This window comes from Sprattus sprattus, assembly GCF_963457725.1.
Source record: "Sprattus sprattus genome assembly, chromosome: 2".
NCBI classification, from domain to species: Eukaryota; Metazoa; Chordata; class Actinopteri; order Clupeiformes; family Clupeidae; genus Sprattus; species Sprattus sprattus.
This window is the reverse complement of record NC_137921.1, coordinates 28440718-28499097: the sequence shown is the minus strand read 5'-3', so window position 1 is coordinate 28499097 and position 58380 is coordinate 28440718. Positions and strand designations below refer to the sequence as shown.

The 58380-nt window shown below is 43.1% G+C and overlaps 5 protein-coding genes across 5 annotated transcripts in view; 2 read left to right on the top strand and 3 right to left on the bottom strand.

Annotated features, from left to right (window-relative positions):
* Positions 1-8471, top strand: part of stap2b (signal transducing adaptor family member 2b) — a gene marked incomplete at both ends in the record, with an annotated part of 9458 nt that extends 987 nt beyond the window's left edge. The window contains 13 exons of the mRNA XM_080859519.1: positions 1257-1328; positions 1692-1811; positions 2236-2292; positions 3020-3210; positions 3347-3478; positions 5142-5211; positions 5729-5831; positions 6609-6704; positions 7114-7173; positions 7338-7415; positions 7746-7802; positions 7986-8093; positions 8431-8471. Coding sequence (XP_080715645.1) covers positions 1257-1328; positions 1692-1811; positions 2236-2292; positions 3020-3210; positions 3347-3478; positions 5142-5211; positions 5729-5831; positions 6609-6704; positions 7114-7173; positions 7338-7415; positions 7746-7802; positions 7986-8093; positions 8431-8471 — 1185 coding nt within the window. The remainder of the gene's footprint in view (positions 1-1256; positions 1329-1691; positions 1812-2235; positions 2293-3019; positions 3211-3346; positions 3479-5141; positions 5212-5728; positions 5832-6608; positions 6705-7113; positions 7174-7337; positions 7416-7745; positions 7803-7985; positions 8094-8430) is intronic.
* Positions 8472-15131: 6660 nt separating this feature from the next.
* On the bottom strand, positions 15132-39578 carry fsd1 (fibronectin type III and SPRY domain containing 1; the record flags this gene model as incomplete). Its single annotated transcript, XM_080859503.1, has 13 exons — positions 15132-15242; positions 15487-15575; positions 15934-16185; positions 17952-18034; positions 18741-18888; positions 32670-32768; positions 33884-34093; positions 34214-34335; positions 34775-34797; positions 35309-35410; positions 37301-37432; positions 38162-38257; positions 39564-39578. The coding sequence occupies 13 exons, from the start codon at positions 39576-39578 to the stop codon at positions 15132-15134; spliced, it is 1482 nt and encodes a 493-aa protein (XP_080715629.1).
* A 1177-nt stretch (positions 39579-40755) lies between these two features.
* Positions 40756-44583, bottom strand: ccdc181 (coiled-coil domain containing 181; the record flags this gene model as incomplete). The annotated part of the gene is made up of 5 exons (XM_080832546.1): positions 40756-40927; positions 42025-42182; positions 42623-42769; positions 43177-44154; positions 44494-44583. 5 exons carry the CDS (start codon positions 44581-44583, stop codon positions 40756-40758), a joined length of 1545 nt encoding a protein of 514 aa, XP_080688672.1.
* Positions 44584-46161: 1578 nt separating this feature from the next.
* cpox (coproporphyrinogen oxidase) lies at positions 46162-49983 on the top strand. The gene is made up of 7 exons (XM_080832549.1): positions 46162-46835; positions 47103-47246; positions 47369-47479; positions 47574-47715; positions 48346-48564; positions 48728-48832; positions 49324-49983. The coding sequence occupies exons 1-7, from the start codon at positions 46289-46291 to the stop codon at positions 49406-49408; spliced, it is 1353 nt and encodes a 450-aa protein (XP_080688675.1). The 5' UTR covers positions 46162-46288; the 3' UTR covers positions 49409-49983.
* A 4031-nt stretch (positions 49984-54014) lies between these two features.
* The window catches only part of prrg1 (proline rich Gla (G-carboxyglutamic acid) 1), a 4882-nt gene continuing 516 nt past the window's right edge, over positions 54015-58380 (bottom strand). Inside the window, exons 2-4 of the mRNA XM_080832558.1 lie at positions 58190-58221; positions 57440-57600; positions 54015-57106 (exon numbers count right to left, since the gene is read on the bottom strand). Of these exons, the coding sequence (XP_080688684.1) occupies positions 56654-57106; positions 57440-57600; positions 58190-58199 (624 nt within the window). The 5' untranslated portion in view covers positions 58200-58221 and the 3' untranslated portion in view covers positions 54015-56653. The remainder of the gene's footprint in view (positions 57107-57439; positions 57601-58189; positions 58222-58380) is intronic.

The window sequence follows — 58380 nt, the reverse complement described above, 5'->3', positions numbered from 1 at the left end:
TACCCTCAGTGTTTATTTTTAGAAAGAATGTTTGGCATGGCTGTTCATCACTTCAAATTTTCCTAAGGATCTCTTTTCGTCATGGCAATGTGTCGCCGGCACGTTCAAAAGTATTTCACAATAATGATTAACCTCGTCATCAGCCCAAGCCCAAAGTGTACATTCCAAAGATTATATCAGCTCTCCATATTTGGAAGCAAATCTTTAATTCAAGCACATTTGGGGTTACCTACTGTTTGAGGTTCCCAACTGTGATACAAGCACCTAAAATATTTGTCGTTTTTGTATGTAACCATGAAATGTGCAGGTGTGTCAGCGTATCAGCAGTAATGCTAGGAAGATGTTGGCAGCCACTACGGGCTAATAGTTAACTTAAGCATTGACCTCAGTGCTCAAGAGCTTTATCTTGATTGGAGAGAAACCATTACCTGCCCGGTTTCCCGCAACTGGGGAATACAGTGGACTTTGCCTTCCGTGAGAGTTGGGTGGTACCATCGTAACAATGTGATAACAGGTTGGGTGGCCTGGCTGCACACGGCACTGCAGAGATTAGAGAGTTCAGTTTAGTTCTAAATAAAGTTCACTGCAAATGTTTTTATGACTGTTCTGTGAACTCACCTGAGATGGGACTTGAACAAGTCCAATGTGGTTAAAGTTTTTTATGTACTGTCATGTACAGTTTTTTTCTGGTATAACCACACAGATACCAACTCCATTAGATTGTCTTAAAAAAAAGAATCAGTTGCACAGATAGATCTGCTGAATACCTGGAATGTTGATTTACCTGTTGTATTTGATGATTGTTCACAGACCAGAGTTCAGTGGTCACTTCAACTCACGGTCGGTCGCAGCTCTGCAAATTTCCACCTTCTTTTGTGTCAGTCATTCTACTACACATTCCTCAAACCTGTTAATCGACTCATCGCAACACACAACCTGAATATGCATCGTTGGCTTTGTATCTGTCAACATGAATGCAGTTCTGATTGAAGGAGAAAGGCAAAGGCTAAAATGTGTTGTTTTACATTGGAGTACTCCATTATGCCAAACCAGTATTTCCATTTCTCTCTCTCTCTCTCTCTCTCTCTTCCTGTGTGTGTGTGTGTGTGTGTGTGTGTGTGTGTGTGTGTGTGTGTGTGTGTGTGTGTGTGTGTGTGTGTGTGTGTGTGTGTGTGTGTGTGTGTGTGTGTGTGTGTGTGTGTGTGTGTGTGTGTGTGTGTGTGTGTGTGTGTGTGTGTGTGTGTGTGTGTGTGTAGGCATCACGGCGCCTGTGGACATCCCTCTGTGGGGATGCACTGTTCTTCTTCAACAACAGCAAAGACAACCAGGTGAGTTTCATGTCAGGGACCGCACCTGTCTAAGGTATAAAATCGACAACTTTTGTACGACAGAAAGCCCAGATGACTAATAATCAGCCTAGAACAACAATTCATTCTCATTGCAAACCCTGCTGAAGGCATGGATTCATCACTGGAGTTTTAGTGATTATGTTCTCTATCAGTCTGTGGAGAAGGCATGGATTCATCACTGTAGTGTTAATGTTAATATTTCTGGTCTCTATGAGTATGTGGAGAAGGCATTGATTCAACACTGTAGTGTAAATGTAGAGTGTGTTACAAATAAAATGAATAATAATAATAATAATAATTATTATTATTATTATTAATAATAATGTTTCTGATCTCTATCAGTACGTGGAGAAGCTGGACCTCGGCGGCTTCATCTCCATCTCTGACTACTCCAGTCCGGACCGGAACCTGAACACCGCTGGGCTTCTCATCCACACCAAGGATGATGATATCCGACTAATGGTGAGTCTAAACCCTTGATGTAAGACCAGCGATGCGTTGGCCATTGGACACACTGGGACAAATCTGAACCCATCATGTAAGAGCAGCAATGCGATGGCCATTGTACAAAATAGGACAAATCTGAACCCTTCATGTAAGACCAGCGATGCGCTGGCCATAAGACACACTGGCACAAATCTGAACCCATCATGTAAGAGCAGCGATGCGTTGGCCATTAGACAAACTGGGACAAATTCGTCGGGCTACTGCATCTGTGGGCTGGTAGACCATTACAACCGAAACCAAAAAAAAATCCATTTTCATTTTTTACCGACCCTCAAGACTTACATCTGCCCCGACTATCGATGTCTCAAAATAATCTATCCACTGTGAACTCAGTGCAGAAAATCAAATCTTGTGTGTATTTTGTTCTTTTCTCCTTCAGGCACCTAGTCTGGAGACACGAGAGCTGTGGAAAGGCTTCATCCTCTCAGTGAAGGAGGTTAGTGGACACTGACAGCCTGCTACTGAAACACAACAAGCACATTAACCGCAAATATCCATTCTAGTTTAATTAGAAACAACTTGTTCCCCCAGATTCCTTAGGCGTCTGCATTTCTTCTCACACGACTACTGCCTAATTAATGAGTAGCCATAGAGGAATCACATGCAGCCTTTCCCCCAGTTTAACACAAGTTATTTTATGTAATTCCGTTATCACCTTTGATGAGGTTTGATCACCTATGCATTGATCACATGCAGATATGAGGCGTTAAGTCAACCTCTTCTGTGCCCTCTCGATACTTGACTCCTCTCCTCTACCTCTAATCATTAGGTTTAACACGATTAGATTAACTGGCATCGCTGTTACGAGAACATCATTGATTTATAGCAGTCTGCTATAATGTAGTATTAAGGCCATAAATAATAATAATACACTTTCAAGATACTCAAGGTATCAACAATACAGTTAATTCAAATTTTTCAAATGCAAAAAGCAGAGCAGCAGCAGAACAACAACTTCAGCATACAGGAACATTAAAAGTTATACGCCTCCCTAAACAGGTGGGTTTTGATGCTAGATTTAAAAAGAGTGATTGAATTTGGGTCAATGTTCCTGAAGTCAGGGGGGAGGGAGCTCCAGAGGTGAGGGGCAGAGCGGCTGAAGGCTCTAGATCCCATGGTGGACAGACGTACCTGATGAATTTCCCCAATCTCCCCACTGACAGCTCTCAGTGCCCACGTCTCTGACCCTGCTCCCAGGCCAGGTGCTCATGATGAGGGAAGTGGTGGAGAGGGAGATGGACCGACGAAGCTCTCTCCCTTCCTCCGCTCCCACACCCACACCTACACCCACAACCAAGTGTATAGTTGAAGGCTCTTCTCCTCTCTACCTCTCCGTGGTTTCAGAAATGCCAGCGTAAGTAGTGTTGGTCAATACATGCACTGTTTGAAGCATTGTGTTAGTTAGCGTATGTATTAATTATTACTGTGCTGAAATGAATGAGATGATACCCAGTCAGTAGCATGAAGTGTTGTGTGTTTATTTCCATCAGCTGTTATGAGGCGGTGACCAGAACAGAAGCAGAGATGCTTCTGGAAAGACACCCAGATAAAGGCAACCTGCTGCTGAGGCCAGGCAGAGACGGATCCTCTTTTGCCATCACCACACGCCAAAACCTCAATGGGTACACACACATGAACGCACAGTCACTCACACATACATACACTCTCTCTCTCTCTCTCTCTCTCTCTCTCTCGCTCTCTGTCTCTCTCCAAATATAAATATATACAGTACTGTGCAAAAGTTTTAGGCAGGTGTGAATGCTTTCAAAAATGGAAGTGTTAACAGTTTATTTTCATCAATTCTTCATAAATTAACAAAATGCAGTGAAGGAACAGAAGAAAATTCTAAATTAAATCAATATTTGGTGTGACCACCCTTTGCCTTCAAAATAGCATCAATTCTTCCAGATACACTTGCGCACAGTTTTTGAAGGAACTCGGCTGGTAAATTGTTCCAAACATCTTGGAGAACTAACCACAGATCTTCTGTGGATGTAGGCTTCCTAAAATTCTTCTGTCTCTTCATGTAAACCCAGACAGACTCGATGATGTAGAGATCAGGGCTCTGTGGGGGTCATACCATCACTTGAAGGACTTTCTGTTCTTCTTTAAGCTGAAGATAGTTGTTAATGACATTGGCTGTATGTTTGGGGTTATGTTCCTGCTGCAGAATACATTTGGTGCTAATCATACGCCTCCCTGATGGTATTGCATGATGGATTAGTATCTGCCTGTATTTCTCAGCATTGAGGACACCATTCATCCTGACCAAATCTCCAACTCCACTTGCAGAAATGCAGCCCCAAACTGGAAAGGAACCTCCACCATGCTTCACTGTTGCCTGCAGACTCTCATTATTGTACCTCTCTCCAGCCCTTCGGCGAACAAACTGCCTTCTTCGACAGCCAAATATTTCTAATTTTGACTCATCAGTCCAGAGCACCTTCTGCCATGTTTCTGCACCCCAGTTTCTATGTTTTCGTGCTTAGTTCAGTCACTTGGCCTTGTTTCCTTGTCGGGGTAGAGCTTTTTGGCTGCAACTCTTCCATGAAGACCACTTCTGGCCAGACTTCCCCGGACAGTAAATGTCTGTACCTGGGTACCACTGGTTTCTGCCAGTTCTGAGCTGATGCCACTGCTTGAAATCTTCCGATTTCGAAGGTAAGTAAGCTTGATGTGTTTTTCATCAGCTTCATTAAGTTTCCTTGGCTGACCACTGCGTCTACGATCCTCAACGTCTTCTTCAAAAGAGCTTGAACTGCACATTTTGAAACCCCTGTCTGCTTTGAAATATTTGTCTGGGAGAGACCCTGCTGATGCAGTATAACTACGTTGTGTCTTGTTGCTGTACTCAGTCTTACCATGTAAATGGAAATAAACATTTATTGTTTACATTTTTCAAAGCATTCTTAGTTCATAGCATTTTTTCACACCTGCCTAAAACTTATATATACTGTATATATATATATATATATTTATATATACTGTATATAGGGAGAGAGAGTGAATATATATATATATATATATATATATATATACATACATACTGTATATACTCTACAATTCTTCAGCGGTTAGTTTCAGTCTTTCAAATGATTAACATCTTTCTTTCTGCTACATCATGGAGGGGCTAGTATCCCCGCAGCAGACACAGTCATTGGTGACGTAGGATAAACACAAGATCTACTGTCATGTATCTTCATGGAGAGAGGAAAACGGATATACTCCTAAGTATCATTGAGGCTCTATTGAGAAAAATCACTTTTGTTTTATGTCCTCCAGGAGCCCTGTGTTCAGGCACTATCGTGTTACCCGGAAGCATGACAGCGGGTTCTACATCGATGTGGAAAAACCAGTAAGTAGATCCATAACAGACTCCTGAATTGTCTGGCCTGAATGGCTGCGGTACAGAAAGAAAGTACCCCTATGAGTGTTTGCGTTCATTATCAAACCCCTTCTTCCACTGAACCCAACAAGGAAGTAGAGAGCAGTTCTGACATTGTAAATGACCTTTGTTTCCCATTCCCAAATCACTGAGGTGTGGCTTATTAATGTGCTCCCTCTGTTCTCCAGAGACAAGTCGACTCCAGACAGAATAAATACTCTCATTCAAAATGCTATATTTTACGAAACGATCCTCCTGTACAGTTATTACAGATTGCGTTTTCTCCAGTCATGTTGGATAACCAGACAATAAGCAGCAAACTCTAATTTCGAACCTTTGAACTCTGTCCAGAGGTTTTTGCTTGTTTTCTGAAGTAAACAATGTTCTAGTGATTATTAATATTATAATGTGTTTATTATTTTGCCCGTAGATGATGTGTTTGAGTTGAAAGGAGGTTATTATGCTAATCTGTTATTAATCTTCACAGATTTACTGCGCAACCTTGCAGGGCATTGTGGACTGTCTGGTGGAGAAGACAGCTGGGACTTTGCAGCCCTTTCTACTGGATGAGCCGTATGAAGAGAGTATCAGTAAGAGATTCATGATTACACGCAGAAATATAAACACGTCATCATAGACCGCAGTAACCGTAAATGGCCACAAGCCGTTTCCTCAGAGGTGTACTTCCTAGAGATACTCCACAGAGTTCTACTAGTTCCTCTCTCTCTCTCTCTCGCTCTCTCTGTTTGTGTTTAAGGAACTACAGGTAGTTTTTGTTGTGACTGAAACTAAAATTCGTCTGGATGATTTTTAAGCTTCCAGACAACAATGATGTATGAGTTCTATGCATGTTACTTGCTTTTTTAAGACCACTGGTCTGTTTCGGGCCTTAATTATTTGTATTGTTCTTACAAATACACGGTTTGTTTTCCTTGTTTCTTTCTCCATCATTTTACTTTTTTATATTTTCACCTGATTTTTTTGTCTCTCCGTTAAATTAAAGTTGAAAGAGTCTGTCTTTTGATCCAAGTTCAGGTTTGCAGATATTCAGGAACTCAACTCGGGAAAGTGTCCAACAGTAGAAATACGTTTATTCCAGCGTTACAGGACAATCCGAACGCATGTTGCACGAACGGTTCTTTTAACATACTAACATGAGTTCACTTGTTTTATACAGTAAGTTACAGGTAGTGGGTGTGTCTAGAGGTAGGGTCTATCTGACTGGATGATTGCTAATTAGGACTTTGACCTTGATTTAATCACACTGAATGAATACCTTGATTAAATCCCATTGATTACAAAAGGGTCAGGAGGCCAGCTTGATCACGTTAAATAGACTGATATCTAACAGAGTGTAAGTTTTGCGTTTCTCTGTGCCTCAGCGTTTTTTCAGGCCAACCAGGAGAATGGAGAGTGGAATCAGCGTTCAGTTTCTCCTCTACCTAAACCACCCCCCAGATCAGGTAGGCCTATCTGACGCTCTGCCTCCCTGTTGTGCCCAATCGTCCTCTGACACATAGGAACTACACACACACACACACATTTTTATGTGTGGCAACTGTGGTATAAGCAGGATTACGGTCTTCGAGGTGTCCTTTAAATATCAGACTTGCCGGAGGAAACTCTTTGCCTCTGTTCGCCTCATCCAAATACTTTGAATATCCAGGCACCTCAGCGGCCGCTCTCCTGTACTTAACACAGACACTTACAGTATCCACATGAATGCTCTCACTCAGATATAAGCTGTTACTGCAACTTTCGCTCTGTCTCACGCACACACGCGCATAGTTTTGTCTTATCAACAGACCAGCCACCAGGTGAAGGTCGTGTGATGATAGTGATTTATGTTTCCTTATTGCCGTTTTACTACAGAGCGTAAGCAAAGCCTTGTGTGTGAGGATGAGCTGGAGGAGAACACCTACCTCAACATAGGTGAGTCATCACATCTAACCATACTACAGGCCATCACACTCACGTGTATCTCTGCACGTTTAACCCCTACGCCTCATTACAGTAGCAGTCTACTGACATATTTAGTAGTACTTGTATTTTATATAGTAGTCCCTGACATGTCTGATGTCTGTCTTAATTTTTAGATAACGAAGATGAGAAGAATGAGGAAGCGCCGGTACCACCGCAACCTCTGCCACGGCGACCTTTGCCACGACAACAAGGTAAAAAAACACGGATTGTTTGCTTGGCCTCGACTGGGCTGTTTAAACAGTCCTACACACACAGGCATGTGTGAAGTAGCCTATTCTCTGAGAAGCCATTACATGCAGGGGATTCATTTTAGTCAGGTCTGACTTAAACAAATTAAAAATTATAAATTGAATTAAAAATGGTAAAATCAGACCAAACATATTGGCTCCCTATGCTATGTTAGATTTGTTTGTGCCAAATGTATGTTATGCTTCTAAAATGTGTATTTGTTCTGTTTAATGAACTTCTTCATTCTATTGTGTTGATGTGTGGTTACTGAATGCGTCCTCATCTTCTTTTAGCTGCCAGTGGCCTATTACCACATCAAAGTTCTCTGCCTGATTTGACTGGCAACCGAGGTGAGCCCTTTCTCTCTCTCTCAGTTAGATCTCTTTTGCTTTGACACGGACCGTGTGTACCCTTAAAAACTCTACTGACCTCTCATGGGACCTGTATAGTGCTAAACGATTCTGAAGTTTTCATGTTGGGGCCTAAAAATAACTAAGTGCTGAGATGACTCAAAAACTGACTTTCTCATGCAGGGCCAGGAAAAAAGGCCCTGAAACCCCCTAAACCCGTCCCTTCATCCAGGGGAGTCCATCGTGCAGACGCACCCCTTAACAAGCTGCACAACTTAGCACTCACCTCAGGTAGGTTACATTATGTGTCTCATTCTATGAGATTTTAGAAAGTTGTAAACAGGATAGAGTATTGCATTAAGGAGTACAGATGGATACTATTTTAATATTTTGGTTTGCTTGATTGTTCATCAATTTGAATAATGGTCGTATTATAATAATATAAGTATATATCATGTGTTATATGTTTCTCATGTGGATATCAATGTATAAGTAACCATACATAAAAAGTAACACGATAAACCTGTAACATCTGCAGCAGAAGATTTAGCAACACACAAATCCAACATCTAATAATCAGACTTGAAGATTTGAAGCATGTTTGATTTGTTTCCATCTGTTTATGTAGAGCTTCAACAGAAGCTAGTGCAGAGGCGTGCTAAAGAGTAAAGCCTTGCGGCTGGAGATCCTGGCTGAAGTGATAGATGTCCTCGGACCGAACTGAGGCCTGCCCATTCTCACACGTCTCCCCCACCTCTCTCTGGAAGATTAAGGGGATCGTTTTGGGGGATTTGAGGTGAAGAACCAGCAACGATCAACCCAACCCATCACAGCTTTAACCTTCATGTATCTCGCTCTGGACTTTTCAGCCGTTGAGATCTGATGGACTGGTTGACGCTGGTCTGGTTGTCCAGAGCAGCCTCTGTGTGTGGCTCAGCTGGCTGAGTCTCCACTCCCTCTGGTGCAGAACCCATAATACAAGTTTGTAGATCAGCTCCTTAATGTCACATTATCTTGTCATTGTAACAGTATTTCTCTGTTTGCTTCTGTGATTAAGTGTCCATGAAGAAAATGTCTTGAATCACACGTCATTGTACCACACTTTGCAGCATTGCCACTGTACTTTCTATATTCAGTACCTTGCCTTATATCAGTATATGTTATGAGCACTTTGAGTATGTTTGGGGAGACAGATTCTTCCTCTGGCTAGGTTGGATCATACTCCTGTAGTTTCCATGCCAGCAGGACTATTTTCTGGGTGAAGAGCCAGAAACTTAGAGTTAGATAAAGTTATCAAACCAAATATTTTGAGACAAGGTAAAACAAAATGTCAGTCTGAGTCTGAGTATCAAATTTGAACTTTTTCTGGATTTCTTTCCACGGCATTTTCTAGTCAAGCCGCCTCCTAGTGGTCTATTTGTGCATTACTTAGAGTTTCCAGAGGGAAGCGCAATGTGGTTATGTGAAGGTGGGCTGTTATTTGTCACAATTCTAGGAGGCGTGGCCAGGGGCAGTTTGTCCATAAGGGCGATTTGGGCGACGCACTGCCAGATGGGAAAAGGAGAGTTTTTTTTTCTGTCCGATTCTACCACTAGACCGTCTGATCTGCCTCTGAATGTCAGTGTCCAATCAGGCTAAAGTCGAGCTTCAAATTATCCGGGCCCTTTTGGGGTGATTTTGGGCGAATTGAAAATCGCCCCAGATGTCTCTCATAGACTCTTATGGAAAATCTATTTTTTTCACTAATCAGGGCTCTCATGCAATCTCTATGGGTTCCAGGAGGGCTCGCCCTACCATAGACATGCTTAGTCATACGTAACTGCCAAACGGCTTTGATCAAGTCATATTCTGTCAAGATGGCTAACAGTGCAACATCTTGTGTGTGAAGTCATATGGAAATGGGAAGCCCTGGTTCAGCAAAGATGTTGCTGCACTCCAAAGGGAAAAACATTCTGCTTTTGTGAGGGGTGACACGGAGGTGTATAAGATTGACAAATATAATCTACGTTCTGCAATTAGAAAAGCCAAGTCTGATTATGCTAAGACACTGGAGGTTCAACTCAATACAAACAACCCTCGGTCAGTGTGGAGAAATCTGAAGGATATGACCAACTACAAGAAAGGGCCTGCCTCTCCTCCAGATGACGACCCTGATCTTCCTGACAAACTCAATGAGTTTTATGCCCGGTTTGAGGACAATAAGTCCCTGGCAGTCTTTCCCTCTCCCCCCTCTCTCTCCTCTCCTCCTTTTGTCATCCAGGAGGCAGAGGTGTGCAAGCTTTTTAAAAATCAGAAGGCTAGGAAAGCAGCATGACCAGATCAGCTTTCCCCAGCTGTTTTCAGACACTGTGCAGATCAACTGGCTTATGTCTTCACTGACATTTTCAACTCCTCTTTGCAACAGTGTACAGTCCCACAGTGTTTCAAATCCTCTGTCATCATCCCGGTCCCAAAGTCAGCTAAACCAACAGAGCTCAACGACTTCAGGCCCTCACTTCAGTGGCCATGAAGGTGTTTGAACGCTTGATACTCTCCCACCTACAATCCAGTGTGTCACCGCTGATGGATCCCCATCAGTTTGCTTACCAGGCTAACAGATCTGTAGAAGATGCCATCAACCTAGCTTTTCGCTCTACTCTGCAACATCTGGAGTCAAGTAACACCTATGCACGCATGCTGTTTATTGACTTTAGCTCAGCCGTCAACACAATAGAGCCACTCATTCTCTTCTCCAGGCTGCAAGCCATGAACATCGACATAGCTCTGTGTCACTGGATACTGGACTTCCTGAGGAACAGAACTCAGTCAAAGTCAATAACGCAACATCATGCCCTCTGACCCTCAACACTGGTGCGCCGCAAGGCTGTGTGCTATCTCCTCTTCTGTTCTCCATCTACACAAATTACCTGAGATCTCACCACCATTCCGTCAAGATGCTCAAATATGCAGATGACGCCACCATCATCGGCCTAATCAAAGATGAGGATGAGTCTCAGTACTTCAAGGAGGTGAATTGGACCGTTGACTGGTGCAGGAAGAATAAGCTCCATCTTAACGCCTCAAAAACAAAAGAAATAGTTGTGGACTTGAGAAGGAGGCCTAACACCAAAGCCTTAGTTAATGTATTTGACCAGCCCATAACCCTTACTGAGCCCTTTACATTTCTGGGCTCCTACATCAGCCAAAATTTGAAATGGGATATTAACACCACCCACCTTATCAAAAAAGCCCAACAGAGACTGTATTTCCTCAGGCAACTGAAAAAGTTCAATGTCAACAAACTCCTTTTGGTGCTCTTCTATAAAGCCATCATAGAAAGTGTCACCACCTCATCAATAACTGTCTGGTATGGAAATTCTGACAGTCGCACAAAAATGAAACTGGAGAGAGTGGTGACCAAAGCCTCCAACATTATTGGTTGTGACCTTCCATCAGTCCTCTCATTGTATGCTGAGCGTAGCTTAAATTGCGCAAAGAACATTATCAGAGACTCCTCCAATCCAAGCCATGACTTTTTTTAACTTCTTCCTTCTGGAAGACGCTACAGATCCATGCAAGCTGGAACGACACGCTTCAAAAACAGCTTCTTCCCCTCTGCTGTCAGACTCCTGAACTCTCAATGCTGACCTGGAGTAATTTTTAATTTTTTTTATTTTTGTTTTCCCTACCCCCTTCTCTCCCCTCCTACTGGCCTGAGCTACCTATGACAGAATACCACCAACATTGTTGTGTGGCAATAAAGTTTTATCTTATCTTATCTTGATTCGCTCTTTGAAAGAAAATCCTTTTAGTAGGCGTACTAATGAAGACAAATTGACAGCAAAACAATAAGGACCTCCTGGACCAAATGTATCCATTTAAAAGGGTTCTACAAAGGGGAATTCTACATCCAAGAATTGGTCAGAAAGAAAATCGTAGTTAGCAGGCTGTGAAATGGCTAAAGCGGCCTGCGGTCTGTATTTCCATATACCACTGTCACTTTTGATAGGTTTCACAGTGTGAATGTTTGCTACTTGCACTTACACTGAGTTATTTTTTTTATGTCATGACTTATTTTGCTCTTGTAAGCCAATACTTTCACGATCAGTCAATAAATATTGTTGATATTGACATATGTAGCCCCCCTTCTTTATGTTGTTACTGGACATATCATGTGTCCTGTTAAGCTATTTTACATCATACAACATATGAATAATGAATAAGTAGGATAATCTATTGAGGAGCCACATCATTTTTGCTTATGAACGCTCCTGGATGCAGCTTGCTTCCATAGCTTTTCACCAGTCACTAGGCCTATATCTACTCTATGCATTGACCCCCCCCCCCCCCCCCCCCCCCATGCTTGACACCATGTTTTTTTCATCGAGGGCAACGAAAAGTGGTTAGGAAAATACGATAGGACAGACTATCTGTAATGGTCCCCTTATTCCTTGTTCATCCATCATCAATGAAATTAAAGTACATGGCATGATTGACATTAGGGCTTCGGTGCCCCACTATGTTACCCTCAAACATACTGGAGATGCATGGGAGGACAGGATCCTGGTGGTGCAGTGTTAAGTATGCAGTTTGCAATGTTGATGGTAAGAGGTTCAAATCCTACTATAGTAAAGAGAGTGAGTCATGCATTGGACCTGTCCAAACAGAGCCCTTGGGCCAAGCATTCCAGTGCACAAACACACACACACACACTGAGTGCTGTCTACATAGCAGAGACTTGTTATGGGTTCAGAGTTATGTAGAAAGTGGCCGGCCTGACCTGCAGTTAAATTGGACCACTGAAAAAAATCTATAACCCCCTGCTTTTCCACTGAATTGTTTCGGAGGGCCAAGTAAGCCCTCCCGTGTCTTTCTCCTCGCGAACCATCCTGACGTCACACCTGCATCCATCCTCGGCAACCCACCTGCTTCGGGGCCTCTGAGTCTGCCAAGTCCTCTCCACCTTCCCCCTGCGTTGAGGTTTGAACCGGTGACCATGGAGCATGGACACTACCACTGCGCCACCAGCGCTCCACTCCAAAGCTGCTCTCTAGACAAATATGTACCTCCTGTCTGTGCCTGTCTCATGTCTGCTTCTATCTCCTGTCCTGTCTGTCTCTATCTCCTGTCTGTGCCTATTTCCTGTCCTGTCTGTGCCTATCTCCTGTCCTGTCTGTGCCTATCTCCTTTCCTGTCTGTGTCTTTCTCCTGTCCTGTCTGTGCCTATCTCATGTGTGTCTAGCTCCTGTCCTGTCTGTGTCTAGGCCGACGCCTACAGACACACTGACCTTCACTCCTACTCATGCATCCTGCACGTCAACTCTTGGTGCTCTTTGTATGTGCCTTGTGTTCTGTGCATGGTGTGTGCGTGTGTGTCTGCGCACACACGTGTGTGTGTGTGTGTGTGTGTAGGGGGGGGGGGGGGGGGGGCTGTAATATAAATGTGCATGTGTGCCCCCGATAATTTTTTCAGGAGTCGCCACTGGGTGTGGCTTTAAAATAATGACACTTCAGCTGTAATTCAGTTGTAGTAAAGAAAACTTGTCATATTCGTACTGTATATACTTATAATAACAGTCTAATCATTTAATAGCCACACCTTGTACACTGAGAATCATGGTCTTTGTATTTTCAATGCAGCTCAACACAGAGTAACTGTCTTACCTTATGGTGTACACTTTTCATGGCTCAATGTGTGGCTCAAGTCATATACTGTTCATCTTCACATGATTCAGAGACTGTAGGAATAAAACATGTCATCTTGCTGACTTTATTGAATTAACAAGTGTGGCAAGTATTGTGTAAAATTAAGACTGTACAGGGTGACGTTTGCTGTCCTTGGCAAGAGGACCTGTGATTGAAAGCCACAGTAGGAAGTGCTTCAGCAATGCAAGTTAGCACAATACTAGCAGCATTGTCATTGCATTACTGGGAACTCACAATTACAGAAAGCACCTTGGCTGCCAATCTCGGTGTATGATGACACGTCCGGACAGGTGAACACAATGGCGAGAAGTAAATAAACCTTAACATTTCCTTGAAGATCTGTTTGCAAATAAATGCTGCATTACTCGAACTTTACATAACATCAGCACATAATCCATACAGCTGTCAGAAACACTTTGTCAATAGTCTTATCTGAGAATGAAACAACAGAATTATGCACACCTTTCTTTTTAGGTTCAGGTTGGAAAAACAAGCCTTTGAGCTATTCATACAGTTTCACAGAGGAAGGATTTTCCAGAACACTGCATTACATTTTCTTTTCTAATTGGGGTTTTTGGTTAACTTTACTCTAACATCCTTTGCAAAAACAATAGGAAATGTCTTCAAGTGTGTGCTATGGTGGAGCATATTTTATAATTCCTCTGTCTTGAAATGTACAGGATTTGTTGAATTACATATTTATTCTGACAGTATCCAACTAACGTGTTGCTGAACAAGTTTTTGTCTTCCATCCAAGCTACAGGGGCAATACTACTATACAGCTGATATAACACACTGGACTATGGGCCAAATATCTGCTTACGGCCTTGTTGTCATTCATCTACTTTGCATTAGTGTTAATTAATACTGAATTAAATACATTCTGTTTTAAGGTTTAACACTATTTAAATAACTACAAGCAAACATGACAAACATGTTATGAACGGTAAAGCAGCTGGTAGAGTTATAGGCTTACGATTCGCAACATTCAGAGTGTAATATATAGATACTACAAGAAAGTTCAGACAGTGTGCCGAAACAAAGTTACATTAACATGCTTTTCAGTTGCATTTTAAAAGTAGTGCAAATTCCGATTAAATGTTAACATAACTTTAGTTGATCAACACAATTGTAAAGTTGAAAATGAGTTATTTGGCCTTTTGTGACACAAACACACATTTACACATACATACATACATACTCACACACATACATACATACATACATACACACATACATACATACATCAGAATTCAATTTTCTTTGAAACCCTACAGCGCCTATCTCTGTAGCATGTGTGTTTACATATGTGAGCAGGCCTCGTGTGTCTTGTGCCTTAAGCACAAAATGACTTCACTGCAGCTGTAATCCACTCGAGCGAACTGAAAGGCACAGTAAATTGCGCTGGATGAAATGAGGCAGACTACCACTGCTTTTTACCCCCCCCCCACCCCCCCACCCCCCTTAAACCCCGGCCACAAGTGGAGTGGGTGAAGGTGGTGAAGATGGTGTGGCTGGGGCCTCCAGGAGCCTTCATGCTGGCTGCCGGGGACATGTGCTTGGAACAGTTTGCTCCTGGACTGGAGCCCGTGCTGAAGGCCCGGGACAAGAGGACGGGTTCTGCGAGGCGGGAGTTCCTAGGGTCTAGGTGAGGCTGGCGTTGGAGCTGCTGGTGCCGCTGTTTCTCTTCTGGCCGCTCTGGATGATGCTGGGCACCTGCAGCCCTGTGTGGACGGAGAAACTGCCATTCCAGACCTACAGGGAGAGAGATAGAGAGAAAAATCATCAGACTGACTTCTGAGATGATGTGTATTTTAGCTTTTACAATAAAACAGACACGTCTGCTGGGGTCGAGTTTCACTTTAATAATAATAATAATACTAAAATAAAATAATGATATAAATGAAAGATGAACCCCAGGAAAATGACTCTTCCAGATGTGTTCATAATAAATCTCTCTGAACATATCAAGAGCTCTATAGACAGATGTGTATCTTACCATAAAGGCAGGAACGACAGGCTGCTGGAACTTAGTTCTGAAGGTGTGGATGAGAAACTTGGTTTTGGCGTTGTAAAAGGACAACGTTCCTGGAAGAAGAATGAAGACTAGTAAATATAGACTGGCCTTGCCCTGTCCAACCATGGCTAAATAACTGGTTCAACTGTAATGTTCAATCTAGTGGCGGTATCAGACATAACCGGGAACAGTAGGGATGGCTACCTGAGAAGGCCTATTATGTGACTCCCTACCTGTGTATGATCACTAAAACTTGAAGAAAAACATCTTCTTTAGTTTGGTCTTTAGTAGTAGTAGTAGTAGTAGTAGTAGTAGTAGTTTAGTAGCAGTAGCAGTAGCAGTAGCAGTAGCAGTAGTAGCACTATAATAATTTCTTATTTCCACATTGATTTCTTTGGCTTTAGAGCAGCATTCTTGTTTTGCGCTCACCCTCCTCGTAATTGCAGTAGACACCGATGCGGTCGGGGATGGGGCATTCGAGCGTGCGGGCCTTGTTGTTGTGCTTGGCCGTCAGGCTCTGCTGCAGCCAGTTGTTGAGGTGGAGGCACCAGGAGGCGTTACTCTTGCCCAGCTGGTCGAAGCGGCCCAGGGAACGTAGTGCCACCCCAACTGCAAAGGCCTTGCTCTCCTTATCGAAGCTCACCTCCCAGTACTGTTGCCCTGCATCAATCATACTGTCACCTGAACACAGGACAGAGAATTTACACAAAACTATGTGTTAGCATTAAGGCTGATTTATGCTCAGGGCCGTAAGCGCAAGCGCAAGAGGCCGTGCAAGCCCTTTGCGCGACTTTTCAGGTCTTGCGTGCGTCGGCCCCTTTTTCTAGACTTGCGTCATTTTTTACGTAAGGTCTTACGCGAGCCTCGCAGCCTGCATTCTATCAACGAATGTTACGAGATGAGGTTACTCAAATATTCTGCATGTCTACTCAGTTTTACAGTGCTTCCCAAGTAAAGGTTTGAAAAGAACTTCAAGCTTCAGACTTTCTGTTATGGAACCTGTTATCTATCTGCAGAGCAAATGTCAGGCTCATACAAAAACATTAACGTGAATTAATTGATGCTAATACCTAGCGCGGTCTCTATAGGATTCCCCATATACGTTAGCATTAAGCTAACGTATTTTCTACCACAGTAAAACATGCAATACTATGTGATTGTTTTTAGAAAACGAATGTTACGTGATAAGATTACTAAAATGTAGTCTGCATGTCTGCTCAGTTTAACAGTGCTACCCAAGCAAAGGTTTGAAAAGAACTTCAAGCTTCAGACTTTCTGTTAGGGAAACAGCTTTCTATCTGCCAAGCAAATGGCAGGCTCATGACAACACACGCAACCTTTGGGAGCATGAACTGCACTGAGTAAATTTTGCGCAACACTTAACCCCAACGCTGAACCAAGCAGCCGCCTTTAGTCACCAACAGTGATGACAGTGATACATGTCCAAACACATGTCTATCTACTGATATAGTATGTCACCTTCTGTATGTTTGTGTGCCTATAGGGCCTTGTTCAGGTTGCAAGCCGAAATACGTTGTTTGGCATATTCAGATCAAAGTCAAAGTCAAAGTAGCTTTATTTGTCAATTACTTCAAATGTCAAGACATACAAAGTAATCGAAAAAACGTTTCCCACTCTCCTACGGTGAAACATATAAAGTGCACAGGCACAACAGAGAGGACATACAAACATACAGACAAGACATTACATAATACAAGTAGAACATACAGATAAACATATAGCAGCATAAGTTACCTTATAAAGTGAGGTTATGTAGTGCAAAAAAAAGGGCAATTTGGTACTGGCAGCCAAAACATCCTGTAAGATGTATTTGTTATATTAGCAGTGCAAGTTGAACAGTGACTGATTGTATCCAGATTGATTTTTGAAAGTCCAGGCAGCAAAATAACACATGAAATCTGATTTTTGCTAATCGTATCCAAACCATGTTTTGAGGTGGTTTAAAATGTGATTCCAGTGCATCTCAGTCCGGATGTTCTGGCTAGTCAAATCGGATTTCAAAGTCTCACTTGCATTGCAACACACAATGACAACGTCAAATAAAGAGTGACGGAAGTGCTTAAATTCATGCTGCCACTACACTGTTCCTACGTGGTCACCACAGCAACCCATGCAAACAGGTTGGTGATGTTTGAACGCACAAGTCGTCTCAAAAGATCTGATTTGAGAAACAAATCCAATTTGGCTGCAGTCTGAACATAGCCTATGCCTGTCTATCTGTTTTGGCAGTTACTGGTGTGTACTGAGATGAGAACTGTAGAGATGGTCGTCTAGTCTATAGCAGTACAATATGCTTTGGATAAACGCTCTTTTTATCCGAAGAAGCAAAAGGTCGCCCGATGGTTCAGAGGTCAGAGGTCAACCTTCATAAGTCTTTCTGTGTATGTCTGTGAAGGACATTAGGTACATTCTTCTGGCCTTCTTACCAAGCACAGTGTAAGACTCCGCAGTGAAGCGATCTCTGCCCACCCGAGCAGAGGGGGTCCTCTTTGGAGACATCATGGCACATCTGTAGGGGGACACAGAAAGAAGTCGAAAAAGAGAGAGTCAGAGGATATGAGGGTAGGAGAGAGATGACGAGACCTCTGTCCCTGTGGCGGACCCCCTGTAGCACAAGGTTCTAATAACACCAAGACACTGGGTTGATTCCCAGAGAGCACATATGAGCAACTGAGGAAAATGTACATGTGTTCCATAAGTCGCTCTAGATAAAAGCAACTGCTAAATGACTACATGTAAAAGGGACTTTTTAATGACTACATGTAAAAGCAACTGCTAAATGACTACATGTAAAAGCGACTGCTAAATGACTACATGTAAAAGCGAATGCTAAATAACTACATGTTAAAGCGACTGTTAAATGACTACATGTAAAAGCGACTTCTATGACTACATGTAAAAGCGACTGCTAAAGGACTACATGTAAAAGCGACTGCTAAATGACTACATGTAAAAGCGACTTCTATGACTACATGTAAAAGCGACTGCTAAAGGACTACATGTAAAAGCGACTGCTAAAGGACTACATGTAAAAGCGACTTCTATGACTACATGTAAAAGCGACTGCTAAAGGACTACATGTAAAAGCGACTGCTAAATAAGTAGATGTAAAAGCGACTTCCTTAAGCACTACATGTAAAAGCGACTGCTAAACTACATGTAAAAGTAAATCTCCTCCCAGACACACTGAACCCAGACGGAGCAGACAGTGGGACCTGGCAGGAGAGTGCATGGGCGAGTTGGTCCGGTTCTTGTCCTTGCGCATGTCCTGGACCTTCCCCCCGCTGCTGTCCCACTCCACCGTGAGGTCCTCTACACGCAGGTTCTGGTGGGAGGAACCCGCGTCCAGCTTAAACGTGAAGGCTGGGGAGAAGACAGAGACACAAGGGGAAGTCATTTCTTAGGCTGGTATCTGAATGGGAAGCAATAGCAAATGATACTGTGTGATAATGATAAACACACATTAACATGCTTTTCAGTTGCCTTTAAAAGTGTTTATTTACGTTATAACTACGGCCAGGACTTTAATTACACAAAAATGAACGTGTTAAAAAAATTGACGCATTTTAATCGTATCTATTTTTGCACCGCGGAACGTTTCTCAGTGGAGGAGTTTCAGACGGACCGATTATACTGGCGCACCAACTAACGCGCATAAACTCGGTTCAAACAAGTTGAACAACAAACCACAGTGGCACAGTGAACATGAACAAAGAAGCTGAGGATGGGACATTTTGTTACAAAAAACGAACGGATGGAGGCGTCGATAAGAACATGGTTCAGTGCAGGCTATGCAACAAGGAATTCGCATATCACCTAGTGATGTGTCGTTCGTGAACGATTCGTTCATTTTGAACAAATCCTTACAACGACTCGAGAGTAACGAGTCCTCTCAAAAAAAGATTCGTTCTTTTTCTCGTTCATGACCGCGCATCGGGACAACTGGGACTGTTGCATTTGCTAAGCCAAGGAAACAGAAATGATTTGTTGAATGCAGGTCACGTAAAAATGATCCAAAGACCCGTATCCGAGAGACACAGTCGGAAAAAGAACAAATCATTTCTGTTTCCTCTAGCTGACTGTACTGAGCCTATGCAGGTCACGTGGAAAAGGATCCAACGACCCATATCCGGCAGATGAACAAATCATAGATCCAAAGACACGGTTGTCAAAAGAACGAATCATTGAACGAAAGACACGTTTGGCAAAAGAACGAAACATTGAACGAAAGACCGATATCCGGCAAAAGAACGAATCATTGAACGAAATACCCATATCCGGCAGATGAACGAATCATAGATCCAAAGACACGGTTGGCGAAAGAACGAATCATTGACCCAAAGACACGTTTGGCAAAAGAACGAAACATTGAACGAAAGACTGATATCCGGCAAAAGAACGAATCATTGAACGAAAGACCGATATCCGGCAGATGAACGAAACGTTGGGCCTCGTGCAGAGCCATAATCTATTTGACATTAGCGGCTCTGATCTCTTCTCTTGTCGAATCTACTCCGGAGATTTCACGAACTGGTCAACAGCAGTTAGATATAAGACAGCATAAAGATAGCATATTGCCTCGATTGATTTGGTAAGTGGACTGCATTATCAGTCAGAGATCGTATACTGTCATTGTTCTTGGTGTAGTTCTACTTTAAATTTTCATGTACACTCACAGCGTAATAATGAGTCGTCAATCCAACCACAAATTGGCTGCATTTTTGGGATGTCTCTGCTAACTTTTCCTTTATGTTGATATTGCTTAAGCTTAACAGTTGTTGCTTTTCATGTTACCTATTTAATTGTTAAGTACCGCGTTTGATGCCGTGTTTGTTTTGTCGCAATATACTCTCACTGGTTTGTATTGATTTGATTATCATCATTTCACCGTGTTACCGATTTGAAGTTGTCATCCCATGGCTATGTGGTTAGCCGCTAACTAGTAGGAGCGGGAAAGGATCTGCACACTGCTTGCAAAGGACTTAATTAGATCAAAGATGCCTGAGGAAGATCTGTCTCTTTGTGTGAGCCATGTTACAGCATCTATGTCACACCTGCGCTTACATTGTATACACTTGCATTTATCTATAGGGTTGGTTTAGTTAATTACACATTGGATGCCTAAGAGCTGACTTAAACTGTAAATCTGGTTGAATTGTTTGTGCAGCAGAAATTACTTTTTGTCTTTTCAGTTTGCAAACATGGATCTCTGATGCAGCCAGTGGGGTTGGGAGATTCTTACGGGTGCCAAGTTTGTAGAAAAGTTGGCGATTACCCAGCCATGGTTGCACATGTTCAAACACATGACAGAGCAGCCATATCTCACAATGGTAATTGAAAGTTTAATGCATGTCACTAATGTTTTATATTATATGTTCTTTATGCTTTTATCAAACTCATAACATATCAATTAGCTTGTGATGTAGTGAACAAGGAATACTAACAGTTAATATTTTCTAATTTACTTTTCTGTTCCTTTTTGGAAGGCTACAAAATCTATTGTAAAAAACACAACTGTGCCAACACAAGATCTCCACACTACCACTGTGTGTGCTCAACCAATACTGGCAGCAAAACTTCATGCATAAAGCACCTGCAGACCTGCCCTGGCATGAGGACACCACCTCCATCTCAAGGCCTCAGCACGCCGAGCCCAATGCCAGCCACGCACCCGCCACCTCCATCTCAAGGCCTCAGCACGCCGAGCCCAATGCCAGCCACGCACCCGCCACCTCAATCTCAAGGCCTCAGCACGCCGAGCCCAATGCCAGCCACGCACCCGCCACCTCCATCTCAAGGCCTCAGCACGCCGAGCCCAATGCCAGCCACACACCCGCCACCTCCATCTCAAGGTTCTGTCATTTCACCCAAGAAGGACACCAGATGGTGAATGGACTCCTGGCACCGGTGTTCCGGGTAACACGGAAGCGGAAGGTTTTGACCAATGTAAGAAGTTATGTTTCTTATATACACCTATTGCTGTAATATTACTTTATATACACATCTTTTGCAGCTATTACAGCTGTAACTCATCTGGGAAGGCTCTCTGACAAAGTGTAGGATGTGTGTGTTGTACATGTCTGTATCAGTATGTTAATGTTTTACGCTGTGTGTGTTGAGTGAATGTGTCTGAGCGAGTGTAAATTTGTGTACCAGCATATTAATTTACTGCACTGTGTGTGTGTGTGTGTGTGTGTGTGTGTGTGATAGGCACCTACACTTTTCAAAAAACGCTGGCCTGACGACCAGGAGGTTGGAATTTTGGAGGTATGTCACAATAACTGCCATACACTGTACCATATTTGAAAGCTTTTAGGATATGCTGTTCTTTACAAACATGGCAGAACATGACTGAAAGGCCCTGATCATACATACACTGCTAAGCTCCTGTTTCACTGCTTTCAGTGCCTATGATATTGAATTCCAAAACCCTAGTGCAGAACTTTGCAAAGCCTGTTTGCATTCCCCCACCAGCTCTTCACCCTTTGACAAACTGCCACCTGTTTGTTTCCACAGTTGCCGGAGGAAGTGATGAGAGAGAGATTTTTCTCATGGTGGTATTGGAAGATGGTTATTCCGCCATCCTGCGGCTGGCTATGACTTGCCAAAAGATGAACGCCGTTGTCTGCCAGCCACAGTTTTAAAAGAAGGCCCATTACAACTGGCTAGACAGTAAGTTATTAAATAATACTGCATTTACAGAGCTGTTGCATCAGATGTTGACATGCCATAAAAATGCCCAAAAAGTGTGGTTGTAGAGAAATGTGTGTAGGCATCTAAACTGACACTGCTCATTGGATTTTAGGTGTGGTGAAATGGAGCAGATTGGCTCCAAGCCACCGGGAGAGGTACCGAACAGCATTTGCCATTTCTGAGTGCCGCAATCTGCAATGCCGCCAACTGTACAAAGACAGCGGGCCTGGCTACAGGGGGAACGGCCAGCGGGGAGTCCTCTAGGGCTTTTATGCAACTGACGACTTTCCCGGCTATTGTAGTATTGGGATATAAATGAGTAAAACGTGTCTCTCTCTCTCTCTCTCTCTCTCTCTCTCTGGGCCCACAAAATATTTTAGAAGGGGCCCCTGTGAGATGTTTGGCTGCCCCCCCACACACACACACACACACACACACACATCTGCTCTGCCTCTGGGTCCCAATTCTGGGGGCCCTCTTCTCCGTCCCCTTAATTTTGTACTTTTTTTTTGTGTTAACTTATACCTGCCAATGCCTCTGGTGTTTCCCATTTTTAATAATAATTTTATCCCTTAATGTTATTGCACATATTTTGTATTTACTTTTTTATTTACTTTAAATGCTTTGTGTAATGACCTTCCCTTTCTGTATAATAAAAAAATGTAGCCTACCCTTATGGCCTGAGTCATGTTTCCCTTACTAAGAATTCCCTATTGAATGCATAAGTATTGTCTGTAAACAATACAAGTGGAATAGGGGCGAAAATGTACAATTCTAAGGCTTGTATCCTTTAAGTAACTTTACTTTGTACCTCTGTAAAGCCAAGTATATGCATTTGACATCACAGTTATCAGTAAATGCAAATTCGGTTTCTCTTCATTACTCTTTGGTCAGCCTGACATTTTCAGAGTAAATTCCAATCAATATTTTTGTGAATATTAAGAGCCAGAATTTAAATGACACTGCCCATGAGCAAAATGTTACACTAACTTTTTAACTCCACTGTTACAGTAAATTGACTCCCTCCCGTAGCCTACAAACACCAGGCAATATCTGGACTTACAGAAGTTAACTGAAGTATTGAAACCCCATTTTGTGTACCTATGGTGTGGCAGGCTGTGTAGCTCTATGGCAAAGATAACTATGTTTTGTAGGTTTTGACAAAAACGGAACAGCTTCGTAACAGAAGGGTTAACGATGTTGTTGCTCAACAAGACAACTGCTGGAGCTCCAATAAAGTTGCTTACAAATAAACTCCAACATCAGGAAGGACGGGGGAAACTTCAGTGGAAATCCCATTGTCATTGTGACACCGTACTCAACAGTACAAGGAAAAAGATTTCGTTATTTTTTACCCGTCTCTGTGCTACGTTGGAAAATTACTCCCCGATTTCAGTAGGAAATCACAATCCAACGTATTACGTCATCACGCTGAGATTGGTCAGTCGTTGTATAGGCGTGTATTTTACACAAGGGGCGCGTCTTTATACACGGGGCGTGTCTTGGCAGGAGGACGCAGGACGCAGTCGGACCCTATTGCATCGAGTATCACCTCAATGCAAAACCAACACGTTCTCATTCCCAACTCGTCAGAATTTGCAGCTTGGTCAGTCAGAAAAGCGCCAAAAACCGAAGCAATATCTGCCTTCTAGCGTCGATTTTCGACTTGCAAGGGTGTTTCATTGATTCCTATTACACCGAAGCTGTCAAGTTCTCTAGTGTCTCAGAATACCAAAATATCTGTAATAACTTGTGTTCTGCTTCATGAAATACTGTTTTCTGTTACAATTTTTACAACATAACATTGATTTCTCGTTAGAAATGCAATCATAACACGTTTATTGTACGTCGTTTGACTTCACAAAGTATGTTCACGAGGAACAAAAACTCTCATTCACTTTAAATGGGGTGACGTCATCAGTTCCATTTTACCAAAATATGTGTAATTACTTGTGTTCTGCTTCATGAAAAACTGTTTAGTTGTTATATTCTTACAATTTAACATTGATTTCTCGTCAAAAATGCAATCATAACACGTTTATTTTGTCTTTGAATGGGGTGACGTCATCAGTGGTTGTCCGTTTTGCGCCCCCCCCACAGGACCCATAACCATAGACATGTATAGGTAGACGCCCCCTTCGGCCTTGGACCGCATAAATCGTCGGCGCCATCTTACCAAAGGAGCTATTTCGTCATCGGAGTGAAGATGCCTAATTCATGCGCCGTTTGGGGGTGCACTACCGTCAGGACGATTCAATCAAGATCGCAAGGAATTACCTTTCACAAGTAAGACTAAACAATTGTTTCTATTTGTAATTGTAGAATTCAGTCATGTCACGTAGATCATGTATTATGTTGAGAGCTAAGAGCTAAGTTGAGACAGCTAAGTTGCCACCAGAATCAGACTATAGTCTAACGTGAAATGGACATGAGGAGCAAAGCCTTATTCTATCGTTCGTCAACAGGAGATAATATTGTCAAGAAATATAGGATATACAGTATATATATATATATATAATCTACCACTACTTGCTTGTGAGTAATTACAATGTATGTATAATGTAATTATATAGCATTTATGGTCGCGACGGATGGCTACGTTTCGGCTGAGCGACTGGCCTTAATTTCTCTCTGTGATGTATTTAAAAAAGAGACTAGATTAAAACAAAAAAAGGCTCAAAACATGCCACTGTATATGTAATAGTTCTACAATATATGAAGGTGTCACGTAATGAATGAAACTACGGAAAAAATGTCACGATATTCTACATGCACCTGTGAGATGCACCTGCAGTCAGTCGCCGGCCGAAATTGACGTTTTAAACGTTATTGCTATTTAAATGTTTGTTTTTTTTTTTAAATATACATCTGTATTATGAATCTGACTGACTGGCTAGCTTAACCTTTCTCGCAATTTTAAGGTTTCCCAAAGAGAAGCAGTTGAGGAGACAGTGGGAAGTGGCTGTGAAAAGGGAAGACTTTTCTGCGACTGAGGGGTCAATGCTCTGTAGCCAGCACTTTGCACTGTTGTCCTTGGTTGTGTCTGTATTCCATAAAATCAGGCTGCACCACATTGCAAAACTGAGCACGCTGCAATTACAGACTGGCAACAGTCGAAAAAAGCTCAGCAAGACCGTACTCTTTAAAGGGTTCTAGCCTAGATTATGTTATTATATTATATCATATATCTTAAAATATATTATATTATATTGTATCACATATATATCTTAAAATATATTATATTATATTGTATCACATATTATATATATCATATTATATATATCATATATGTTATTCCATTGCACATTATACTGAGTCATTATATTATATTGTATTATATATATGCTATGTTATTTATATTACAGTTCAACTATTGAGATGTGTATGTATATATTGAGATGTGTATATAGAAATATATAGCTTTTTTTTGTAATGTTGATTTGTGAAATAACTGTGTATTGCCAATTGCACTGTTCAAGGTTTCCTAATGCACATACTTGAAAAGGAACTATTAAACTATGAAAAACACACATATTATATATATCATATATATGTTATTCCATTGCACATTATACTGAGTCATATATTATATTGTATTATATATATGCTATGTTATTTATATTACAGTTCAACTATTGAGATGTGTATGTATATATTGAGATGTGTATATAGAAATATATAGCTTTTTTTTGTAATGTTGATTTGTGAAATAACTGTGTATTGCCAATTGCACTGTTCAAGGTTTCCTAATGCACATACTTGAAAAGGAACTATTAAACTATGAAAAACACACTGACTGCCAGTTTCTCACTATTTGATGTATGCTCTTTCTCTTAATGATGGTCAATACGTAGTAACTAAAGAAGCACTATTTCGATAGTTTATAGATCTTCTCAGTATTTTTCAAAGTGCACGAGCTGTACAAGTAAAGTGAGCGTTTATCATAGACCCATGCACATGTATGACTGGCGATTTAACTAGCGAGTAACAAAGTAAACGTAGAGGCAAATCTTTTTCACACACTTCACGTAGAGCATAAACCCTTGAATACTCCATGAAATTGGTTGCGAAATGTAAAAGGTTATCGTGATTTTTATCCAGATAAACCGCAGCTCCTGGCAACTTGCGCTTGTTTGACACGTCTGACAGACCTCTGACGGCAGAGAGCTCCTCTGCCAAAATGGCGACGACGCGTTTCGCCAAGGCAACGGGCTGAAGCAGTGGAGGCGGCGTCTATCTATACATGTCTATGCCCATAACGCCTTGTTTTAGTAAGCTATGTATTTTTTAAATAACCATTTCTTGCTCAATTTTCATCCGATTTTTAAACAGTTTGGTTTGTTATAAAGGTCAGAGATGTAGTTATGACAGGACATACCTATGAATAATTGTGTTATTTTCTAAAGAATTATAGCCACGTTAATAACGTTTGTAACAAACCAAACCATTATTAAATCAATTGAATAATTGGGCAAGTTACGGTTATTTAAAAAGTACATACCAACACAATGTTATGGGTGGGCGAGCTCATATACGTCTTAAGACATCTAGCCCTTATATCCATGGTTGTTGCAACGGAGCTGTGTTTTTTTCTGAATAAAAGGCGCAATAGCGTTTACATTTCTCACCCAAGTCGTTTTTATATTCAGAGTTTTATGATCTACGTGCATTTATTATTATGACTATGAGGATTAACAATACACAAGAAGCATGTTATGTTGTCCTGTTACAGTTTTTCCCCCGAGAGGTTATATTTTATATTGATATTGATATACGCACATAAAAGCATCAACCTCTTCGTCATACGAATGATTCCTTCACTGACCAAGGCTGTTAAACCACTGACTTCAATTCAATTAATTTATACAGTGCAAAAACAATCAAATTGACTCCTTAGAAATAGGGGAGGGGAAACATTGCAGAAAAATGATAAAACCATTGCTGATATTCACCTCCAGGAACCTGAAGCAGCTGAACTTTTCCACTTTAGATTAGTTGATGTGTAGTGGTGCATGCTCCACCTCCTGCCATCTCCTAAAGAACATAATCATCCCCTTAGTCTTGCTGATGTTGAGAGTGCAGATCGGTGCCAACAACAGCTCCTGCCTTTCTCACCAGCCTGTCAAGTCGCCCTGCATCCCTCTTCTTTATGCTGCCTCCCCAGCACACCACAGCATAGAAAAGGACGCTGGCAACAACAGACTGGTAAAACATGCGCAGGAGTTTGTTGCAGACATTGAAGGACCTCAGCCTCCTCAGAAAGTAGAGTCGGCTCTGGCCCTTCTTGTAGATGGCATTTGTGTTAGCTGACCAGTCCAGTTTATTGTCCAGATGAACTCCTAAGTACTTGTAGGTGCTGACCACCTCCACACTGACACCCTCTATGGAGACTGGTAGCAGAGGAGGCTGAGACCTCCTAAAATCTACCACCATCTCCTTGGTCTTGGAGGTGTTCAGCAGCAGGTGGTTATGCCTACACCACTGCACAAAGTTGTCCACCAGGCTCCTGTACTCAGCCTCCTGTCCATCCCTGATACACCCCACAACAGCAGAGTCATCAGAGAACTTCTGTATGTGGCACGACTCTGTGTTGTAAGTGAAGTCTGAAGTGTACAGAGTGAACAGCACTGGTGAGAGCACAGTCCCCTGTGGAGCGCCGGTGCTGCACACACAGTCTCAGATACGCAGTCTTTCAGCCTGACAAACTGCGTCCTCTCCGTCAGGTAGTCCGTGACCCAGGATACAAGGTGAGCTTTCACAGCCATCTGCACGAGCTTGTCACTCAGACAAAGGGGCTGGATGGTGTTGAAGGCACTGGAGAAATCAAAGAACATGATTCTCACAGCACCCTTTCCCTTGTCCATATGAGTGTGTGCTCTGTGCATCAGGTAGATGATGGCATCTTCCACGCCAACCTTCTCCTGGTAGGCAAACTGCAGCGGGTCAAGTACATGGCGTACCTGGGGTCTGATGATGTGCAGTAGCAGTCGTTCCATGGTTTTGCAGATGTGTGATGTTAGGGGGACTGGCCTGTAGTCATTCAGCTCCCTGGGGTGTGGCTTTTTTGGAACAGGGATGAGGCAGGATGTTTTCCACAGAGCAGGGACCTTCCCCTGTTGGAGGCTCAGCTCATTTGCGACATTGCTTCAAAAAACCAACCATCACAAGGCCCAGATGACATTTCAGGTAGGGGTTGTGCTGACCAGATAGCAGGGGTCCTCACTGACATCTTTAACCTCTCCCTCAGCCTGTCTGTACCTCCCACCTGCTTCAAGAGGAACACCATCGTTCCTGTACCTAAGAGCACTAAGGTCACCTGCATGAGTGACTATCGCCCGGTAACACTGACCTCTGTCATCATGAAGTGCTTTGAGCAGCTAGTCAAATCATGAATTTGCTCCTCACTGCCCCCCACCCTTGACCCTATGCAGTTTGCATACCAGTCCAACAGGTCTTCAGACAATGCCATCTCGCTGACTGCACACACCGCTCTCCCACCTGGACAAAGGGAATACGTATGTGTGGATGCTGTTTATTGACTACAGTTCAGCATTCATCACCATCATCCCCTCCAGACTCGTCTCCAAGCTTGTGGACCTGGGACTTAACATCTCCCTATGCAAGTGGATCTTCGACTTCCTGACGGGAAGGCCACAGGTGGTGAGAGTGGGTGACCGTATCTCAGCCACAGTGATCACCAACACAGGCACCACCCAAGGCTGTGTGCTCAGCCCCCTCCTGTTGTACATGTTCACACATGATGTTGTTCACCCATGACGTGCGGCAACGCACCGTTCCAATCTCATCGTTAGGTTTGCTACACAACCATTGTGGGCCTCATCACTGATAGTGACGAGTCAGCCTACAGAGGGGAGGTTTATACCCTGACAACATGGTTTCAGGATAATAACCTCACTCTCAACATCAGCAAGACTAAGGGGATGATTATGTTCTTTAGGAGATGGCAGGAGGTGGAGCATGCACCACTACACATCAACTAATCTAAAGTGGAAAAGTTCAGCTGCTTCAGGTTCCTGGAGGTGAATATCAGCAATGGTTTAACCATTTTTCTGCAATGTTTCCCCTCCCCTATTACCACTTCTAAGGAGTCAATTTGGTTGTTTTTGCACTATATAAATTAATTGAATTGAAGTCAATAGTTTAACAGCCTTGGTCAGTGAAGGAATCATTCGTATGACGAAGAGGTTGATATTATAACGCTTTTATGTGCGTATATCAATATCAATATAAAATATAACCTCTCGGGGGAAAAACTGTAACAAGACAACATAACATGCTTCTTGTGTATTGTTAATCCTCATAGTCATAATAATAAATGCACGTAGATCATAAAACTGAATATAAAAACGACTTGGGTGAGAAATGTAAACGCTATTGCGCCTTTTATTCAGAAAAAAACACAGCTCCGTTGCAACAACCATGGATATAAGGGCTAGATGTCTTAAGACGTATATGAGCTCGCCCACCCATAACATTGTGTTGGTAGTGGTTGGTATGTACTTTTTAAATAACCGTAACTTGCCCAATTATTCAATGGATTTAAAAATGGTTTGGTTTGTTACAAACGTTATTAACGTGGCTATAATTCTTTAGAAAATAACACAATTATTCATAGGTATGTCCTGTCATAACTACATCTCTGACCTTTATAACAAACCAAACTGTTTAAAAATCGGATGAAAATTGAGCAAGAAATGGTTATTTAAAAAATACATAGCTTACTAAAACAAGGCGTTATGGGTCCTGTGGGGGGGGCGCAAAACGGACAACCACTAATGACGTCACCCCATTCAAAGACTATGGGTAAAATAAACGTGTTATGATTGCATTTTTGACGAGAAATCAATGTTAAATTGTAAGAATATAACAACTAAACAGTTTTTCATGAAGCAGAACACAAGTAATTACACATATTTTGGTAAAATGGAACTGATGACGTCACCCCATTTAAAGTGAATGAGAATTTCCGTTCCTCGTGAACATACTTTGTAAAGTCAAACGACGTACAATAAACATGTTATGATTGCATTTCTAACGAGAAATCAATGTTAAGTTGTAAGAATATAACAGAAAAACAGTATTTCATGAAGCAGAACACAAGTTATTACAGATATTTTGGTATTCTGAGACACTAGAGAACTTGACACTTTCGGTGTAATAGGAATCAATGAAACACCCTTGCAAGTCGAAAAATGACGCCTGATAGGACGCAATGAAATAACATTGCACGTCGAAAATCGACGCTAGAAGGCAGATATTGCTTCGGTTTTTGACGCTTTTCCGACTGACCAAGCAGCAAATTCTGACGAGTTGGGAATGAGAACGTGTTGATATAGCACCTAGCGTGGACGTTAAGCCTGGCTCCGGGTACAACCCACACACAACCCACACTCCACCAGAGATGTTTTCTAACAGTCAGGGTTTCCAATGTTCTGAATGTACTTGAAAGTATTGTGTTTTACTTAAAAAACCCAAAGTATTATAGTTTAGAGAAGGTCCTCCTATCTATAGGCTACCTGAATTACTGAAATGTACTACATTTCTAAATATGGTATTGCTACACTTAATGGCAAAAATTGCACTGGTCAGTTGGAATATTTTTGTTGCTTAAGCTTATGTATTCAGTCATTATTCAATGGTATACTAAAAATCCATGTGAAAAGAATTACTTCTCACTGTCCTCAGGTCAAATATTTATATGCGATTAAAATGCGATTAATTTCGATTCATTAATTACAAAGCCTCTAATTAATTAGATACATTTTTTAAATCGAGTCCCGGTCCTAGTTATAACTTCAGCTGATCAACACAATTGTAAAGCTGAAAATTAGTTATGTGGCCTTTTGTGTCATTAAATGGCTACATAGTTATATCAGCATTGGTCTGAAGCTCTCTTAATTTCAAAATAGTGTGGAAAAATATCTTCATAAAAACGCTCTTCATAAATTCAATGCTTGAAAGCAAAACAAAGTACCCAAGGCACAGATTTACATGTGAGTGGAGATCTAGTCTCAGCAGAAAGCTGTGAATGCTAAATCAATGTTTCATTGTTAAATACGTTCTCCATGAAATTAAATGACATGTATAGTCACATGATATGTTTGCAGTAACAAGGAGATATATAAAATTAATTATTGCTTTCACTGGAAATGAGTACCCTGCAGTACCCTTACCCTTGTAAAAAATAACTTTTATTATTATTTTATGATTATTATAATAATGTTTGTCCTGACAGTAGTGCATGAAACAGATCAGGCTCCCCTGGCTCCACCTAGTACCCATAATGTAATTTGCAAAAAATCGCGACCGAATCAACACATCCAATCAGAGCCAGGAGGCGTGTCTGACGGAGTGTCAATCATTGCAGGTGCACATGTTGCAGGCAGACCCCCCACCCCCATGCTTTCATTCAAACTTAATAATTCAGTGAGCAGCTAAAACTACAAAGCGACAGGTACCTCCTGCTTGATTTGTTTGATTTGACTACCAAAACAAATTAACCATAAAGCTTAAAGGGTAACAGTTACAGTAACACTCCGTAGCGCATATCTCATGTTCCGATGCTAAGGCTACTGGTTAGCATTTTTTTTATCTGAAAGTTGCCCAGGCTTCTGTGTCGGTTTGGTGTTTGTCCTGATATTTAACCTCTGCTCTCCTATTGTAAATCTGTTCACTTGCAGATGTTACATGCTTTTTTCGTTGTCATTAGTTGTATAGTACAGTTCTAACATGTTTCATTCTCAGTTTAATAAAGCCTTAAGAAAGCCTCCTGCATAGCCCTGGGCCTGCAGAGCAATGAACTTTGCAATGAACCTTGACATAAAATGTTCTCATAAGTAGTTTACTGTTTATGTAGCGCTATTCACGACAGTTTCTATTATCAGACGAACTTCTAAACTCTGAAAGAAGTGCTGTAGATTATATTGCTGTAGATAACGCCCGCACGTGAGCCTCCTCTGCGGAGAAGGGCTCTTGGAGGCAGGGCTGGAGGCAGGGCTAGAGGCAGGGCTGGAGGCTGGAAGCTGTCCTCGTTAAAATGTTCAAGCTATGGTGACCTGATTTTTTCACAGATTGTCTGTGTCATGTAATACTGGCTGGACAAAGTGACAGTTTTAGCAAATATGGCAAATATGGCCCCCCCCCCCCCCGGCTCTCCGGGGGGGGACACGCCCCGTGACAGACAAAGGAAAAAAGGGTCTTGTGTCCCCTCCGAGTGTTATCAGCAGGCGTGCCTTCAGTCTTCACACCTACATACGAAAGTCCAGTTCTACGGCATGACCAGTCAATGGGAAGGAATGCAGAAAGCATGTGAGTACAACCTGACAAAGTTTCATTCAACCTGTTATGTGACACGATAGCAAGTTCCACATTGGTCGAATCTCTCAACAATGGTTTTGACTGCTGGTGACGTTTGTACCACTGCCACTCACCGTGCGTTTCCAGCGTGACCGGTTCGGAGAACTCCCCAGCCACCGCCTTGTTGCACGCCTTAACACGAAAGTTAATGTAGCGTGTGTCAAAGCGAAGCCCTGAGGAAAAACAACATCAGTAGTGTAAACACCAGAGGGAAAACAAGAACCTCACACCTTTTCCAGAAGCTTTGATTAGACTTGAAGCTGCAGTATGGTGGCTGGCTTTACATCATAAAAATAGACGCTCTTTGAAAAAACAGAAGAAATCTTGGGGACTCTCCTGACCTCTGTAATGCAATGACTCAAAGCTATAATCAAAGCTTCAGTGGTATTAACCAATCAAGAAAACTCCAGATTCCAGTCATTTTAAATGTACATCACTAGCCTGACGATGTCATACTCATGATTCTAGTCAGAATATGAGTCTGATACTGACCCATTGGGCTGTGATTATGGGGCGTGTTTCAACGAACCAGGGAAAAAAATGCCTCTTTGCTCAATTGGATACCTAGAACCAATCAGAGCAACGTAGTATGACCATCTGATACCTTAAAACTTTTACCTGATCCCGTAGGAAGGACGGCAAAAACATATTTTCGATCGACAAATGCCTTGATCGCGTTTCTCTGTTCCTCTTTCAAAATGAATGCGCTGTCAATATCTGTTGAGATATGCCTGCTCACGTTACTTATTAGCAGCAGGGCTAGCTAGCTATTATGTGTTTCAATGGATTTTTGGTGTAAGCGTTAGCAATGACCTAACAATAATGGTCTAGAGAGCTTTAGTTAAGACAAACAAAAATACTCGGATTTCGAAATCTACCGCTTGATCATCTGTCCATCATCGTATAAAGCCCGCCCTGACAATTTGATTGGTCCGACAGGATCCTCACTTCTGATACTCTCTCCCCAATATGCACAAAGCCAGACCGAATCTCCCTGACCAAAAATGTTGTGGGCGGGGTTCGGGCTGGTATCCAGGCTAGTACATCACATAACGAAAGGTCTGTATAGTCTCGTATAATGGTTGAGACTGCCTGAAGATAGCAAGAATCGGTAACAACCCTGTCAGCAGCTTTTAATGACACAGACAGTATCACTTTTTTAGACTTTATCACTTATAAAAACTCTGTCTTTTGATTTGTCCTAATGACCACCATAGCACTCGGAGGTGTTTAAGAGAGCCAGCACACTTCAGCTTCACATTGATGGTTCACTTCCCAGCGCCTTCACCTGTGAGGGTGTGTTCAGTCTCTCGTATGCCCTCCAACACCATCCAGGGGTAGTCCTCGCGGGCACGTGGTGGCCCCTCGTGGTTGGTCCGGCGGTGTTCCAGGACATAGTGGTCGATTTTGGAGTCGGCCTCAGGCAAGGACCACGTTACCATCACGGTGTTATCACACACCTGGCACTCAGAGACCAAGATCTCTGGAGTTGCAGGCACTACAGAGAGAGAGAAAGAATAAGGATGAGAGAGGATAAGAGAGAGAGCAAGGGTAAGGGAGAGGTGTCCAGTGAAAGAACACTTTGTTTTTGAATTTGTGAGCGGAGTTGTCTTCTCACCTGGGAGAAATTTGATTGCCAGCAGCATCTCTCTCTCTTGGGTGAAATCAACCATCATGTGGTTCATGTTATCACTGACCTTAGCCTTCAGTGACAAACGAAAGGCAGGCGCCATAGTCACACTGCACACACACACACACACACACACACACACACACACACACACACACACACACACACACACCCACACACACACAAATTAAAACTAGCACTACCCACTAGACAAGAATATTATCATCTCAATAATCATCACTACATAACTATGCATTATCTCTACAAAGAGCCATGATTGGGCCCTTTACAGTCACATGCTGCAACTATTTAAATCAAACAAAGACTGTGAGACTGACTGTGAATAAAACAAAACAAAAACACAAGGAGGACGAAGAGAAACGTGAGACTCTGAGAAGTTCTATGAAAGACGACAACAATGATGATGATTATGATGACATGGTAGGTGAATGAAAGTTTGAGCAACTAAGAGGATTAGGGTTGCTTGTGTATCTTTGGCTAAGATTGAGGATGGGATTACAGATTGCAAATGGACAGTGGTCACTGTACCTATCCTTAATGTCTTTGGCCGCCTGGAAGCATAGAGGGAGAAGACAAAGAGAGGAAGAAAGAGAGGAGGAGGTTGGAAGCAAGACTGAGTTTGAGATTGAGCTGCATCATGACCAAAGGAAGAAACTCCACAGTGTAAAGAGTATGACAGTTCTGTCACAGTGACATGCAAAGCTCATTCTTCATTGATGTAAAATGAATTTGCCACTGTTAGCTCTCACTTGTTGTTGTTGCCCTTTTGTTTACATAATGTAAACAAAAGGGCAACAACAACAAGTGAGAGCTAACAGTGGCAAATTCATTTTACATCAATGAAGAATGAGCTTTGCATGTCACAAGAAAAGGTTTATAAACAAAATGATGAATTCAGTGAACAGAAGCATTTATTTACACTTTCATAATCAACCAGCTTCCTGTTTAGCAAAACTACTTCCTCTTTGGCTCAGCAGTCACATACTTGTATGTACATGTGAATGCCATTGCTTTCCTTTAACATTAATCTGCTGTCTGGATTCACAGCAGCCTGTTCTGTACCTTTGCGAAGCCATCCTCTTCTGCAGAGCAGATGGTCTGATTGGCTACCTCCAGCAGTTCTTCTGAGCTCTCCAGAGCTTTGGTGCAGGCACCCAACTGGTTCTGTCAGAGAATCCAAAAAATACTGAATTAAGACATGCATACACACAACACTAACATCCATGACAACAGTTAAGAATCACTCTCTCAGTCCATACAACAGAAAAAAAAATGCTTTTAGGACAATGAAGATTACATTTAAGACCTGCGGATCTTCCACAAAGCCGTCTTAATCACGTTTTAATTAAGCGTACATGTGTTTTCTTCAAGACACACTCTGGTGTCACTGTTCAGCGTCTGCTGTCACTTTCACATACAGTTCACATATGGAGGTCTGGCACTCTAAGAGTGGTGGCTGAGGCTGCCTGGCACACAGAGGCCGATATGATGAAGACAGGATAATAACTCAGTCTGAGTAATCCTCAGGGGGATGATCATTAGTCTTATCATAGCGCCTCACCTCCATATGAGGGCCTGGCTACCATCCGCATACTCCACAGGCTTAGCCTAGTCTCACACAAGGTACATTCTCGTCTCTCACACGAACTAAGACATCACAAGCAAACATATACCAGATCACACATTCACATGCACACATATACAGACACATCTTTAAAAACACACACACATTCATAACATAAACAAACAGGCACACTCTCATAAACATATACAGTACATCATTTCAGACACACACTGACACAACTATACGGGCAAAGTTACGTACATACACACATCCGCATAGATGAAGACAGACACACACACACACACACACACAGACACAGACACAGACACAGACACAGACACAGACACAGACACAGACACAGACACAGACACAGACACAGACACAAGGGCGTCAGTTTGTTTTTAGAAGTGGTGGGGACAATAACCATAAGCTTGAGTGTGGTTTGAAAAGTTCTGGGTACCCTTTTGTAAGCTATTCATCCATTCAACGTTGCATTACAATATGCTCTACAGTGTATTGTCAGGTGTTGAAAATCCCATTCGAACAATAAAAAATAGATAATCTCGATGTTGACAACAGCACCAGCTTGCTTATTTTACCAGATCATAACGGTCTCAATTTAAGACATAACGTTAGCTAGGCTAGCTGTAGGGAACGTTACCTCATCTGTGAATAGCAAGCTAACTTTTGGCAACCTTATCACTGTCACCAGTCGGTGGTTTTCCAAATTAAATGTAGGCATGAGTAATTGACATTTAGTAACACCTAAAACAAAATTAGACTGACGGAAGAGATGACAGAGGCAGCGATGAGCTGTGCCTCATCCGTGTTAGAAGGGCTAGGGCTGACTGCACACGTCACTACGGTTGCGTGCCATGGCGGGGCGTGTTGCGTGTATGTATGCAAATCCAAATTTAAGAATCCTCTACCTCAATCGGCACAGCTGAGAACACTTCGGCTGTGTAAGAACCAATTTTCAGGTGTTCATTAATAAGGTGGAGATATTGTCTTACGTTGAACTTCCGAAGTTCGTAAAATACATTTAAGTGGGGAAAAAAAAATCAAAAAATAGTCACCATAAGTGTGAAGACAGATCGCGAGTAGGAGTATAAAAATCAGTCAGTGCTTCTCCATTGTTATACCTCTTAGAGAAAATTAGACTTGTGTTGTCTTCAACGGCTGGAAGGTAATTGTATTTATAATAAATTTGCTCCACACGCAGCCAGGCAGGTGTGCATGCTGTGAGGATGCCATTGTGCGCGCCTATCGCATGATTTAGACTTGACGATTTCGGTTGAGTATGTGGGGATTTTCTCGGTCGCAATTGGTTTGCACATTTTTAAAAGTGGTGGGGACAAAATTCAAATTATGAATAGTGGTGGGGGCATGTCCCCCCGTCACCCCCGTAATCTACGCCTATGCACAGACACACAGACACAGACACAGACACACACACACACACACACACACACACACACACACACACTGACCTGTAGTTCATACGTGCGGCTGGCCCGCTCCTGTTTGACCCGTGTGAGCATGCCGTCCTTCAGCTCGTTCAGCACTGAGTGCAGGGAGGTGAACTCCGACTCCAGATCCTCCTGCACGCGCGTGGAGTTGGCCTGCAGTCACCGTGACAACGGGACGGGGATGAGAGAGAGCACCCCAGTCAGACTCCAGTCGGCGCCACTTTTCTGGCCCTCCGCCACTCTTTTATTGTAACATCATCAGATATTTAACTGCAGCTGCCACCCAGAAAAAGTGCACCACACAAGCCAGCCAGCCAACCAGCCAGTTGTTCTTCTGCATATGACCTTTGTTTAATACTGACTGCCAGGAATGGGGATATTACAGAATTGGGAGGGTGCACTTAGAATGAAAGGCTGATGCTTCATGAAGTGAATAAGACATGGTCACATGCATTACCCGGCCATACCTGCCTTTAGCAAAGGACCTGGCCTTGATCTAGACTGGGTTGTTGAGCAATTAGTGTAATAACTAAGAGAGAGAGAGTTCAAAAGGATAGTTTCTCAATCTATGAATTATGTTTTTTTTTCCGGGAAGAGCCCATAAGATATTACCAGTACACCACGCGCTTCAGTGTTGCAAAGCATCCCACCTCCTCCCCATTCTCCTCCATTTCAATGATACGTAGTTCTAAGCTCACATTACCCCATATTCATAGGGGGTGTCAGTTTGCACACCGACTAACCGGCTACTAAATTAAACTAAACTCTAAATTAAACCTTCCAATGGGGGAAGTAGTGAAACAATGGTAGTTGTTTGACGACTCTTTAGTTATCTTCTATCAGTTATCTTACTTAATGAGCAGGAGCCTGGGAGAAGCCTACCTCCAAATTCTGCAGACTTTGCTTGAGCGAGCAGACGAAATTCTGGATCTCCTCATTCTTCAGAGCTAAGGTGGTGATGATCTTCCGAAGAGACTCCTGTTGTGAAGATGGGGAAGTCAGAGTAAGTAAGACACACGATCTCATCCAGCTGAGCTTGGCTAACAGAATTATCTACAGGCCTCAAGTCTTAGGACGCAGACTGTACTTCTCAACGAGGATTTCAGGACATTCTACCTCAGGGAATGCATGAGAGGCAGCCTGAAGACAGACTTTTCAGAATGACCATCACAGACACATTTATTTGAGATGATTAAAGCTGTTTAACAAAAGGTAAAGAAAAGTAGAACTGTGATGAACCTCACTGACGACTACAGACTGGCATGTATGGAATTCAGTATCATAATAAAATATGAAAAAGTCGACTTCATGAAATGAAGTGGGTGACCAATTTTCAAGCGTGTAGGCTACTGATACATTGATAATTACAAAATATACCGTGGCAGCAACAACTGAGAATGTTTATACGATTATTACTCAGCATTCTGAATGGCATAAGTAGGCTTCGGTCACTGTAGCAGTAGGCTTGCCTACATCAGATCTGTCGTAGGTGTGCTATCATAGCCTGCATATGCATATGAATCACTCCCTGAACCGCTCATCGGGGATAGTATTATGTCACAAAAGCCTATAGAGAAGCTTGGCCAAACACTGAATGCGCATTCATAACTTGTTAATGCGGCTACAGTGTAGCCCGTGTTCCCAGCTGCGAAAAGGCGTGTTAATTGAGCAACCGATCGATAAACAAGTAAGCCTCCGACAGAACGTGAACAGTTTCAAATGTCCAGAGTAGACCCCCTCTCGGCGTCCGCTCCACGCCCGTCTAATCGGTTCAGTGAGGAAAGCGAATGCAATGCTCCTTGAGACGGAAGAGGCTTTACGCCATTACCTATCAGCGATTCACAACAGATGTGCAGGACAGTCCTAAAACCCTCATTAGCAGAATAAGGCTGGTTGAGTTCACATCTGATAAAAGCTGGCTGCTCACTGCTACGTTGTGGCAAAGGATGAACCGGTGCACAAATTGAAACACTGAATCGATGTTTTGTCCGTGTCCTGTCACGGCCAGGCGCGGCCACCAGCACCGATCACAACACTAACCGCACTATTGTACCACCAGCAGAGTTATATATTTAGATGGACCCAGTGTATCTACCTTTCTTCCTGAATGACACGTCTTTCCGTAGATTTACGCGTAAGAGATGTGTTACAACAACTGTACGATAAATACAGCGTAAAATGTCTCTAGCAAAGTGATCTCGCGCACCCTTTCCGTTACGCTCTGTCTTTGTAATATTGATTCGAAGGCGGTGTAGGTTTTCCTACGCCTCAAATTGCTTCTTACCTTGTTCTCCCCCATGCTGCACGCTTACGGTGCCGATGGCAATGTTAAAATAGTCCCAAAACAGTTATTTTCCACTACTTCAGCGACGAATATACACCCAACCTTTCACTATTCTGGTGCTGATGCTGCCCGGCTGCAGTGCATCCTCAATCGGCGTCCAGGGCCATGGTTGGAAGTGCGCAAGTGCTAAAAAGAAAAACAGGAATTATGGGTAATGTAGTACATTTTATTCCCGTAAAAGTGTCAGCGTACTGCATCGCGAAGCAACACCATTTTTCTGTTAAGAACTACCTGTTCTGTACTGTCTGTGCAAGTATGACTAATATTTTTTAAATTATGCAATCTGAACATAATTTTATTCTCTATTCATCCCCAACGATGAAACAAATGACGAAAACACGAATTTCCTCTCCACAACACTTTATTTTACAGTATCATAAGATATTTGCCATAGGGCTATTTGAGGTACAAAATGTCAAACACAGAAAAGTGGTCAAAAATGGTCTCCTTGTCCCAACAGGATGCCATGTACAGGCTCAGGCATCAGGCTCTGATCTGGCCCGAATTTGTGTGCAGACTGGGCCACATCTGGGCCGGTACTGTCCAAAAGTGAGAGGCCACCTGAGAAGGGCATGCTGTGGGGAGGAAGACTGACTTTATGATTACACATCCTACTCTACGTTAGACTACACTATCCCCAGAACTGCATTGATCTGTGAGGAGATTAATCACTTAATCACAGTGTGAAAGGCATTTTCTGTTGGGTGGCACAAAGAGGCACAATGTCACCACTGCTTTGCCTGGGTGAGAGTACTTACCATCAGATACCAGCGCTTGATTTGTAATTAATAACACACGACTGGGCTTGCCATGAATAATTAATAATGATTTAAGCAGCATGGTTGTACAGCCAAACTGAAAGCAGTCTGGAAAAACACAAACCCTGTGCCTCGAGTGCGGTACGTGCAAAACAAACAGAAATAAAAACAAACTACATTCCCTTCATCTCTAATCAAAAGCAAATCATTTCAGCAGAGTATGTGTCCCACGAAACAACAGCCACACGTGTGCAGCCTCCTCTGAGCGGATTCAGAGGAGGAGTGAGAATGAGAGTGAAACAGCTGGGCTGTCCAAGCTCCTGAGGTATGTTGGGGTATGTCCTTGAACCCTTTCGGGGGACTGACTGGGATGCTCAGAAGTGGTAGCTGTAGGGGTCGGCGAAGCGGAATGCCTTGGCCTCGTTCACCGTGCAGAGTATGTCCTGCATGCGGCGGGCGCGCCGCTCTTCCAGCACGAGCCTGCGTGAGCGCTCTCGAGCCGCCTGCTGCTCCGCTCTCTTCTCCGCCCGCTTGCGCTTCAGCCACCTGACACACGGAACACACCACGCTCAAAGTAAACAATTACACACACCTCTTCAGCCACCTGACAAACACAACATGGTCAGAGTAAACAATTACACACACCTACACAAGACAGAGAAAGTGCACAACCCTTCACCACATGACCTTGTGCCGCTGGCATGAAATAAACTTAACTGTTACATGAACCCATGTCTGTATGATTAAGGGTGCAACAGGTAGCATTGCATCCTGGGAAAGGAAAACAAAGCAGGTGGGTTTTTCAGTATCTTGGAAAACCCCCGTTTTTTTAGGCTTAGTTTCACAATTGGTCAGTGAAGGGACCGGTATTCATAGTTAATAAGGATATGCCATAGTCAATATCCATCTAATTTGTACCTAGTATAAATTTTACTTTTATTAGCATGTAAGCATTCCTGGGTGAGACTCTTTGATTTGGCCTGGGGACGGAGGTGAGAAAACCCCTTCCCCCTCCGGGTCAGGACAGAGAATCTGCAGCCATGGCCTATTTGAATAGATGGTTACACCCCTAAACATTATGTATATAAGACCCTGTCCTTTAAGAGACAGGCAGATTATCTTGATGCGAAGCTCTGGGCGAGTGGAGCTCAAGCTCTGTCTCACAATGATGGCCATCATTGTACAAGATTAAAACCTGAAACATGACTGACAAATCCACGCCTGAGTCTTCCAATATATGGTTTAAAATTAAATACCATCATCAGTTCATGCTAGTTTGCACTAAAGAATTTGTTTACTTTTTTTTAAATCCTGTTGTTACTTCACAGATGATAGAGGTTTAAAATGTGCCTACTGTATGTTTAATACCAAACATAGTCCTTAGAAATGGATAGTCAGAGGCATGTCACAATCAAACACACAGAGCAAAACATCTGTAGGACTCTGCAGTACTGCACTAGACATGTCCTGAGGCTGGTGATGTCATCTCGAAGAAGGTCATCAACTTAACCCTGCCTTTATCTGTCACTGTTGATAATTAAAGGCAAAAAGTACATTAAACACTTCCACAATCTCTCTACAGCTCTTTGTTTGAGAACCTCCCGTACTGCCCTTGGCTCGGTGGGCAGGTCCATGGCACTCACTGTTTGAAGGCTTTCTCACTGCGCTCGCGGTCGTGGAGGTAGTAGTGTCCCTCCAGCTCCATCTTCTTCATCTCCTCCAGCTGCCGCTCCCGTTCCTGCTGCCCCTGTTTGCGCTGCAGCCACTGTTTGAAGGCCTCCTGTGGGTCACTGGGGTCCCTCTGAGGAGACCAGAGGAGATCAGAGTCTCATCGGTTTAATGACCTTCATTAAATCACAGCTGCACTAAAGCACAATTTTGCTCTAGAGAAACTGGAAAAAGCATTGGAATCAGAAACATCTATATTCAATATTCACACACCTTCCCCAGGATAAAATTCTAATACCTGTTTAGAACTCTAAGACCAAATTAATTGCTTTTATTCAATCACAGCTCCACTTCTCCACCTTTCCAAAACTTTTAATTATTAGATTTTGATTACTTTTTTCCAGTGTTCCATGATTGTTAGGAGACTGAAGTCTATCCTATATTTACTTTATTAAATTGAAACCGATGATTAAATAAAAATGTAACACTAAATCACACACTATTTTGATACGTCATGACATTTAACAGCCCACAACCAAATCATAACTCAACACTGCCATCTAGTGGACATACTTCGCAATTAATTCTCTCCATTTCCTGTGCCCTTTGGAGCCGACGATCCTCATTCAGTTGCTCCCTCTTCCTCATGAGCCACGCCTGGAAAGCCATCTCATTCTCCTGCCTCTTCTGCTCCTCCTCCTCACGTTTGCGCTGCTCCTCCTGAGGCAGTGAGTGTGGGATGGAAGAGGCAAAGAGAGAGAGAGAGAGACAGAGAGAGAGAGAGATGTGCATCCCCTACAATCTTCAGCATCTGCCCAATACTTAATAGTAAGGAGGTGTCCCTTGTCCTTGGAAGATATGTAATTAACATAAAATTGACATGTTATTTAAGTAAATACATTAACATTAATTACTAAAACACTATTGATATTGATCATATTATGTTTTATTATATTGTGTTATGTGGTCTTATACAATTGCCTATCATGGACGAATACAATTGAATGCTAAATAGCAGGAAAATATAACAATATTATACCATGTGTAAAATGTTTTTATCATTACTATTTCAAAATCATTATCATTAACATGTTCCAGTAAAATAATAACATTTTGTGATGTCATACCTCTTTGGTGAGCCTCTCCTTCTTCTGCTGAAGTCGGAGCAGGTGCTCTTTCTGCTGTGGGGTGAGAGTGAAGGTGGCATGAGGGGGGGCGCTACTGGCCGACTGCACCCTGCGCTTGGTGACCTCTTTGCTGACTCGTCTCGGTCCGTGACTGGCTGAATTGGGCCGGTTCCTTGGCTTGGGCGGCGGTTTAGGGGTGTGGAGGTGTTCCGCTCCGAGCGAAAGAGAGTAGCCTGAGCTCGGCCTCGGGGATGAGGTGGGACTTTTAGCGTGAGCGAGGGCCGAGCTGGTCTTCTGAGGGGAGATCTGGAAGGGGAGGTTATCGCTGCTGGGGCGGGAGAGAGGGGGCAGCAGGCCGAGGCCCTCCACCTCCTTCAGACTGACCAGGTCAAACTTGCCGTCCTTCTCCACCAACACCCGGCCCTCTCTGCTCGTCTCCTCCGGCCCGTTGCTCCTGACAGTACCTGGGCCCTCGTCTTGCAGGGATATCTTCAGCTGCAGCATCTTCCCAGAGACTTCCCCCTCCAGGTCCCCGTCTGCGGCTGCGGCTGCGGTGGCCTCCTGCTCTGCCCCCGTGTCCTGAGAGGGACCACCGTCAGAACCGTAATCCACGGCCGGCACCACCAGGTCCACAAGCGTGTCCTTGAACTGGAGGCGCCGGCGCCGAGTCAGGTCCGGCGCCTCCTGGTCCCGCAGCTCCCGGTTGGCCTGGTGGATCTTCTCCAGGATGTACTTCTTCTCCTCGTCCAGTTCAGCCTCCGGGAGTGGTGGAGGAGGAGGCAGCCTGGAGGCCTCGTCAGCGTCTGGGTCGGGGAGTCCCTCCAGGGGCTCCAGAGGGGTGGGCCACCTCTCCTCGTCCTCCTGGGGGTCACTCACTGTGTGGTCAGCAGTCAACCTCCCCTTGTGCTTCCTCGGCACGGCCCCCTCATCCTCCTCTAGTTCCTTGTCTATTTGTGCTTCAATGTCCTCATATTCACCCTGTGTTAACAATGGAAAAACGGTGATGGATTGGACTGGATGTACTGGTTACTTTACAGGGAGAGCAAGGTTATTTGTTGGCAGTATGACAGAGAGAGATAGATAAGAGATGGATGCCTCCTAATATGCACAGCCTGGCACAATGAAAGTGTCACGATCAATAAAAGTGTCAGTGGGATCGATTTCACAGACGAAGACAGACACACACCTCACCAGGTAACTGAGCACCACTCATTAACAGAATCCAGCTGAACACTGGACCATTCTCTCTCTCTCTCTCTCTCTCTCTCTCTCTCTCTCTCTCTCTTTCTCTCTCTCTCTCTCTGAGAAATCACAAACCTGGTCCTCACTCTTGCCCTCCTCGCTGATCAACCAGTCCAAGTCCTTTTCAAAGTCATCCTCATATACCTCTTGGCTCTTAGTGTTCATTTTTCGGCCTTTGCCTTCTGCCAAACAAGAGAAACTGTATGAGAATACGCATCCAACAGCAACCATTTCACAAAGGCTAATCATAGAGACAAAATCATTTCAAAAGCAAATTTATGTTTCAAACCATTGCAAGAGGGGACATTTTTGTCCCCACACAATTGTACAGGCTTTAGCTACACATTGTTGCTATTATCATTTTGTCAGCATTTAGTCGCCTCCCTGTGGTCAAAAGACTAAACGCACCCATGCTTTTCAAAATGAGAAAAAGCCTTAGAGATTTTATGATTGACAGTTTAGGAACAACTGCTTGGTATAAACTCTTAATTATGCTGGTCAATTTTGCATTAAATATATTAAATACGATTTTCGAAAAGTCGACCCCTCAAACCTAATATTTAAAATGTATGAGTTGTCCAGGGCCCTGGGGAAAATGAAAACAGTTGTCAACAGACTATACTATAACTATTAATAAACCTATAAATAAACCTAGGGAAATATGCTGTCACAATAGTAGTATGGGTGTATTTAAGGTTTTGCGTATTAATGACATACTTGACCTAAGGCAAGTTTGCTAAACATTTCACAGACACAAAAGGGACTTTATGCGACGTGTGTTCGTTCTTCCACAGTATCTAGACAGTAAAATAACTGGAGCCCTATCACAGAGCATGGCGTCTTTACGTAAACCCTGAAGTAGGTTACTGCTACTATAGCTTACTGTTCAAGCTAACGTATCCATCTTTCTAGCAAGCAATTCGTCTCACCAACAGGTATGCATGTATTTCTTCTTGCCTGATGGACGTCTAGTTACCTTTCTTGCAACGTTACAGTAACTGTGCTGTTTTATTTCTTGATGATACGACCACTCGTTGATCGCACCTGTACATTCTACACCAAGGTAATCCTTTGCGGTGACTTCGCCAACAGGCCAGCTATAAACGGGTTGTCATGGAGACGTACAACATGCGTTGTCGTAGATGCACGCGCAGGCGTATTAGACAGTTACATTGCCAGAAAACAAGATGTTTTGATTGGAATCCCCAGTTAATTTGTGCTTCGGAGGGCTGCGTGAAATAAAAGGGTTTAACATGTGTGCGAGTTTGTGTGTGCATACGGACGGACTTAAGGGTGGAGTTCAGAAACACCCTGTAACCCTGCTTATCTACTTACTTGCACACGCTTGTAGGCTTCCCAGTGTCATCCAACTTAGAAAATGTACTGTTCATGTGTACAGTTGACAGTACTGTATATCAGTGTAAACATTTACATTGACAGTCTAGACTATGTTTAAATAACATGGCGTAGGTAAAAAAAAAAAACTTGCATTTTATACACATTTTCATTTACTATTAACAATCCCAGAACTATACATATGTGGGACAGTTCAAGCACGACAGGGGTGTAAACCCCTTCGCTTACTATTGGTCGAAGTCATGCTCCTGAAGTTGATGTCGCAGGGGACTCTGGGTTATGTAGTTTTGGGAACCATACCGAAGTAGAAAGACAAGCCAACAAAAACACAGTCTCCCATAACTCCGGGCTTGAGGGTATAAGGTCACAGATGCCATCCAACGGGAAATGCAGTCGCAAGACAAGGCTACGTGCTGTGTCTCGTCTTTCAGTTACAGTCCTTTTTGGGCGTTACTTTTATAGGTTGTGCTATACAAATTGAGATTCATTTGGATGCTGACTTACTAGCCTGAAAATGTCTTCCATTTCTTTAACCAGACTAACAACGGCTACGAAATCTACATCAAGGCTCTACGTCTCTCCTCTTTGCAAAGGCACCATTAACAACCAAGGAGTTGCTCTACATTCGTCTTTACGCCGACCACATTCCAGTTTTCGCAAACTAACTTCGTCACCTTTCACAAAATGGTTTCCCAGATTTGTGTCAACCAGGTTAATGTCTTACGGACTAAATGTCACACCTGGTCGATATCGAAAAGGAGTCTTGCTTGTGACTGGTGCCGCGACAGTGGCTGGGCTAGCGGTAGGTGCATGCCACTTTCAGAGGGCAGAGATGGCATCAAGGATGGTGCAGACAGAAAAAGATGAAGGAGATATTCTAGAAAGGTGTAAGTCTTTCATGTCTCCCCCTGTCACGGACGTGGAAGTTTTACAGCAGAGAAAAGACGAGATGAGCACCAGAATGGAAATGCTCATCATGGAAACACAGGCAGCGTTCTGCAAGGCACTGGAACAGGTGGACGGCGGTACTTTCAAAGTGGATAGCTGGCAACGTAAAGAAGGCATGTTTACAAGGCTGTTCCTATTGATGATTCAGATGAGAATGTGCGCTATGGCTGCTCAGGGCAGGTCACCATCGGTTTATCGACAAGCCAATAGAGTAGAGGTCATGGTCCAAAGATCTGTTTGAGTAATGGACGTTATTATTCACAGTTGTTTCCACAATGTCCATATAACATGCAGTCTGATGTTTACAAAAGTACTTGTAAAAAGGATATGCAACTGTTTTCATTTTGGGTCTGCCTTTGTATTGTCTTTATGTTTGCCAGGTGGAGGGGGCGTCAGTTGCGTCTTGCAGGACAGCAAAGTGTTTGAGAAGGCCGGTGTGAATGTGTCCGTGGTTTTTGGGAGCCTCTCTGAGGAAGCCGCCAAGCAGATGCGCAGCCGAGGGAAAGTGCTGAAGGCAAAAGATGGTGAGTGGATGTCACATAGTCTTATCTGGTGGAGGTAAAGTGGAAGAACAGTGGGGGACTTTTGGCGCTCATCCTTCGCAGGGCTGTTGACTAACCGTCAGTCTGTTATCATCTCGTCACAGGGAAGCTGCCGTTTTGTGCCATGGGCGTGAGCTCGGTCATTCACCCAAAGAACCCCTTCATTCCTACTGTGCACTTCAACTACAGATACTTTGAGATTGAGGAGGAGGATGGTGAGTTGCATGGGCTGTTTGATGCTTTGCGTAAAGATGTGGATGTCATTAGGAATCCCCTAACCCCCTCTCCCTCATTTTGTTTGTCCAACAGGCTCAAAACAGTGGTGGTTTGGGGGAGGCACTGATTTGACCCCTATGTACCTTAACCAGGAAGATGCAATTCACTTCCACGGCACTCTGAAGGAGGCTTGCGACAGACACCATCCGCAGTATTACCCAGAATTCAAAAAATGGTAAGAAGTTGCACAATTGTCCTGAGTTAAAACATTTCATCAGTGGATTAAAACTGAGCTGTGAGGTGTAGGCTTGAATGAACATGCCCATTCATGCCAGTTAACGTTATTGAACCTCAAAACTACATAAATGATATATTCCTGTCATCGCTTACATTACATTTACATTTAGTCATTTAGCAGACGCTTTTATCCAAAGTGACATTCAAAGGAGAAAACAACCAAGCTACGAGCAATAGAGACCTAGTGTAACAATAAATACTACTTTACATAAGGAGTAAAAAGTGCAGGAATGTCACTATTGTAAGTGTGAGTTAAGTACTAGTGCGCTTAATGAAGACTTAGCCTTGGGAAAATGATTTAAGCCTGGGGCTTGAGTTGCAGTGCAAGAAACAAAAATGGTAGATGATCAGAAATTACTTGTTGATGGCACTATGGTGCACTTTAATATCCATGTTTGAGTATGGTCTTACACAAAAGCCATTGAACAGACTCGCACATATGTGAGGGCTAAATTATTTAAATAACTAAGTCTACAAGGTTTATTGTTAAATAAACATGCATTTTGGCAAAAAGCAAAACAAAACGAGGCCATTCATAATGTAATGAAGATTCTATTCTAATTCACAGGTGTGATCGCTACTTTTTTATTAACCATCGAGATGAGCGACGAGGCATCGGTGGCATCTTCTTTGATGACCTGGACTCTCCGAGCCAGGAGGATGCGTTTGCCTTCGTGAAGAGCTGCGCTCGGTCTGTGGTGCAGTGCTACGTGCCCATCGTACGCAAACACGTCAACGATCCCTTCAGTCCAGAGGAGAAAGCCTGGCAGCAACTCAGGCGGGGCAGGTAGGTCCACAAGATGGCTTCCAGCATGGTCTGTGTCTCAGGCCAAGGCAAAGACCACTTCTTTGTGTGTCTGTGGTTGATACACTTGTTAAAGTGCGACATTCATACTTTTATTTGCCCCATAAGCTATGTGTGTCCCAAGTATCCATATGTTGTGCCTCAGGTATGTGGAGTTCAACCTGGTCTATGATAGAGGAACAAAGTTTGGACTCGCCACCCCAGGCTCCAGGATTGAGAGTATACTCATGTCGTTACCTCTCACAGCCAGGTACAGTATTCAGAGTAGATAACTCCTATTACTCTACAAGGGAGGTTGTTGTTGAATATGTACATGCAGTACCTACATGTAGTATGTACATGTAGTATGTACAATGAGTATGTACATGTACATACAATGAGTATGTATATGTGGTATGTTGCATGGCCACATCCTGTTGTGTGTACCGGTGTGCTCCCTGTAGGCAGATGTTAACTTTGTACTGTTAAGTTCACGACCAGCATTGCCGTAAGAAAACAGGCATTTGTTAACTTGGTAATTTGGAAAATTAGAATTTATTTAAATACACATAAATACATTTAAGCATTCTGTTGTTCATTCATTTTTTTGTAGGTTATTTCCCCTAATATTCCTGTTATTCATCAGGACGTGAATCATGATCCTTTCAACTGCCAGTAATAGTGTCCTACTCTCACTCCCTTGTCCTCTGTCCTTCTCTCACTCCCTTGTCCTCTGTCCTCATTGCCTGCTCTTCCTGTTAGGTGGGAGTACATGAACAAGCCTGCCAACGGCTCCAAGGAGGCCGAGCTGCTGGAGGTTCTTCGCAAGCCCAAGGAGTGGGTCTGAAACCCTGACACCCTGTAATCCCTGAAGGGTTTCTCACAGAGAGAGAAACTAGCACTTCCTTGAATTTCTTTTTTTTTCTCCTCTGCTGTGACCCCTGCATGACTCTGTCATGTTTGTAAAAAAAGGAAAGTGCTTCGCTGGAACAAGCTATGCTGATTACACTGTTTGACTCTCTGTTGACTCACAATGTTGCTGCCCAAAGTTGAACTCAAAGCCCTGCCTCTAATGGCCTTTTCCTTTCTCAAAGCTGTCCATACACCCTGCTTTGCTAACCTCTGCCCATGGACTAGTGTGATTGGTTGTGCGTTTACACACATGCCTGCTGCTTCAAATAGAAATGCTGAGGCTTCCTGTTACCGATAGTGCTGTGCTGTTTGGTGAGGTAATGCTCTATATGTGTAGGAATGTGTGGTTTGTAATTCAAAGAATTTGAGTTTTGGTTGAGTGGTTGCTTCTGAAGGAAATCATGAAGAGACACAGGACTGGATCCCTGTGTCCTTGGGTTTGTGCTAAATTGTTACAGTTGTTTACTCAGCAAAAATGCCTTTTTTCAAAGTTAAGTTTTTTATACAATACGCTGGAAAAAAATACTCTTTTAAGAATAAACTTGAATCTTGTATTTTGTGTCTGTATTTTTTTTGTCAGACTAGTTGTCTTGGAAACCCTTGTCAGGAGGTTGATGCCTGGTGAAAATCAACACACATTCTTGAGTCAACCCCTTATTATACTGTGTTTGAGATTGTGAAGTTAGGGATGAACATTAAATAGAACTAGACGTAACGCAAAGCGTTACAAAATATGACCGCCGAACTGTTCAGTAGGTTTTGGCACAGAATGAGTCATGGTTGTCAGTGTGTTTGTGTGTTTTTAAGTGTTTTGTGTGTGAAAATTGGTTTGTGTTTCATTTTTATGTATTAAAGGAATTATTTGTGCATGCGTACATATGTCTACTGTGTGTGTATGTGTGCATACGAATGTCTACTGTGTATGTGTGTGTATCTGTTGCAGTTTTGACCATGCATTATGGTGCAGTCAGCCAGAGATACCTGCAATTACATCACCTCATGTTTGCTTTTTCATTTTTAAGTAGGTGGCGCTATACATAAAATGAGTGGTTATGGGATGGGTTGACATGGCCCCTTTAGACAAACATACAAAAAACATGTGGTCCTCCTAAGCCCTACAGTTCTCGGGATATTCGTAGAAAACTGTGTCAGCCCACCTACAGGCCAGTTGGTGTAGTCACATAAAAAAATAAATATTGTATGGCCCCCCCCATGGACAAAATTGCACGAAACTTAGCATGCATTCAGAGGGTCTCATAATGATCCACCACTTTCAATTTCGTGCACTTTCGACAATATATGCATAAGTTATGAGTGACTGGAGTTGTGAAGAGTGCATAGTTTGAGGGTCTGCCACACCCACACCTTTCAAACTTTGTAAAAGACTCTCATAACTTTTAATTCCCCATTGCTGAAGAGTAACCTGACCACTTTTGAAGGCATTACCATTCAATTTGTAGGAGGAGTTCAATCACATGCGAGGTGTGGAAACAAAGTGAAGTTTCCAACCACCAACAGGTGGCGCTATAGATGATATCAGTCAGGCATATGTACGTGTTCGGGCCGGATCCAGCGTCCACCCTAAGACATTGTCTCTGGATCAAACAATGTACGCAACAGTTATAAGAGACTTTGTGTTTTGTGGCAAGCACTAACAAGTTGGCAAAGTTTGAGGGTCTGCCACGCCCACACCTTCCGACTAATGAGAAAATCCAATATAACTTTTAGTCACCCAAGACTGAAGAGTAGGCGGACCACATTTCAAGGCGTTACCATTAAAGCTGTCGGAGGAGTTTGATCAGATGCGAGGTGTGCAAACGCCATCAAAACGCATCTTCCACTCAAAATGGCCGACTTCCTGTGGACCTGCCACCATGGCGTCGAGAGACTTTTTGGTGCGTCCAAGCAAGATGAAGACGTGTACCGAATTCCGTCAAGCTACGCCAAAATAACCCCAATGCGCAGGGGTTTTTGCAATGTTCTAGGGGGCGCTACAGAGCCAATTTTTCGAGCACTTTGACATATATTCGATTAAAACACCTAATTTTTGCTTTTTAATTTTAAACTAGGTGGCGCTATACATGTAATGACTGGTTATGGTATGGGTTGACATGGCCCCTTGACACAAACATACAAGAACAATTTGGCCCTCCAAGGCCCTACGGTTCTCGGGATATTCGAAGAAAACTGTCGCGCCACCTACAGGCCAGTTGGTGTATAATCATATAAATCAATTTATTGCATGCCCCCCCGTGAACGGAATTCCACGAAACTTAACATGCAGTCAGAAGGTGTCATAATGATCCCACACCTCCGATTCCGTGCAGTTCTGACCTTGTCAACTTACAATTAAAATGTTTTACAACACTCCATTTTTGGTTTTTCATTTGTAACTAGGTGGCGCTATACATGAAATAAGTGGTAGTGCAATGGTTGACGTGGCCTCTTAAGACCAACATACAAAAAAAATTTGGTCCACCTAAGCCCTACAGTTTTCAACTTATTCACAGAAAACTGAATCGCCCCACCCTCTTTAAAAGGGGTCCAGTCCGACGGGGGTGCAACGGATCAACAAGAAAATCAGTGGTTCCACGCTAATCTAGTAAGGCTACATGCCCACGAAATTTCACGCACCCCGGTGTTTCAGTGTCCCGGAAATCGTTGACAGAAAATCGGCAACCAGAAAAATAAAAAAAATAACCAGAAGAAAAACTCAGACTAAGGCCCAATCTCAATTCTTCCCCTTGCCCCTTATCTTCCCCCTTACCCTTGAAGTTGCGCGTTCATGTGAGAGCTAGTGGTGTCTCAATACCCAATTTGATCAAGATTAAGGGATAAGATTGAGGGCTATATGGCCCTTGGAGTTAAGATGATCCGAGACCTTACTTGCTCCTCCAAGGGCTATCCCAGAGCACACAGCGAAACCAGCTCGGGAATTTTCAAAAAAACATGGCTGCTTGAAGTGAGGAATATTTTACACGAATAAACCTATCTACACAACTTTGTATATGTTTATAATGACTCGGTTTGATCTGAAATGTGCTACACGAACGATGCAGAGTATTGTAGGTCTTAACTGAAGCTTTCAAACAGTAGTTTTAGGTTACAGCTAGCGCGTATGCTACCCTGGTGACACCAGCCTACGTATTTCCGCCTGAATTGATTTCAAGCTCATACTCAGTCTGGCCCAGCCCCATTGACAATTATTTCCAGAACTCAAAATTTTGCCGGACCAATCAGCGAACAGTTCAGAGCTGTGACGCAAAACTCGCCTTGCCGAGTTGCATGTAGTCCAGCCGAGTTTGTAGTTTAACAGTATAGCAAAAATGGCTACGGAGGAAGAGACACGAAAAGCTATCGGAGAAGTTGTCTCAACTCTCGAGAACATCAGACAATTAAAAGGAGAACAAGAGGATTGTCTTGTAAGTTTTATGATGAGAAAGGACGTCGTAGCTCTTCTCCCAACTGGCTTTGGGAAGAGTTTAATCTACCGAATGCTTACTAAACGATGCTGATTGGTTAAGGGAACTCCAATGATTTTAAACCTCAAGATAAGCACCCGCCCATCTCGGAAACCAAAATGCATTGGGTTGGCCCAGACTGACTGACGGAATGAAATGGAGTCACAGTCTGGTAACGGACAGGCTACGCGTATGCCACCACTTCATTGGATTATATGGTAGCTTGCTAGGACTAGCCTGACTCCATGCATGTGTACAGATAACTTTATTATCCACGAATTACGTTTGATATATCTGAATGACAGCACTTGCTTTGGAGACATCGATCCGTGCTTTACATGTACCGTCCACAAAACAATTACGACAGTCTAGTTTTGTGCTCTATACAGTCATATATATATTTGCAACCATAATTGAAACTTTTTTTAAATCGCTAGTTTCATAGCTCATACAGTCACGCATGTCTACAGATAACTTATCCGCGAATTCCGTTTGATATCTGTGAATGACAGCACTTGTTTGAAGACATCGACCTGTGCTTTACATGTACCATCCTGTATTATCCAGGGACGCCAAGTGACGTACCCGAAACCGAGTGGCGTCTCATTTCATAGGGGAAAGTTTTCAGCCCTTGACCCTTACACTTGCAAGTGCTAGGGTTAAGACAAAGACAAAGACAAAGAAAAAGGGGCAAGGGGAAGAATCGAGATTCTGCCTAAACCTATATGCTGTCGCGCGGCGGTCATAATAAACGATCACCCGAGGCCAGTTTAACAAAAGCAGAGGGTGTTAGAAGCCTCAACCAGCCCCAAATCAAGACAGGACACAACTTAAACAATCAGGTTGAAAGAATACATGGTTCTCTTTTGAAATCGTATCACTTTAAAGTAAGTATTTGTTTGTATAAAAGAAATGTGTTTAGGTTTTCTGATGTGGTAAGCAGCTATGATGCAAGCCTTGTATCTGGTCAAAAATGGACCGGGATGAAATACCACAAATGTCACAGCATCACAAAAGTACTAAGAGAATATAGCTTGTCACTTTGAAGAACTTTTATTACAAACACAACTCAAGCTCTTTTCATCTCCAAACAAAAAATGTCAAACATTTTTATACACAATTAATTATTGCTTAAAAGGCATAGCAAAAAAAGGTGTAAAGGGTTAAATCATACTATACACCCAAAATGGCTACTCCACCTGAAGAGCACATTAGCTCCACCAAAACAGCTCATGGTTCAAGATGAAACTTTAAAATTGCAGGCTGGATGGGCCAGACCTGGCTGCTGTCTCCATAGCTACTGCCTCACATTCAAAGGTGTGGCAGATGTCTCCAGACCTGGCTGCTACCTGAGTGCAGATCATAGCTACGGCCTTGCACTCAAGAGGTGCGGTTCCTCAAGTTCAGAAAGTATGGCTATGGTTCAGTTTCACTTGCACAAATAGGGAGATCACTTTCACTCCACCTCAGCCTACCCTCTTTTCGAACATATACTTGTGTTCAATCCAGAAAGCATACCAAACAAATCACAGTGTGATTCCAAGGATGTAAATACAGCCTTGCATGGATGCCTTGCATTTATATTAATATGTATGTGCATAGTTTTCAAGAACACGTTTTAAACAAACGGCTCCTTGATCAACATGCTCTTATTAGCAGTTTTGGACTGTTGACAGTTGAAAGTGAAAGGAATGTTAGTTTCTGAACCTGAAACTGACACCTCAGCTTACATGACTTTCCATAATCGCAACTAAATAGTCCATTTGAAACTTTAGAACAGTTTTCGTCTGAGCAACTCTCGATTTGGCTTACTTAGAGTTGTAAATTGAGTTAGTGTTCGTTATTGCATATAGATGAACTCAAGGAGCCTCAGTCCTTTAGCCAGAGTGGACAGAATGTCCTATATGAGGCCCTGCAAGCTCTCAAAAAAAAGTGCTTTCACACGCTAGCTATCCACAACATAGGTTTAAATCATGTCCAATATGATTACACGCTCAAATACACACACACACACACACACATTTGTTCCTTCATTAGGGGAGTTAATCATGACACTGCAACTATGACCCTTTCAACCGTTCTCCACCTATATAAATCATCTCATAGTAACAGACCTTGGCTGCTCAATCCTACCTGGTGAAATCTTATGTTAAACTATGACAAAGATTAGAGTTCAGATGTTGCCCCTCATTCTAAGTGATGGACATTCAAGTGATAAGAGGATAACAAATCACAACAATCATCTTGGCGAAACACAACTATAGGAGGACTGGCACACCAAACATTTTGCCATGTCATGGATAGAATTCAGCACATCAATCAATCGATTGTAACAGAAAAATTATTTGTTGAATCAAGGTTATATCCAAATAGACACCAACAGTCAGTAACTCGATAAGGGAACTAACAAAGTTACAAGGCAACTCTGAAATATTAGTGAAATACACAGGTTACAGGGCAACGAGGAAGTAATACTGTTCAAACACACAGCCATGTCTCAAGTGCAATGCAGGTAGAATATCTCTGGCATGAGAGCAAGGTGGTCCCAGTACGGAAATCACTCATCAACTCATATTACACCTTGCAGTACATTCTATTTAGACATCATCTCTATATCTACACGTTGGACCCTTAACATCAAAGTCCAAAATATTCTGACTGTAAAGGACTGTGTAGCCATTAGGAGAGTTACTCAACTGCATTGTAAGAGCTCACTTGTTTCAGAGAGCTGTTGAAGACAATCAGTGCAAAACAGAATCATTTTCAACCTTTCTATTTCTATATTTAGTTGCACAATTCCCTCCTACTATACACAATGTATTTCGTTTCTCTGTGTTTTGGAAAATATGGATGAGAAATAAAAACTCAAAGGTTCTGTTTGATCACCAAGCTTTGTGAAGTCAAGGTGATCGATTCCTACGAAGCTTTTCAAAGCACACACACACACACACACACACACACACACACACACACACACACACACACACACACACACACGGAGAGGGAGAGAAAGAAGAGTAAAATATGACTAGATCAGTGTCCCCACTGATATTGTTGGTAAGGTTCACCCGCGTAAGCGAGGCACACTCCATGAGTGCAGTACCATCTAGTTTAGTAAGGGCTATAGTGATAAGCGTAACAGGCGTTACTCACTTTACCACCCCCAGATTCCTGAATGTAAATCCCGAGGACAGAAATCAGTCAGGACTAGGGACAAGGTTCAGTCAGGATTAGGGACAAGGTTCATTAATTCACTTCCCTGATTGGGTCTCCTCTGTTACGCTGGGCTTAATCTGCTAGGATCAGACATAATGATGTTGTGACTTTGTGAGAGTCGACGTCTGGAGGCAACTTGTTGACATTATGAGTGGCAGTAAAATCTGGTGCCGACTACACCCACCAATACTTTCCTCCTACATCCCGCCCCCCAATCTGACAGCAGTGCCACTGCACCATGTCGTTTGTTGTACGCTCCGCCTTCAAGAGATCATTAATTAATTTCTTTCATTTCTAAATTTCAAAATCAGTTAACCATGTAATGGTTCTCACCTCTACATTTGAGCCAATGTAGTTTTCCATGGTCATCTCCAGGCGTGGAAGAGCTTCAGTAAGTGTGGTTATGAGTATGATGGGAATGGAGTGGGACTGAAATTGAGTAGAGGGGGGGGGGCTGGTAAAGAAAGCTCTGGTTATGACGCTATGCCAACGGGTTACTGCTGCTACTTCCCCTGGGCGATGATCATGTTTGAGGAGCTGTTGTTCACTATGTCGTCGTACTGCGGTGGTGGTTCCGTCTCGATGTGCACGTCAGCGTGGCCCACCGCCTCATCGTAGGAGGGCGGCGGATCCCCGGCGCTAGTGCGCCCAGACACTGGGTCGCCGCCTCGGAAGCTCAGCTCGGAGCGCGGGCTCATGTCCGAGTGGAACTCCTGCCCCCACTGGTCCATGGACACCACGGAGAGTGTTGGCTCCCTATGGGAGCGGCCCGCCGATGGGCTCCGCTGCGAGCGCTTCCGCGACTGGCACCTCCACACGGTGATGGTGACGGCCATGATGAGGAGGAGCACCAGCAGCAGGGGGAGGATCAGGTACAGTGACTGCGCGCTGCCCACCATCGACTCCAGGCCTTTGTTTGGGTTGCTTTCACGCACGTACTCCTCCCAGAATCGCCTCTGTTGACCCAGCAAAATAACAGGCACAACCCATAAGCCTTCATCACATATCATAGTTTTGCCATCCTATGTTTACGCCAAAAGATCAAATGCGCTGATAATGACCCAACTGATAACAATACAAGCAGGGTCTGCTGAAGCCCCAGACACTGTGCTTCCAGCCTTTTTCCGGTCACTATGTCTTGTTTTCTCTGCGGAGAATTCACAGGGAGTGAGTCGAACTTCCTCCCGATAACAGTCATTTCTGGTGCCAGGAAATTCCTCTAGCCAGCCAGTACATTCCACCGCTGTTTTTGCACCAGTGTGAATGGTGAATGGACATGTCTCGCTCACCGTTTTCTCGTCGTTCTCGAAAGCCTCCCGCGCCTCCTCATAGCTGCAGATCTCCTCTCGGCACTCCCTCTGGATGTTGCCCTGCTTCACCTCCTCCAGGAGGTAGTTGGCCCGGCGCAACCTCTTCAGCACCGAGTGAGCCGTGCTCTGCGGCAGGAACACTGAGGGTGCAAAAAAAGAAAGAAAATGTGAAACCGTTACAAAGAGCAGCCCACCAAACCAGCATTCCTGCAAAAAAAAACAACAAAAGCGCCTTTCAAACTGTCTCAAAATCGTCGTCCAAGGGAAGGGGACAGAATGCCCCAGTGTTTGACCGCTCAGAGAGAAGACGGGATATTCAGGACAGGCACAGTATTGTGATTTTTATTCACTTCAGGAATGTCTGATTAGACACAGATTGAACTGAGGGGTCGGCATACACAGGCAGTGAAAAAATGCCACAAAGAAAACTATACAGAGCAGGATTTCATGAAAGAGACCATCAATATAAATAGCCTACACCTTCCTGCTATACCTGGCACATTCAGGCATAGTTAAATGAATGTGATAAGCACAGACCCAATAACAGTGATCCCTCCCCCCCAAAAAAGTTAGGATATGTGGGGATAAATGCAATAACAGAAAAAAGATTACACCGTTAAGAAATAGGCTTCTTAATTGTGTTCAAGGCTATAATAGACAAACAGACACACACACACACACACACACACACACACACACACACACACACACACACACACACACACGTACCCGTCCCCATGATTCCTGCTGGTGGACAGACTCTAGAAAAAAAGCAAAGTGGGACAGAGAAGTTATGCTATTTCAGGTCATGACAGTAACCAATGCATGGTTTGAATGCCACACCATAAATAACGCGGTGTAGGCAACACATTAGCGTTCAGCTGGTTATCGTTTAACCACCCTAATTTTTCGATGGGGAA

What these genes read in the sequence shown, in the direction of transcription:
- cpox (XM_080832549.1), top strand. Translation starts at nt 46,289, where the DNA reads ATGTCTTCCATTTCTTTAACCAGACTAACAACGGCTACGAAATCTACA. An exon ending in AGTGCTGAAGGCAAAAGATG is followed by an intron (nt 47,247 to 47,368) that starts GTGAGTGGATGT and finishes ATCTCGTCACAG; the next exon opens with GGAAGCTGCCGTTTTGTGCC. An exon ending in TGAGATTGAGGAGGAGGATG is followed by an intron (nt 47,480 to 47,573) that starts GTGAGTTGCATG and finishes TTTGTCCAACAG; the next exon opens with GCTCAAAACAGTGGTGGTTT.